General features: G+C 42.4%; 3 protein-coding genes across 3 annotated transcripts in view; 2 read left to right on the top strand and 1 right to left on the bottom strand.

Moving 5' to 3' along the window:
* LOC134413592 (alpha-1-antiproteinase S-like) overlaps positions 1-7,585 on the top strand; it is a 15,825-nt gene extending 8,240 nt beyond the window's left edge. The window contains exons 3-5 of the mRNA XM_063147645.1: positions 1,513-1,783; positions 5,794-5,941; positions 7,386-7,585. Coding sequence (XP_063003715.1) covers positions 1,513-1,783; positions 5,794-5,941; positions 7,386-7,577 — 611 coding nt within the window. The 3' untranslated portion in view covers positions 7,578-7,585. The remainder of the gene's footprint in view (positions 1-1,512; positions 1,784-5,793; positions 5,942-7,385) is intronic.
* Positions 7,586-31,964: 24,379 nt separating this feature from the next.
* Positions 31,965-42,281, top strand: LOC134393461 (alpha-1-antitrypsin-like). The gene is made up of 4 exons (XM_063118487.1): positions 31,965-32,526; positions 36,051-36,321; positions 39,411-39,558; positions 42,090-42,281. Exons 1-4 carry the CDS (start codon positions 31,965-31,967, stop codon positions 42,279-42,281), a joined length of 1,173 nt encoding a protein of 390 aa, XP_062974557.1.
* Positions 42,282-49,242: 6,961 nt separating this feature from the next.
* Positions 49,243-67,538, bottom strand: LOC134393460 (alpha-1-antiproteinase 2-like). The gene is made up of 4 exons (XM_063118486.1): positions 67,001-67,538; positions 53,659-53,929; positions 51,739-51,886; positions 49,243-49,458 (listed from the first exon to the last, which is right to left on the bottom strand). The coding sequence occupies exons 1-4, from the start codon at positions 67,503-67,505 to the stop codon at positions 49,243-49,245; spliced, it is 1,140 nt and encodes a 379-aa protein (XP_062974556.1). The 5' UTR covers positions 67,506-67,538.
* Positions 67,539-72,089: the final 4,551 nt, after the last annotated feature.

Here is a 72,089-nt window from a genome sequence, read left to right as displayed (position 1 = left end):
GGTTGGGGAAGGTTACCATTGTTGTTGTAAGACCTATAGGTGTCAAAGGCTATGTTTGGGAATGGTGTTTTCCACCCCCTGTGCTGAAGTGGTCTATTTTCCATTTCTACACTTACCCTACATACAGTCCTGCAACCTTATGTATGCCTAAGGATGTCAGAAGAATTTATCTGAGCTTTCCTTGCCCTCAGATTTGGGCTTGTTTCCCCCTGCGGTGACTCACTCTGCATTTGCTTTGGCGTGTTTGTGGACTTTAGTTTTTAATAAATAAATAAACTGTGTTAATAACAATTTTCACATATTACAGCTGCAATTTGTGTCGTTTGCACAAATTTTGGCTGTTATTTACGTAATTTGCCCAAATTGTGGCTGATATTTGCACAAATTTTGTGAATTGTAATTGCAATTTGCATAAATTCCTATTTATGCTTCCTTTTTTTTTAACTGAACAAGTTCCCAGATTTCAAGAAGAAACCTAAATCTTGGCTTGCAAAGGCCAGCTGAGTCAGGGCACCACAGAAATCCATTGAGCCCCCAAATGGCTGGATTTCCTGTTGATGAACATCACTATGTACACCTTGATTGGAGTAAGTCCATTGAATTCAATGGGACATGCTTCTGAGTAGACATGCATACAATTCTACTGAATTATGAAGTTCTGCATATGACTGGAAATGCATATGTCCATGTAATAAATTATTGTGCATGAAGGAGTACATTAAGATATGAGATCCAGTTTGGTGCAGTGGTAAGAGTGTTGGAGTGGGACTCGGGAGATTCAGGTTCTAGTCCCCACTCAGCCATGGAAGCTGACTGGGTGACTTGGGGCCAGTCACAGACTCTCAGCCCAACCTACCTCACAAGGTTGTTGTTGTGAGAATAAAATGGAGAGGAGGGGATTGTGGATGCCACTTTGGGTTACTTGGAGGAAAATAGGATGGATAAAAATGCAATAAATAAATAAAATAAATAATATGGGCTTTCTGAATAAGAGCATTTTAAATCTAATTTTATAAAGTTGCAACCTGCATATGAAATATATTCTCTTCAGGAAGTGTCACTACAGAATGGTCACCATTTCCCCCCTCCAAATTCATTTTTGACACAGGGAGGGTTTTTTTTTTTTTTTGTCTTTAAACTGCTCCTTCTCTCCCTAAATTTCACCAATCCTCCTAAAATGTTCAGGATATGTACAATCAGTACTTCTTTATGGCCCCTGAAAATTTCAGAAATATTGGTCAAAAGTGTTTCAATTTTATGAAGGTCAGAATGACCTACCTCCCCCATCATCTGACAGGGCAGAATGCTCAATTTACTGAGGGCTATTAACATTACCATCGCTGCTGTGATGGTAAGAATTCTAAGTTCATAGTTCTTGTATATAAAAGTTCTTGTATATAAAAAGATCTAGGCAGGAATAGAACAGTCATCATTAAGGATAAGAGTAAGAAGAAGAATATGAATCTGTTTTCTTCTGAAAATATGCACTAACACATTCTTTCTTCTGTAAAGCCAAATGGAAAATACCCTTTGATCCAAAGTATACTCAGCAGCGTGACTTCTACGTGGATCCTCACACTGTTGTGAAAGTCCCGATGATGTTCCAGATAGGCATGTTTGAAACCGGCCATGATGATGAGCGCTCTTGCACTATTTTGAAACTACCCTACGAAGGAAATGTTGTGGCATATTTTATCCTGCCTGACAGAGGGCAACTGGAGAAGGTGGCCAGCAGCTTGTCATGTAGAGCTTTGCAGACGTGGAAAAGAACACTTTCAAAGAGGTAACAGCTTATTATTATTATTATTAATAATATTATTATTTCTTATATACTGCCCCATAGCTCTATACCACTCTCTGGGCAGTTTACAAAGACCAAAATATTAAAAGCAATACACAAAATTTAAAAAGCACACAACAGATATTACACCTAGAGACAACATACATGCGAAAACAACTTTGAGAAATCAATCAAATCCTAAAAACAATTCCAGGATCGATTGAAAACTCATCACATCCTGCTAAATACCTGGGAAAACAGAAAAGTCTTAATTAGCACTGAAAAGGTAGCACTGTTGGGCCCAGGTGGTCCTCGTAGGGGAGATCATTCCACAATTGGAGGGCCATCACTGAGAACGCCCTCTCCCTTGTTGCCATTTTCCAAGCCTCCCTCGTAATAGCACCGAGTGGAGTACCTTAGATGTTGAGTGTAGTATGTTAAGCCAGAGACTCTGGCGACGAACAGCTTAGATGAAGAGGATTATGGAATGATCTTTTGAAAGCAAATACATCATTAGATGCATCTTGTCTAGAAAAACTTATGTCAATATAATTTTATTATATAAATAAATAATAATAATAATAATAATAATAATAATAATAATAATAATAATATATTATATTATTATATTTCTATACTGCCCCATAGCCAAAGCTCTCTGGACACTCACAAAAATTAAAACCTCAAGACACAGTGTAAAACGATATAAAAGCTTAAAACTACAATATAAACTACAACCTGAATAAAACCTAGGAGCAATGCAGAGATTTAAAATACAGATTTAAAACAGCAGAGCTAAAAGACTAGATCGCTAAAATGCCGGGGAAATAAAAAGGTCTCCACCTGGCACCCAAAGGAGTGCAATGGAAGTGCCAGGTGAACCACTCTAAGGAGCTCATTCAACAGCTGGAGTGCCACAGCAGAACAGGCCCTCTTTCTGGTAGACACCTGCTTCACTTCCTTTGGCAGGGGCTCATGGAGAATGACCCCTGGAGATGATCTTATGCTTTGGGCAGATATATATGGGAGGAGACAGTCCTTCAGATAACCTGGCCCCAAGACAATTAGGGTTTTGGATGTTAATACCAGCACTTTGAATCAGTTCTGGACATGGACTGGCAGCCAGTGCAGCTGGAAAAGTACTCATATATGATCTTGTTGGCCAGTCCCTGTTAACAACCTCACTGCCCTGTTTTGGACCAGCAGAAGTTTCCAGACTGTTTTCAAAGTTAGCCCATGTATAACACATTGCAGTAATCCAGTTAAGAGGTTATCAGAGCATGGATAATTGTAGCTAGGCTGTCTGTGTCCAGGTAAGGGCATAGTTGGTATTTCAGCCTAAGCTGATAAATGGGTGCAATAAGGGTATAATTAGGATACAACTAGGTATTCTGCGACTTTTTCTGTATAAATATGCATAGGATTGTGCCTAAGAGTGACATCACACGGGGGGGGGGATTGTGTTTCCTTACCGTCGCTTCTCTGCCCCCGCTTCTGTCCCTCATTACTTCCTCTCTCTTCCCAGATGGGAAAGAGGAAGTAAACAAAGACTATTCAGAGGCCATTTTGATCACGCTGCTTTTCCTGCATACAGCAGGAGATTGCAGCATATTCCATTTTGGGGAAGTTGTGTGGGAGGCAGACATCGTTGTCTAAAGGATGTGCCCACTTCCGTAAGTGGGCAGTAGCAAGTGTACGATAAAACGCTTGTCCGGTGAACCTCTAAATGAGTTCATTTTTAAGGTGCTCCAAAATGTTTTGGTTTGTTTTTATTACAGCAGACTCTCTCTCCTCTGAAATTTGAATTAGACTGCAATCCGATGCACACTCACCTGGGAGACAGCACCATTAAACAGAGCATACATCATAACACACATAGGATTGGTTGGGAAGCAATTAATTGGATCCAATCGCTGAAGGGGAGAGCAAAAATTAGACACACAGGTATAGCTGGGATAGTAAATTGGCCATGACTTTATTTATAATAATAATAATAATAATAATAATAATAATAATAATAATAATAATAATATTTCTTACCCGTCTCTCCGATTGGATCGAAGCAGGGAACAACAACAAGGATAAAATACATAAAATACTGATTAAAAACATGGTATACACTGTTTAAAAACATCCTAAAAGCATCCTAAAAACATACTAAAATATCCTAAAATTCTACTGGATAGGCCTGCCGGAAATTGAATAGGCTTGGCAGCAGCCTGGGATATGGTTACTGGTTTTGTCCAGCCCACCTACTGCCCAATTCCCTCTTCCTGGCCTGCATGCCAAGAGCACTGGTGGTGGATGGCAGGGCCAGGGGCACACCATGGCATGGACCACTGATGTGAACCACTTTCCACCACTCTGGATATGACCAGCTTGCAGCCCAATGAAGGGTTGTTGGCTCCATGTCCCCAAGTTCCCTTACTGGAATCCCCCACCCCATGGGATTGCAGGGAGCCTAATCCCCCACCACCAATGGAGCCATCCCAATGCCTATCATGCCTACATAGCTGTGACAAACATTATGAAATGAAGCATCCGCAACATATTTACTGATAGTCCAGGTCAGCCTATTTACAGTGGAATTAATCTTGCAGTAGGGAAAGCAAAAAACAACAACCCTGCATCATCTTTGCCAATTGGCGTGCGGCTAAAAATTCCCCACTTGTTCACCTGCCTCTCACTCTGGTCCAGACAACAGTGGTGGTGAGAAGGAGGAACGGTAGATGTCACTGTCTTCTTGCTCACTGGCTCTCTGCCTTCTGAACAGGCAAGTAGTAGCAACGATGAAAACAAAGAGGAGGAATAGTAGCTGGTGACAATGACGGTGAAAAGGTAGTAGAGGAGGGGGGACTATTGAGGGGCCCTGGTCACTGTTTGGGTTTACACATGCAGAGTAGGAATGGGCTGATATAATGGACTTCATCTCTCTTTGATATGTTCCCCTATCTATTCCCAATGCTGCAAATAGAAAACTAAGACAGCAGGGAGAAGGGTTCTAGTCCCACCGGTCACCTGCTGTGCTGGTTTTATGGTGTGTAGGTGGATAAATATTGAGACAGACAACAATAGCTGGGTTTAAACAGGGCCATGTATTTAGCGATCTGCAAAGTGGGTTGAACCTATCGGGCATCCGGTATGGCCTGCTTACAGCCCCCTCAGGTCGGGCGAGCCATTCATGGCCCGTGGGCAAGCGCTGCACCATTAGTCTTCTCACGGGCCTCCCCTTGTGGGGTAGGGGATCCTTCCTTTGTCACCCCCAACTCAGACCGTCAAGTTCAGAGTGGGTGAGTAGGGTTGGCCCCAAAGGTAAGCCTTATCTCCCTAGCTAGGCTGCTGGGCTCAAAGCTGGGAGCCTCAGATCTTACCAGTCACCTTGAACAGCGCCAGTGAGTGCTCACCAATTCGCAATCCCTCTGGATGCCCGTACCTGGCGCCAAATAAAATGTGACCTAATTAAAGGAGATTAACCTATTTAACACTCCCAAGCTGTTTTACAGTGTGGAGTAGGCGAAAAAAACTCATGCGCAATTCAGTACATGAGTAAAAAATTCTTACTTGGCCTCAAATGGCAACCAGCAAGCCCACACTGTATACAGGGAGGGAGGGAGGGAGCCGCACAGCAAAAGATGAGGTGGGAAAGGGGTGAATCACGCTTTAAAGACTCCCAATCCCCTCCCCACCTCAAGGCCCAGATATGCCCTACCAATAGCAGGAGGGCACATCTTGTTCCTCCACCCCACCCACAAACACTTCCCCACGCTCAGGCAAAGCTGGGCGTGGCAGAATAGCCATTCTTCTTGCAGCGAGTTTTAAGTAGACAGCATTCCAAAATATGGCCGCCATCACTCTGAAGTAGGGGAAGTCCATTCTACTGCCTCATTCTCATGCATGTCTAGAACAAGCTGATTTACTTAATATTTTTCTCATGTGATTGACTAATCCTCTCTCTCTCTCTCTCTCTCTCTCTCTCTCTGTGTGTGTGTGTGTGTGTGTGTGTGTTTCAATAGCTTTGTAAATGTCTATCTTCCAAAATTCATGGCCAGTGGAGAGCTTAAGCTGAAAGACTTCATGTACCGCATAGGCATAGTTGATGTCTTCACTGACAGAGCGGATCTCTCTGGAATCACAGGGCAGCCTCAGCACAGGCTCTCAGGGGTAAGTTGGAGGATTTTCCTTCTCGGAAAAGGGGAAATTAACATATACTATAACCAGTGATGATCATGCTCTGCTTGAAATCTTGTACATGTGTACAAGATTTGCTAACCTATTTGCTAACCTACATTGCTAACCTATGTCAATTTAAACTTCATTTTTTTCTTCAAAACATTCCGGGAGTTGCAGTTTGGTGAACATGATCAGTATTCTCTGTTAGCTGACCTTATTCCCCCTCAAAAAATGATCATTGCCAGGGATCCCTAGAGAAAAGGGATGTACAGGAAGTTGACTTCCCCATCTACCATCTATTGAAGTGCCCATCTGGCTGCATAACACGTTGTGTGCTTCGAAACGAATCCAAAAAGCAGTGAAAATGTGAAAAGAAATGTGGCAGTGTGATCGTTGATGACAAATACAACGCTCTCTCTCCATGCACTGCAAGGGCAGCAGTTCCCTGTCACAAACAGAAGAAATTGTGGCTTGGATTCTATGTTCCCATGAGTGGAACTCTGCTCAAGGGATGATCCCACTGGCAAAGGGGTGGGTAGCATTTATTGCTTATTCTTTCTTTTCCGGAGAGTTGTGTGAGATGCTGGAGGGGTAATTTGCAAAATGGCCTCCTCCTGCTGCCACCAGGAAGAACCTCTACTGGATTGTATTCTCTGATGCAAATGAAACGATCCCTCCTACTAATGGATGATCCACCTGTACCTCAGAATTCAATTTTACATCTCCAGCATTACCATGTGGATTTTACCATTTTACATCTTTCCTGGCATGTTATGCCTGCATTTGCACAACCTGGGGCTTGTCTTAGCGAGGGGAAAGCCCTGGGGTGGATCCTCAGTGGCAGCAGGTCATTGATATGACACAGCAGCCATTGTGAAGCCATCCCAGGGCATTTCCCTGAAGCACCGCTTTAATAAAGTTGGGTACTCACCCCGACTTTTTCCTTTGAGCAAGGTGGAAACATGCATTTGCCATCTGCCACCTTGCTCTGATGTTACAGCAGAGGCGTGGCCTGGTCAATGACGACCCCTGATTGGACATGGGTAGGGGATGGGTCAGCGAGCCAAAGGCCTCTGGACCACCTGTGCCTCCACAGTCCAGCAGACCATTGCAATTGAATAAAAAGTGTGTATATATATATAAAAAACCTGGAGCCAGGCATGGGCACACTGGTACAGGGGAGCTGAAGGCCACCGAGCCACCTCCGCACCTCCATGGGCCAGTGAGGCTGCACATTACAACAAAAAGGTAAATAAATAAATGGAGTGAGGAGCCAACTCCCCCCACATGACTCATTTCTTTTCAGCAGCAGGGAGAAGAAGGAGGGAAACAATGGGGGTGAGCCATTGTAAAGCCATTTCTTAATGGCCAAAACAATGGATTCAGTTCGTATGTAGCCGTAAAGAGACTAACATGATTTTTCTTTGCTTTGTAGGCTATTCATAAAGCTATGATGATGATTGATGAGAGAGGAACAGAAGCTGCTGCAGCCTCTTCTATGGACATGGTGCCAATGTCTGTGCCTAGCATCCTTACGTTTGATAGGCCTTTCATAACTATGATTGTAGATGAAATTACTCACAGTATCCTCTTCATGGCAGAGATCTTAAATCCAACTGAGAAGTAGATAGGCCAAATGAACCCAGCTATTAATTGGCATGTAATTAATAAATATGTTGGCCTGATCGACAGTGAATTGATTTTTCTATTGTTGCTCCAGTTAAGCTGTAGTATTGGATTATTTAGGAGGAAGAGAAAGGAAAGAAGGTTGTCCAGGGCAAAATCACCATTGCTTGTAAATCTGGGCACTTCTCAGAGTACTTTGCCATTCAGTGGCTGCTAGCCCATTCTGCCAATCTATTCATAGCTCTAGGCAGGTGAGTCCAGGGCCTTAGCTAGATGGGGCTTTATCCCAGGGCGATCCCTGGGATTGTCCCTGTGCATCCACATGATGCGTAGGGGATCGTGGGATCAGGGAGAGATGATTCCTCCCTTGCCCTGGGATCTCGCCCTCCACTTTAGGCCTGGTTTTTCCACGATCTCGGGCTGAGCCTGAGACTGTGGAACGTGTGGCCGGGTGTCCTGGTTTGTCCCAGCTCCTTGTGGTCCTCACAAGGAGCCGGGACCCATGCATGGGGCGCAGAGCTCCTCAGGAGCTCTGCGCCCATTGGGGTGGGGTGGGGGTAGTGGGGGATTTTTTATTTTTTCTAAAAAAGGACTTACCTCTTATGCACGAGTGCTCTTGTGTTCCTGTCTCTTTAGAAATAAAGACAAAATGGCAGGTGCGACGCCTCTCCATCTGAGGTCATCGCGTGCTGTGTGTGAATGGAGGGGGAGATCTCGCAATAAAAATATCACAGGATCTTCACCCCTCTGTCATGCTAGACCGCTAGGGGCCTTGCTAGAACTGCCGGCTTACGCCAGCAGGGAGGCGGGGCCGAGGCGCGCTAACGTTAGCGCGCCTCCCCCAGGCTACCACACGGCGTCCCTGCGGCGTCCGCCATTTTTTTTTATTTTAAAGGGGCCGGGTGCGGCCCAAAGACGGCAGACAAGGTAAGTGGTTTTTTTATTATTTTTTACGGGGAGGGCGCCCTCCCCCCGTGCCACCCACCCTGCCACCCACCCTCCCAGCCTTCGCCCCCCCCCCCGCCGATGGGCACAGCGCTCCTATGAGCGCTGTGCCAGGTCTGCGGCTTTTCGTGGCTCCTCGCGAGTAAGCGAGGAGCCGCGAAAAGCTGCGGAAGTCCCTAGACGTTCCCCAGCTCCGGCCTGAGGCCGGAGCTGGGGAAAAGGCGCACCATAAGTGCATTGGCTTATGGCGCGTTGGAGGAGGCCTCAGCGCGGCCTGCCTCCGGATTCCCCTGTGCGTCATCTGGACGCACAGCAGGGAAGCCGGGACAGAAGGCGCGCTAAGGCCTCATCTAGGAAGGCCCTAGGTCTAGCTGAGGCCCAGGTCATGGCTTGCTTAACTTTTCAATGGCATGAAGGCAAACCATACAGTGGATGCTTAACTTGCAACAAAGCAAATCCTTTGGGACACTGAGCAGCTGTCCTGTGGAGGCAATTCCAAGGCAATTTTTCATATGCCAGCTTTATTTTGAGAAATAGCACTTAGTTTATATTCTGAAAAAGAAAAATTAAGATAAGGCACAACTATTGAGAAACATAAGTGTAGAGAGGAAATGCCATAATAGCAAAAGAAGAGACACATTTTCTAGCTGGTGCACAAGCGCAAAAACAAAGTAGAAGCAATTCACAATCCCACTTTTCTTATTTACTGTTATCATGTGTCCCACTCAGATTTTACAGGCCTATACATTGCCCTAGCAGTTTTGCACTATTTGTGATTTACTATTCCGCCCCCCCAATCTTAAGATCATTTCATCTGATTATTATTATTTGGCGGGGGCGAGAGCATTTCTCCATTCTTAAATTCAGCTCATACCAAACCTTGAGGAGTTTTAAAAGCTGCATGAAATGGATAAGCATTTTATTGCGAATTTCTCCGAATACGTACATCTTTGTGTGCAATTTTGCAAAATACCTACAAATCCTGCCATTTTCCTAATATTTTTGCATTTTTAACATTGTTTCTGTTTAAATGTACATTTTTGCACTTTTTTCCCCCCACTGGAGGACTCCATTGCAAAATTTGGGGGAGTGTGAATTTCAAAGGATAACTGAGTTTCAGTTCACATAGTGATGTGCAAGACCACCTGGGGCCCACCCCATGAGTGCTTGCATCCCCTGCTTGTGTGGTCCACTCCAACAAGCCCGGCAGCACAAGCCCCGGCTGAGTGCTCAAGAGGCTTGCAAGCCCCCCCCCCCCCCAGTCCTTGGCAATTGACTACCCTTTCTCCCCATCCGCGCTAATGGTGGCAAGCACCCACCATTAGTGTGGAGGGGGGGGAAATGTGCAAGTTCCAGGTGCCCTTGCATTAAGAGGGCCATTATTATTATTATTATTATTATTATTATTATTATTATTATTATTTATTTTATATAGCACCATCAATGTACATGGTGCTGTACAGAGTAAAACAGTAAATAGCAAGACCCTGCCGCATAGGCTTACATTCTAATAAAATCATAATAAAACAATAAGGAGGGGAAGAGAATGCAAACAGGCACAGGGTAGGGTAAACAGGCACTGGGTAGGGTAAAACTAACAGTATAAAGTCGGCTTGGGGTGTGTGTGTGTGTGTGAATGCATCCTTTCTGCAGCCTCCAGAAAGTATGCATTTTCCCAGGCCATGCTAATGGCAGCCACAATTAGTGTCCCTGGGAGACTCCAGAAAGTGCGCACTTCCCTGGCCCCCATTTCTTCAATTGGGACCCTAAAGGCCCTCTTAATGCAAGGCTACCTTGTGTTAAGAGGCCTTTTAAGGCCCCAATTGGAGCAGTGTGGGGGGGGAAGCAAGGAAGGGAGGTGCACTTTTCAGAGCCTTTGGAAACCACACTTTCCCAGGGTTCACCCATGTCTGAACACTTGCGGGCACTTGCGAGTGCTCAGATATGGGCTGCCCTCACACAGGATGTGTGTGAAACAAAGGGTCATGCATCGACAGCAAGCTTTGAGGAAGAAAATAACATTATTCTAAACACCCTTGGGCTACCTTATCCCATCGATAACTCTGCACAGTCTCATGAAGGAAATGCAGTGCGTGATGCCATTGCTGATTACTATTGGCAGAATCTTTCTCAGTGACAGTGTCAGGAATCCACTAGAAGAAACATCCAATCAGAAGAACACAAAATGTGTGAGATGCAGCTGCTACCTTCTTATGTGTTTCGGCTTAATAATGCTATTTTCTCAATTCATAAAGTAACTTGGTTGTTGACGTTGTTTTAGCCTTGCTTTAATTAAGAAATAATACTTCCATAAAGTATCACCTTAGACAATTGTTCATTATTACAAAACTCATTCTGTTACACATGCTTCAGTTAACATTATAACCTAAAATTACTACAACAATGTAATCTTTTAATAATAGAAGAAATAAAAGTCTTTTAAGTAAATAATGTCATTATTCATACTTAATTTGAAATTTGAGCAAGATGGCACAGGAGAATTAGAGGTCGTAACTATACTTCTCCTCCATGACCGACGTGCATTTCACACATATAAAAGGGAACATAGACTGACACTGCTTAATGACGTTTCTGCCTCCAGTCACTGTAGTCCATAGCTCTTCACACATGCGCAGGTGGCATCGTTCCTGAGTCGACGCAAGGCACACCCTGTCATTTCTGGAGTAGAAAATAAAACAATACGGTCCAGCGTGTTGCCTGCTGGCAGGACGAAGAGGTGGAAATGATGCTAAAGATACTCCTGGACAGTGGACAAGCAGGGCATTTAATGAGTAGATCAAGTTTGCCCACAATTGCTGTTTTTGAAAGAGCTGCAAGGTGACTCTTGCTGCAACAATACTCAAGAACAGGCTTGCAGGCCCGAATGAAATTCAAGTCAGTCAAGGCAACATATTTTGAGGCCGTGGAGGAGCATGGAGGTGATCCTCCCTATTCCTGCTCATTCAGCTTTTTTCAAGAACATGAACGAGCTGTGGATCCAGGGTGGATGGCCAAGCTGGGTACAGAGACATCCAGCATGTGAGTGGAACCATTAAAAAAGTTGTTTGAGAAGCGTCTTTCAGATAGTTCTAAGCAGTATGATAATCATAACACTACAACTGACATGCAGAATAAGATGAATAAAGCACTCTGTTAACACAATTGAAAAACTGGACTCAGGCAAAGACCCACAAAGCAAGACGTTATACAACTTCACCCTCACACCCATGTTACATAGCAACTAGTCTATAACGGCTAACTGCCTCTGTTACTGGAGGTTGCACATAGCCATCAGGGCAAGAAGCCACTGATAGCCTTGGACACCAGGCATTCTTAAAACACCCTTGTAATGCCATCTTAACTGGTGGTAATCACTACATGTCTTGTTACTGACTTCCATTATTACACTGTGTCCTGTTAATACTTCTATTTTTAAAACAGTTCCTGACTCCCCAACAGATCCCAGGCATGGGATGACCCCTGGTTGTAGTATTTTCAAAGAGGGAAAACAGTTTCTCCCAAACCACATTCAACATAATAAGCTTTTTTTGGTACACCTCTGTCATGTCTCCCCTTTGCTTCCTTTTTCCTAAGTAAACGAATGCAAGTTTATGTTAGCTTATTTCATATGGCAGGTGTACATAGCATTCCATATGTAGTTCTAGCACATATTTGGATAATGGCATTATGGTAGTGTAAATTCAATTCCCAGTACCTTCCTTACAAATCCCTAACATTGATTTTTCATTCATTACAGCATGTCAACAATGTTTTTTTGTTGTTCTGGGGAACCAATCTCTCTCCCATTAGTTTACACTTGGACTTTGAAAATGTGACCAAAAGTGCATAGACTTATAAGTGGCCGCTTTACCAGACTGGAGTGATAATTCCCTGTTTGACAACACTTTTTCTATTAACATTTAAATTAAAATACTGTTGCAGCTACACAGCTAGACATGTGAGAAGTGTGTGTAATAAACTCCTAATGGAACAGTTCATGTTGATGAGCTAGAATAATTTGTGCAAATAAGTGCCTTAACGTCTCATTCCAAAAAAACAGGCCTCTGACACTCACAGAGGCAGTGTTGCCTAAGATGTACAGAGGGTGAAATAGATATGCAGGGAACAACACCAGTCACTGACATAACACAGAAAAGTGCATTGGTCAGCGAGGTAGAAGATCCTTTTGAAGGATCCTCCATGGGATTGCTGCAAGCAGGTATTACAGATTGCATGATGGCACATCATGCATAAAGTGTACTTTCTGTAAATATATATATATATATATATATATATATATATATATATATATCCCATATATAAAGTTCAGTAAACGATCACACATGTTATACTGTAAATCTTGCTTAAAACTATATCCAAAGTAATGTCAGCTGAAATCCAATATAAAAATAACACCTTAAATCTGCAGCTGAAAACAAAAGTATTAAATGTTCAGCTGGTGACACAAGAAGGGTGATAAAGATGGGAACAGTGCCCAGACGTATGAACACTGGAACACAAACAGTAAACGATGAGATCCTTGCTGCCATTCTGGGAGTCCAAACCTTGATCCAAAAAACAAGCATGTGAAAACGTTCTTTGGTCATTGACTGGTATGCACACCCTCCTTAAATATGTTAGAGCTTTTATTAATTGATATTATTATTTCAGTGCGCAAAATGGAGAACAGAATCTCAAAGCTTGAGCGCCACTTTTTTGGATCCAAGAAAGGCCGCTCATGTGCAGTGACTCCGTTGCGTTGGAGCCTCTGCACAGCTGTTATGTAAAAACTCTTAATGTGTTCAATTGAGAGACTGTTCCAAAATATTTCTTTTAGCGTTTATATTTAAAGAAATGGTAATGGACCTATTGCTGCAGTTATTGTGATATAACTTCTTTTGCTTTAGAAGGAAGAAAAATATCTGAATGTAAAATGAAACTCAGTTTGTTACAGTAAGCATGTTTATTAAGCATTGCTTCGGTGTACAGCTTTATTTTTAAATGTAATGTTACTCATGTAGGTCAACACGTACAGGAAAAAGTATTTTCTAAAGCTTTTAAAGATGTGTTTTACAGGACAAAATTGTAAGCTATAGAGCTTATTTTACAGAATATCTTTATGTTATACACGAAACAATCTAAATTTACTCTGTAGGTCTTTTGATACAAACAACACTTCTGTTGTGCAGCACAATGGAGAAGCAAAATCAGCAGTGCTTGCGTTAGCGAGTAACCTTCTGTTCTAAATCAAAATCATTTGCATAAGCAATACAGCGTGTGTAACAGTATAAACTTCGCTTATACTTAACTAAAACATTCAGTCAGAACACAATATTCTTAACTTATATGGTTGAGAATCAATATTGCTTTACGTCTTGCCCCAGAGAATAACATCAGATTATACAGCAGACAAACATTTTAAGTCAACAAGTACTGCATGTTGAACACAACAGTGGTGTTTGGAAAGAAGAGAACAAATAGCAAGGCAGATATTGAAGCAATGATTACAGTTTCATAACTACAGTATAGAAGCAGAAGGGAATACAACCCTGCTTTGATACTGATCACAGGGAGAAGTGTCTGGGCCTCTTGTGCAAGCGTGCTGGCCAGTCACGAGAGAAAACTTTCCTTGTAGGTGTACGTGACTGGTCATGAGGCATTGCACAGGACTTAACACTGCTAGGGGCAACATTCCTTGGCTCATCTCTCAAAGGAGAGGAGTCAGATGAGTATGTGGGCTCATTCTCTCTTTGTCTTTGATTTTCTTTTTCTCTTCTATCTCAGAGTTTGTCCAGCAGAACCTGAAGAATGGATGCAGTCTTTTCTATGGACTTGAATGAGAGCCAACCTATCCTGCCTTACTATGTCATCCTCCTTTTCTGATTTTTCAACATACTTTGCAAACACTGCAGAATCAGACTGCAGTACAGAAATTATTCTATTATTCGCTGAGGTGCAGTGGGGCATTAGGCGATCTGCCAATTCATTTCCTGCATGCCTGTTCTTTCAGTTAAGTATCATAGCCATTCGTGTAGCTGGCAAGAGTGTTGCAAGGTGATTTGGTATTCCAGTGTCTGTAGCAATTGCAAACGGTTTGAAGACATGTGAAGCACATTACATAATTCTGTCCTTAAATGTCAATGGTATATGTAGTAACAAGACATTGTGAATTTTGCTCAGACATGCAGTACATGTTCACTAGGGCTATGCACCACCTCGATCCAAACCTCGAATCCAAAGCAGATCGGGGTGGTTCGGACCCTTCCGAACTGGATCCGAAGCGGTTCGGGCAAAAGCCAAGGCGGCCCAAAGCTGAAGCCAATTGGCTCCGAAGGTTCAGGTCACCTCGGGGCTTCGGATCCACCCCCTCCCTCACACCCCAGCCCCATACCTCCACATCAGTCTCTTTACCTGCTGCTTCTATCGCCATCTTTCTTCTGGCAGCTTCTAGTGCTGCCGCTGGAAATGAAAGGGAGTAGGCCGCACGATTATAAGTTATCATGCGGCCTACTCCCTTTAATTTCCAGCAGTGCCACGGGAAGCCACCAGAAGAAAGATGGTGGCGGCAACGGAGGCAGCAGGTAAGCCCCCCTCCCCCTTCCCCACTTACCTGTGTCCACTGCCACCAGACGCAAGCTGCCAGTGGTGGACCCAGATATCCCCCCTCCCCCCTTCCTCACTTACCTGGGTCCACCACTACCTTCGGCTTTCATCCGGTGGCTTCCACTCCAATGATGCTGAAGGCCGGAAGTAGGCTGTGGCACCCAGCTCCCAGAAAACTCCAAGTCACCTCAGAGGGCCCAAATTTCACCTCAGCTTTGGTGCCGAGGCAGATTGGGAACCCCCGAGGCAGATCGGGCTGCTTTGGGGGCTCCGGATCTGCCTCTGAGGCGGGTCAGGGGGTCCCTGCAAGCCCTAATGTTCACACACATCAATGCTAAGCAGGACCTTCTCAGTTATACAATGAAATTAATACTGGTAAAGGGCTTAGAAATGCAAGATGGAAAGAATGCGGAATATCACTTTATGGCCCTTTCTACACCTAAGGATTCTCCCAGGAAAGTGGAGGGATCATCTCTGCCTGCTCCCAGGATCCCCTGTGTGTCATTTGCATGCAGAGGGTTGATCCCGGACAATCCTTGGAAAAAAGGCAGGTGTAGAAACGGCCTATGTGTCTCTTAATTTGAATATGTTTTTAACATCGGTGCATGGTGCTTTTCTAGGGCCACATTGTAAGCAATCACATGTTGTTTCCATAAAGTTGTCCTTTAGGGATAAAAGAGACCTGTATACATTCTGCTCAGATCATATTACATTTCAAAATGGGGATGGAGGAATTATGGAAGACTGGAGCTTCCACTTTGCAGATGATAGGATTTACAATGGAGGAGGAGTCACGGTTACTTTATGTATTTTCAAAGGATAGACAGATGAACATTCATTTTTGATTAGTCATTCTGTAACTGTGCACAGATCCCCTGTGAGCTACAAGGTAAAAAAGGGAGGTGACAACTGAGTACTTCTTGGACAGAAATAGAAAACAACAAGTTTTGGATCTCTGCAGTAGAGATTTCAGCATGCCAATTTTGAATGCTTTTGCTTTAACCATTGCTTGATTTTTTTTATTTTCTTCCCTAGAAACAGTCTACCTTATAGTGCTTAGAGTGACCATATGAAAAGGAGGACAGGGCTCCTGTATCTATAACAGTTGTATAGAAAAGGGAATTTTATCAAGTGTCATTTGTTTATATGGAGAACCTGGTGAAATTCCCTCTTCATCACAACAGTTAAAGCTGCAGGAGCTATACTAGAGTAACCAGATTTTAAAGAGGGCAGGGCACCTGCAGCTTTAACTGTTGTGATGAAGAGGAAATTTCACCAGGTTCTTCATATGTACAAATGACACCTGCTGAAATTCCCTTTTCAATGCAACTGTTAAAGATACAGGAGCCCTGTCCTCCTTTTCATTTGGTTGCTCTAAGCACTATAAGGTAGACTGTTTCTAGGGAAGAAAAGGAAAAAAATAACAAATCAAGCAATGGTTAAAGCAAAAGCATTCCAAATTGGCAGATTTAAAAGAGGACAGGGCTCCTGTATCTTTAACAGTTGTATTGAAAAGGGAATTTCAGCAGGTGTCATTTGTACATATGAAGAACCTGGTGAAATTCCCTCTTCATCACAACAGTTAAAACTGCAGGTGCCCTGCCCTCTTTTAAATCTGGTTACTCTAGTATAGCTCCTGCAGCTTTAACTGTTGTGATGAAGAGGGAATTTCACCAGGTTCTCCATATATACAAATGACACCTGCTGAAAATCCCTTTTCTATGCAACTGTTAAAGATACAGGAGCCCGGTCCTCCTTTTCATATGGTCACCCTAATAGTGCACCAATGCAAAAGAACACATAGGGGTGAAGATCCAATTTGCCCAGTTTGTTTTGTTAGACTATATTTATGTAGATCCTGCTCTGGCCTGCACAATTTGTAGGTGCTATTTCTCATAGCTGCAAAACAATTTGTTGTGTGCTAGCACACGCTGGACACTGGACAAGCACATGTGAGCCTCCACTGACAACTGAAGGAAGTAAAAATGGCCATCATCATAATTCATCCGCTTTTATACAGAATGTTTCGGTGGGTTCTGTAATGTTTAGAAATGTGCATGAAGGACGACAGGAACTGCAATATGTATTAACAACATTGGCCAGTTTTCCTACCTACCTCCTTCTCTGCCTTCCTCTTCTATATTGGATTCTTCCAAAGAACTATTCTGTGAGTTTGTAACTGTGAAGTATGGAAAGAGAAATGATACTGAACTCAAAGTGTTCATAATTCAACATACATGGAATAACATCCAGTATTCCACAGCACGTTTTAAGGTTCCAGACTGACTGTACCTTATTTTGTATACTTTTTAAAAAAATGTTCACTGTTTTTAACTTTTGTAAACCGCCCAGAGAGATTCGGCTATGGGCAGTATATAAATGCAATAAATAAATAAATAAACAAATACCTTTCTGCCCTGTGAATAAACACAGGACAAAGCACTGTTAGTGATGAGAAGTAAAGAACCTTACCTTCAATGTCATCTTCAGCTGTGCTGGCTTCCATGTTGTCCTCTACCAGGGGAGTGTGCTCTGTTGGATCTGCAGACATTGTATCTAGAGTACAGTACAGAACTGATGTTAGCAACATGATGTTAGCAACATGCAGTTATGATAGTTAATTTGTTTGAACGCTAACATGGTTCAATTAAAGTTTGGGTTTAGTCCAAGCATTGCAACTTTCTAACTTTGGACAGTAGTAATGCAGAAATAGCCAGACACATGAGATTATATTGTTTATAAAAAGCAACATGGAACTGCTTCGCTCCATACTTACCTGACTGTCCCTAATTTCTGCCTACATAATCTGCAGTAATAATAGGGTGCAGATCATGATGTTGGTTCTGGGATGCTACTGAAAAGATTTCCTGAGAAGGGGGTTCATCTACTCTCTCTGTCTGTGCTGCTGAGCAAATTATCTTTAGACTGCTGAAGACACTTTTTGGCCTTATGGTGGCATCACCATGAAGGATACTGTGAAGCTCTGCATAGTATGGGCATGTAGCTGTGTTGTTTCCAGACCTGGCATTGTGGTTTACCACCTTGCAGTACTCGAAACACATGCACTTTTGTCTTAGAACAACAGTCTATTATTTATTTATTTATTTATTTATTTATTTATTTATTTATTACATTTCTATACTGCCCAATACCCGGAGCTCTAATGCAGTATGCTTGTGTCTGCTCCTGAACATTTGCTGTGCAATGAGTTCGAAAGAGTCTATGTTGCAGTGAATAGTACATAGTTGATCTTGAATTTTCTGTTCACTCCATATATTGAGCAAATCTAGAATTTCTTGGTGATGCCAAGACATTCCTCTACCCTTTGGATGAGAAGACATGATAGTTGCAAAAGGAAGGGTTCAGATGAAACAAATGAGTTAGACCATAAAAGGATGTGAAGCATGCAGCAGTGGAGCACTGCAGAGGTAGATGTTAGAAGAAGAGCCAGTGTGGTGTAGTGGCTAAGGTGTTGGACTGGAAGTTGGGAGATCTGGGTTCTAGTCCCCACTCGGCCATGGAAACCCACTGGGTGACTTTGGGCCAGACTCATACTCTCAGCCCAACCTACCTCACAGGGTTATTGTCATGAGGATAAAATGGAGAGGAGGAGGATTATGTATGCTGCCTTGGGTTCCTTGGAGGAAAAAAGGTGGGATATAAATGTAATAAATAAATAAATAAATAAATAAGGAGTGACCCTGGCACATGCAGCTTCTTCGTTCTGTTAAAGCAAGTGGAATAAAAAAGTTTGTTTGCTTTTTCAGATCAGATGAGTTGAAATACATAGCAGAAATATAGAGAGACGGAAGGCATAATTTAACTAAAAAACACACCACACAACATAAGAATTGCTGAGAGAAAAGGCAGATGAGGAATAAATTGTTAAAAAAAATATTCTGATTGGTAATGCTCTATAAATAATGCTTCATAAAATGAACTAAGTACCCAATGAAGAGAAGCTTTCTGATCACTCATTTAAAGGTTTTTGTGATTACTTACATTGAAAGTCATTACTGTAAAGGTAGGAGCCTGGACATCATTTTAAATTAATGGAAAAGGAGCTGGACATTGAAATGCAGAGGGAAACGATGATAAATAATGATGGGAGAATTGTTTTAGTGCAAAATAAATATTGCTGTGATAAGAGCAGCAGTGTGCACTTTAGGAAAAGAGAATGGGAAAAATATTTGCATATAAAACAATAACGACATAATTACATAAGGAATTGTTAACATCAGTAACTGATTAGATACTATCTTCACTGAGGATACTACAGGAAAAACAGGAACAAAGAGGTAACAATGATTATAAGATAAAAAAGGGAGAACACTTTTGGGGGTGGGAAATAAAATATTACGAAAAAATGAGAAGTAATTAGCAGTACTGAGAAGACACACTTAGAGGGGTATTTCAACTTGCCTTGGAGGAAGAGGTTTGTCTTGCGATAAAACAGAACTGCTCAGCCAGCTATCCCCCTACAGAAAGAACTGCTAAAGGGTGGGCGAATGAACATGAGGAGAAACGCAGCCACAACTGTTGTTTTTGGTGCCGAAAACACATGACCACGCCCCCAGGTCAACGACTGGATAAACTACAAGGTTTGAAATTTAAGACAGACATAGCGATAACGCAGAATGAGGGCACATACAACATGATGCAATGCTTTTACAATGTCTAAACTACAAATATGTTTCTCTAGAAAGAAGGAGAAAACAACAAAGAAAAAACGTTAAAAGGCAAGCGTCATGTGTCCCATACAGTTATCGTAACCCTTCATTAATGTGTTTTTTTTATATAAGTGTAAACCCTGCCCAAGGCCGTATACATAATCCTCCTCCTCCTCTCCATTTTATCCTCACAACAACAACCCTGTGAGGTAGGCTGGGCTGAGAGTCTGTGACTGGCCCCACGTCACCCAGTGGGTTTCCATGACCGAGTGGGGACTAGAAACCGGATCTCCCGACTCCCAGTCCAACACCTTAGCCACTACACCACACTGTTATTTTGTCCTATTACTCTGCCATCATGTTACGCTTCATCCAAGTTTTGGAGAGGGTATATTTAGGAAAGTTTGTGATGTGCCTCATCTTAGCTAAAGCTAATTATCATAGAATAGCACAGCTGGAAGGGGCCTATAAGGTTATCGAGTCCAACCCCTGCTCAATGCAGGAATCCAGCTTGCTATTTCCCCTAGACTATTTGAGCAATAAAATGTATTCTTTAGTACCATACTTGTGTTGTCCATACTTGAGGGAAGTTTCATGGATTACTACCAATGTACTTTAATTCTTGAAGCCCAAAACAATTGGTAAACATTTGCAAATCTATCATAGAGTGGGGTCTCACCTTCAAAACAGTCTGCTGAATCTCAGTTACACCCAAACAAGTTTAAGGAACAGACAGAGAAAGAAGCAGTTCTTCTCCTCCTTGAAAAGCTTGAACAGGGCTACAAGGTCTCATACAAAGCTGGCTGGGGTTGGACTCGATGGCCTTATAGGCCCCTTCCAACTTTACCATTCTATGATTCTATGATCAGGAGCACTCCTCTTGGGGGCCAGGGGATGCAACATAGTATTGTTGACCACACTTGGAATTGTTGTAATGGTGACTTATTAGCTGGGGTGCTTGTACACTTATGCAGACTGGGGGTGGCTGAAATGATGTATGTTAGGGTGACCATATGAAAAGGAGGACAGGGCTCCTGTATCTTTAACAGTTGTATTGAAGAAGGAATTTCAGCAGGTGTCATTTGTATATATGGAGAACCTGGTGAAATTTCCTCATCACAACAGTTAAAGCTGCAGGTGCCCTGCCCTCTTTTAAATCTGGTCACCGTATAGCTCCTGCAGCTTTAACTGTTGTGATGAAGAGGAATTTTCACCTGGTGTGACATGCATACAAATGACACCTGCTGAAATTCCCTTTTCTATGCAACTGTTGAAGATACAGGAGCCCTGTCCTCCTTTTCATATGGTCACCCTAATGTATGTGCACCAGAAAAGTAGTGTTGAACTGGGACTTAAGTTACATGATTCTTGACATACATGAAAAACACTTCTTAGCTACAAGCACTAGGGGGCACTGTTGCTTCTTGTAAGAATGCAAGTTTATAGACAAGGGTGCTGCTGCTTACTTGAATGAGCAAGTGAGATGAAAGTGTGTGCAAGCTATCACATATACATTTGGCATGAAAAAGAATAAACTGTGCCATATTTCAAGTCATCCAAACATCATCTCAAGAAGGATGCAGACAAGCTGGAGCGTGTTCAGAGGAGGGCAACCAGGATGATCAGGGGTCTAGAAACAAAGCCCTTTGAAGAGAGACTGAAAGAACTGGGCATGTTTAGCCTGGAGAAGAGAAGATTGAGGGGAGACATGACAGCACTCTTCAAATACTTAAAAGGTTGTCACACAGAGGAGGGCCAGGATCTCTTCTCGATCCTCCCAGAGTGCAGGACACGGAATAACGGGCTCAAGTTAAAGGAACCCAGATTCCGGCTGGACATCAGGAAAAACTTCCTGACTGTTAGAGCAGTGTGACGGTGGAATCAGTTACCTAGGGAGGTTGTGGGCTCTCCCACACTAGAGGCCTTCAAGAGGCAGCTGGACAACAATCTGTCAGGGATGCTTTAGGGTGGATTCCTGCATTGAGCAGGGGGTTGGACTCGATGGCCTTTTAGGCCCCTTCCAACTCTGCTATTCTATGATTCATAGTGTAGGGGTTATTGTTGTTCCTCTCTGGCACACATTCAGTATTGGCAGACCATACTGAGATGTGCTGAGGACAATGATAAGATAGGCCTTGCTAAGGAACATCTTGGCACTGGCTAACCATGCCAAGAATGTGCTGACGCAAGACCCACAGAGAATACAATACAGTACTGAAGGCACCATGATCACGCGTTTCCTTAACCCTTATATGGTATATTCATGCTGAACACACACTAACAGCACCTTCTGTTCACGAGGTAATCATGCATTAACATGCTGTACTTAACAACCAATCATAGCTGGTAAACAAGAAATGTAACCACTTAGTTCTTAATAAAAACCAGGACGGGGCCGCCTGTTTGGGATGCCTCATCTTCATGCAGTTGGACTCCTTGCCAGTTATTTACCACACATAGGCTGGCCAGCTGGAAGCATTTCAGACATATCTGTCCCTTAAAGACTTCTTTCTTTGCCCTAAAATGTTTTAAATGCTGTTTAGTATGTATATAAAAATGCACCTAATTTGCTATAGCAGTATTTGTTATACCACTTTGTATTAGTGGTATTTTCAGATTGGTAGCATCCAACAAAAAGTTTTCAATATCTTCTACATTAAGAAAGTAGTTTCGCATAATTTCATTTACACTTTCAGTGCAATAGTGTACATATCTTTTCAGAAGTAAGTCTGACTGAGTTCAATGGCATCTACACCCATGTTAGTTCTGCACCTTCAATGTATAAGCTTGTCAAACAATAAAATTCTTCTTAAACAACTTATCATGTGTACATTTTTCCAGTCCCATTTAATTGGTCGAGCTACCCTTTCCCTTCAACCTGGCTGTAAAAGTTTTCCCCAATTAAAACTATGAAACTTATTAAAACCTATATCAAAAGACATCTTTAAAACAGGATCAAACATTGTATGAAGCAGGGAGGAAAAATTCTCATCTAAATTATTTAGTAGGGGTATGCACGGACCCCCCACTCCGCTTCACTTTAAGATCCGCCATTTTCGGATCGGCCCGCTCCGCCCCGCCCCCACTCCGCCTGTGCCCACTCCGCTTGGAGCTCCGGATCCGGATTGGAGCTCCGGTCCCCCCCCCCATAGGGGGTGTTACCGGGCCCTGCCACTATCGCCGCGCATGCGGCAACGGCGGCAGAGCCCGGTAAGGAGGAGGGGGGCCTTACCTGCCTCCGTCCATGGTCCGTCGCTGTCTTCAATTGAGCCCGTGGTTCCACCAGGAAGTCTGGGCCGCACTTGCGGCCCAGACTTCCTGGTGGAACCACGGGCTCAATTGGAGACGCTGACGGACCGCGGATGGAGGCAGGTAAGGGAGAGGAGGGCGGGGGGGGGGTTACCGGGCCCTGCCACCATCGCCGCCCATGCGGCGACGGCGGCAGAGCCCGGTAAGGGACCAAGGGGGAGGGGGGCCTTACCTGCCTCCGTCCGCGGTCCGTCAGCGTCTTCAATTGAGCCCGTGGTTCCACCAGGAAGTCTGGGCCGCAAGTGCGGCCCAGACTTCCTACTGGAACCACAGGCTCAATTGGAGACGCTGACGGACCGCGGACGGAGGCAGGTAAGGGAGAGGAGGGCGGGGGGCGTTACCGGGCCCTGCTGCCGTCGCCACATGGGCGACAGCGGCAGCGGCAGGGCCCGGTAAACCCCACTTACCTTTCCGGCGGAGCTCCGGATCGAGGCGAAGGATCCGCCTTCACCTCGATCCTCTTCGCCACGCTCCGCCGGCCCCCCAATCCTCTTCGCCTCCGCCTTAAGGGCAGGCGAAGCCCCCCGCTCCGCTACTGCTTCTCCGGTCCGATTAGAAGCGGAGCACATTCCTATTATTTAGGCATGGGGGCAATATTTGTTTGGTTTGAATTTTAATTTTGCACTTTTGAACCAAAATGCAATCTGAAACTGAAGAAAATTGTATCATAGTAAAAACTGCACATAAAATGTGAATATTGGTAAAAGTGACATTAAAAAGGTATTAGACTATGAAACCTTCTTGCAAAAAAGAATGTATTAGGCAAAAATGCATGTAAAAAGGGAAATAGACAAAAAATGTGCATGCATTTTCATGCAAACTTTTCCCTCAATCTTTGGGGTGAATCAGACCTAAGATCGGAAAAATGAAAACTGAGAGAAACTGAAGTTGACCTATCCTTAAACTTATTATTAGAAAAGACACCTTTAAAACATAAAAAAGCAGCAAGCTTCACAAAACACCAACTATTAATATCACAGAATCATAGAATTGCTTCAATCTCTCTCTCTCTCTCTCTCTGGCCGTAGGTAGACCTAAGGTTTATCCTGGGGTCATCCCTGCTCGCTCCTGGGATCCCCTGTGTGTCATTTACATCAACAGGGATGACCCCAGGACTATCCCAGGATAAACCTTAAGTCTAGCTAATGCCTCTCTCTCTCTCTCTATACCCCCCCCTTTTCTGTATATGTAGGAAGCCTTACTGGAACTTTTGTCTTCTATAGTCTTTTCATGTTCGTGACACAATCCTTTACATGTCACCATATAATTTTGAATTGAAACTTGCCTTCTTGGTAAGTCTCCATTATGTTTAATGAAATAGCACCATCCAGTGCCACAATTATAGCACAATGCCAACTATATAAACTGGGTAGATTCCATGACATCCCAGATATAACTTTAAATATCACATTATCTCTGATATTTTTAAAAGCGAGATTACTGGGAGATAGCATGGGGGACGTCCTGGATGTTGACAATATTGTGTAACAGACTGAAAATTCCATGACTGACCAATCACGAGTGTGCAATAAACCACTGTTTAGATAATCTCTTGGTCGATCTGTCTGTTTGCTGTTCTCTCAGTGCTGCTACTTTAGCTTGAGCTGATAGTTTATTTTCTGCTTCCTTGGCACATTGCTCCCACATGCCATCAGAAGGATTGTGGCCACGTGCTTGCCAAAAGTATTGGTTAGTCTGCTTAGATGCCTACCTGCCACTGCCTTTATAACTTCCTCTTTCCTCCATTCAAACTACTTACCCACCTACCTCATGCCCACCTAGGAGCTGTTCTTTCCCCTGATTTTGCTCTGCTGCAACCGCTTTCCGCTCCTTCGATATGAGTTCACTTCTATAGTGCCTCTAATAGCCCAGCATTGTTATTTTCCGTCACTACCACTACTGTATGAAAGTGATAGCACAGACACACTCACCCTATAAGGCTCTGCCCTGGGATCAACTGTTGTTCTCATCCTGTCTGAGAGCAGGGACTAGAAACGTAAAAGCTGTACATACACCATGGCCCAGTAAAAAAAAAAAAAAAGAATCCATGAAAATATTGATGAACTATCCAGATAGCCTTATCTTTATGTCTTTCCAGCATCACTCCCTTGTTTGTGCATTGCTACACATCACCCGAGTCCCTTTACTTCCTCCTCCTATTTTTCTCTTCTATAACATCCTGTTCCATCATCTGCCTCTAGAGGAGGGTTCATTCTCTGGTGATGCAATGACTTGTGGAACCTGACTTGCTCTAGCTATACTATTCTGGAGCGACCAAATACAAAAGAGGGCAGGGCTCCTACAGCTTTAACTGTTTCGATGAAGACAGAATTACACCAGCTGCTGCATGCATGCAAATGACACCTGCTGAAATCCCCTTTTCTATACAACTGTTAAAGGTACAGGAGCCCCGTCCTCCTTTCCATATGGTCACCCTAAACCTGACCTACATTTCACCACGGTGCATTGCTGAAAACAGTTGAAGATGCTGTGCACCAATTTACATGCAATCATAGTGTGCTCCCTGGCCAGCATTCAGTATATGAGAAGTCAGCCCCATTGAAGCCAGCAAAACTTACTTCTGAGTAAGCGTGCAAAGGTTGGGCTGCAAATCTCATACGTGAGCTTGAGTCCTGGACCCCACCATCTCAATAGTATCCTCTGGAGCTGTTAGTGTCTCTTTTACCCCAAGGTAGGGACAGTTCCTGATAGTGTGTAAGTTGTCAGAGGCGGAGCCAAGGGTTGAGGTCTCACTCTCCTCCTCTATAAATAGAGGGTAACACCTGTAAAGGTGCGCTGACAGCAAAGTACACACACACACACATGGGAGAATGACTTTTTGTCGGATCTAAACTTCACCTTCTGTGGACAGAAAGGTTGTCACACAGAGGAGGGCCAGAATCTCTTCTCGATCATCCTAGAGTGCAGGACATGGAATAATGGAGTTACAGGAAGCCAGATTCCAGCTGGACATCAGCATGACAATGGAACCAATTAACCTGGAAGGTTGTAGGTTCTTCCACACTAGAGGCATTCAAGGGCCCTTCCACACGCCGTACTGAAGGTGCATGCATGCGCCCCAAGTATGGCCCCAAAACGATAGTGTGTACTACAGCCAGGAAGAGACGGAGGAGGAGGAGGCTGGGGAATACAGGCGCGTCTGCCGCCGCCTCCCCACCGGCCTCCGCTGCGCTCTCCGACCCAGGTACTCTTAACCAGGCAAAAAGAGGCCCGGCGGGGAGGCGGCGGCGGCTGGGGAAAGGAGGTGGGCGAGAAAGCACTCACTGGGGCTTCCCCTCTGTGGACTTCGGTTGCGCGCAAGGCGCAACCCCTCAACCTCGTGCATGTTTGTGCAAGAACTTAGCGCGGCAGCTGCAGCCTCTGCAGTCCGAGACTGAACTGCGTTTAGGAACATCCCACACCTTTCCAAAAGGCTTTTGCAGCCGGCCAAGTAAGCAAGTGGAGGAGAAGGGCAACTTTCGAGTAATTCTCCGACCTGGGTCGCTCTTACCCAGGCAGCAGGAGGCCGGTGGGGAGGCAGCGACGGCGGCAGACGCGCCCGGTCGGATTCCCCAGCCGCCTCCGCCTCCGTCTCTTCTGGCTGTAGTCCACACTATCATTTTGGGGCCGTACTTGGGGCGCATGCATGCGCCTTCAGTACAGCGTGTGGAAGGGCCCCAAGATTCAGCTGGACAGCCATCTATCAGCATGAAGTGGATTAACTTCATTTCTACAAAAAAAAAAACAAAAACCTCGCAACCCCCCCTTCCAACTTGCATCAAAGCAAGCTCCAATTCCAAACACACCTATCAAAAAGTAAATTCCATTGAGCTCAGGGTCAACATGTAGTCGATTGTGTTATAATGTCACAGTGACTTCGACTTGCCAATTCTGATGGAGTTGGCTGGAATGAACTTCTGCTGCTGCAATCGAAACTAACACCAGGGCCTCTGAATGCCCTTATTTTAAGGGGTGGAGGAGACACGTTTTAAGGGCTTTGCCAATTTAGAGAATTCATTGGCCTTCCAAAACCACCTGTACTAGCAGGCAGGTGAAAACTTGTGATTTTCTTGCATAGGGAAAGCAGAGACTTGGGCCCTTCCTACACCTAAGGATTATCCCAGGAAAATGGAGGGATCATCTCTGCCTGCTCCCAGGATCCCCTGTGTGGCATTTGGATGCATAGGAATGATCCCGGGATGATCCCAGGATATAGGGCTGGTGTAGACATGCCCTTGGTGTGCAGCTAGATGGTTATTGCCCCGTATGGCTTAACATGTAATAAATTCATTTTAAATGGAGGTAAGGTGCTCTACAATGCCACCCACTCAGCATGATTCCAGGGTATGGGGGCAGGTGGGTTGGGTGGGTAGAGATTATTTAGAAGAAGTTCTGCAAAGTAGTCATTTTTTTCTGCAGGCATGAGAAAAAGAAAAATCTCATATTTCCCCCTGTAAAATTGTCTTGTGCTTAATTTGGGCCTGTGGTATCACTGCTGTGGGGTGGTAGTGAGTAATTCCTAAAGTGTGGTATTTTTGGAGGCAATTCAGCTCGCTGGGCCTGGCCCCTCCCCCTTGCCCAACTTCCAGCTACCAATGGGAGGTTACCTTCCACCTAGGAACACCCCCGGCATGGCGCTGGAGAGAGGACAGATGGCGGAAAAACCATGCTGGCCTCACTCTGGCAGGAAAAGGCGGGTAAGTCCCCGAATTATCTGCTGTGCATCTTCATCTCTTTGCCCTGAAGTGGCAGCGAATTGGCCATATAACCAACGCTGCACTGATTTGCTGCCACTGCAGGGCAAAGATGACATTTAGACAGCCCCTGGGTCCATGTAGCAAATGAACGCAACAAACGAAGAGCAAATCTAGCCTTGTGTCACAGCATTACGATCCCATCATGGTGACTCTACGTATATCCCCCTTGTGGTGCATTTATACCTCGTAGGACACACAAGGACATCTGTTTTGGTATTTTGGATAATGTGGAATTAAAAGCAGGAAAAACCATGATGCAGACTTAAATGGATTATTCAATTGGCCATGACATTATTGGTTTTGCCTGAATGGGATTGGCGGAGGCATCAGGTGTAGATCCTGTTATCAGACAGCTTGCCTGCTGTCCGCTTCCACTTCCTGACCCACCTTGAAGCAGAAGCCCGCCAAGGCACACACCGCTAGCATGAACCTCTTTCTCACCACACTGGATGTGGTGGGCTCACAGCCACTGAGCTGGCCTGGTCTAAATGCCACATCTCCAAGATCCCTTCAAGATACTTTCACCCTTGTCCACTCCGTTTTGGCTCTGCCCCCGTGAAGCCAATAAGGGTTCCCATTAGCTCAGAAGATGCCCTGCTGGATGCTGGTGCTGCTGCATCACAAACTCCAGCTCCCTCTGGCCTCCTTCGCGTGGGACCGGGCACACTGAGCAAACCGAGGACTGGGCTTCTGAGAGCAAGAAATGGGAAAAGGCAGTTGCAACTGATCAAGGGTTTTGCTGCAAACCATTTCCAAGGGATTCTTGGGTTATATGTAGGGTGACCATAGGGAAAGGAGGACAGGGCTTCTGTATCTAACAGTTGTACAGAAAAGGGAATTTCAGCAGGTGTCATTTGTATGCATGCAGCCCCTGGTGGAATTCCCTCTTCATCACAACAGTTAAAGCTGCAGGAGCCCTGCCTAAAGTGACCTGATACAAAAGAGGAAAAATCCGGCAGCCTTACTGGAGCATTCATCCTTGCAGTCTTACCACTATCAAGACGTGCTCCCTTACACAGAACCACATGATTTTGAATTGAAAACTTCCCTTCTCAGAAAGGCTCCATTGTGTTTAATGAGACAGAGCCATCTAGTGTCAGAGAGATCCCACAATATCCCAGATAATACATTATCTCTGTTTTTTGTTTTGTTTTAAAAAGCAAGATTCCCCAGGAATAGCACAGGAGACAATCTGGATGTTGATGATGTCATTTATTTATTTATTAATTTATTCATTCACAATATTTCCAGAAGCTGGAGCTAGTGCAGAATACAGCAACTTGGCTGTTGTCAGGAGATGCTCCTTTTCAGCATCCTTTGCTGAAGGAACTGCACTATCTGACTATTTGCTACATGGCCAGGTTTAAGGTTCTAGTACTAGTGTACAAAGCCCTATGGACCAGGGCACCTGAGAGAGCGCCTTCTCCCTCACAAACCTGCCCAGCCACTGAGGTCATCTGAGGGCATGTTTTTGGTGGTTCCACATGGACCTATGGCCTAATTGGAGTCCACCAGGAGAAGAGCCTTCAGTGTGGTGGCCCCTTCTTATGGAACTCCCTGCTTTTGGAGGTCAGGCAAGCACCAATATTGTATTGTTTTTTGGCACCTCCTGAAAAAAATCATTGTTCCAAGAAGCTTTTATGGAATGACAGGATGTGGTTCAATCTGTACCTGTTCTGTTCTTTTAAAATGTACTTTTTAATGATGTTTTTATCCTGTTTTTATTCTTTTAGCCCATTTGTTTACCACTCTAAAATCTTTGGTTGGGGAGCGATATATAAATATTGTAAATAAATAAATAATAAATAAATCTAACCATTGAGCTATGTCCCCTCCTATACAGGAGATGATTGTTAAATACCATTCCCCTCTGAGACTGGTCTTTACTCTGTTCTCATTGTTTTTGGCTCAGTTTATAAGTGGTATTGTAGCATTGTTTCATTTGTGATTGTTGGATCCTGGATTGGATCCTGGTTTTTATTTTTCCATTGTTTTTACTATTACCTGAGGACCTGGAAGAAGTGAGGAACCAGCAGAACAAAATCACTTAAAGGTCAACATTACAGCTGGACACTTATTGAATTATTGTGGGGAATGTATTTGCAGTAATTAATCAATTAGTGATTGCATCAGTGTATAGGTCTGCCTATAAAAGTAGCTGTGTTTTGTATGTTCTTCTCTTCTCTCATTTTACCCCAACTTGATGTATGCTGTATTAATTGAACGTCTGTGAGTATTTGTATATGTGCTGCCATAACGAAATTATTATAATTGTCAGTAAAGGATTTGCTTTTAACTTACTATTATTATTATTATTATTATTATTATTATTTATTTATTTATTTATATAGCACCATCAATGTACATGGTGCTGTACAAAGTAAAACAGTAAATAGCAAGACCTCTGTGTCCTAAGCTGAGAGCCGCTGCTACTACTGCTAGTCATTGGTTCAGCCTGTAGTTTCCAACAGGTTATGGGCTTAGAATTAACACTCTGAGCGTACAGAACTAAAAAATTTCCAACAGTGACTTACGCTGGCATTCCAGATTTTAAAATCTGTTTGGGATGATGATGATGATGATGATGTCCTTTTAAAATTTATTAACTGGATGTGTGACTGCTGGTCATTTATTGTAGTTTGGCGTGACCTGCCATACCCTGGACGGCCTACGTGATTGAAATGATGCATCCTTGTCAAAGTTAGAGAGAAAGAAATGTAGTTAGACTGGTTGATCATGCCAGCTCAGCCTTCTCATGTACATCTCCCATGTCCTTCCACTAGATAAAAAGAACGTAGGTATGCAAAGCATGTGCTTTGTCACTAAATTATGGCCCTTCTACAGAAGAAAATTGTGTACGTTCTTGCAATCCCATGAAAGCTAGAGGGTTTGAAAAATGAGATTGATTGGTCGTGGCAGTTGACCTTTCTCAGAGGCATCTCCTATGCCTTTCCTGTAGATAAGGAAATCTTCAGGGAATGTGTAGCAATCAGGTGGTTTCCAGTTATCACATGTATAAGGCCATGTCCATGTTAAGGGAAGAAACATACATTTCTAACAAAGGTAACTTCCATAATGTTGCAAGCGATAGCATGAGGCTGCAAGATATGATTGGTTGTTTTGGAAACCTGCTGAGGGAGGGGTTTATATTGGACCACAGTGAGGACTTTTCTGTATAAGAGGCCATTAGCTAAAATCCAGAAAGCAAGGAAGCAGACAGTCTCCATGTGAAGGGTGGTGGTGGGGGAAACACCTGTCAAAGCATAGTCCTAAATCAGGAGTGGCATATGATGTAGGTGAGAAATTGTTGATGCTATGCTTAGGAAACCATGTTTTTATGTATGTATTGCTTGTCGTTAGTGTGTTCTTTTACTACCCTTAGGGAAAAAATACAAGAATGGGTTTGGATAATAATCCACGATGGGTTATTTAACCCCCACATCTGCATTTTCAAAACCTCAAATTATTTCCATTCCATTTATGAATAGACTTGAAAATTTGGTAAGTTCTCATCCATCCACACCCACAATATCCTTGAAAAGGATGCAATTTCTAATTGAAGAGTAGGTTTGGATTTCCGGATCTTGCATTATATCATCTATTTGTTAACCTGTACTAAATTTTGGTCTTCTCCACTTAGATTAGATTTTCCACCTTGGTTAGTTTTGGAAGTTTTCCGTCTACATTTTCTCTCAAAATGAATAGCTTTGGGTTCTTGGACATGAAAATGGATAGGTTTCCTCCCATAGTTAAGGCTGTTAGCAATGCATAGCTTGTAATGTCACATCAATTACACTTTGATTCATTCTCTCATGCTAAATTGACTCCATGGGGAAATCCAGCTTTAAAAATTGGCAAGGTGGGTTTTGTTTCTTGGTGGTAAACTTAATGGATCAGTTGATTTTTATGTTGGATCAATTAGTGGGTGCTGATGATGAGCTTTTGTCATTCCTGGGTTTGCATGTTAAAAAATAATTTGCCTGCTATGGCTGAGATAGATAGATAGAGATATTTGATCTGCCTTTGTTAAAATTTATATAGAATTCTTAGAAAGCTGTAATGTTGTTGTTGTTTTACAGAATACGTCCACTCCACAGAAACACAATGTCTAATTTCTATCTGTGTTTAGTTTTTGCTGGATTCTTTGCTGTTGCCAGCTCTGTGCCTGCATTGAAGATAACACCAGGCAATACTGATTTTGCCTTTAAATTCTACCACCAGATTGCTCTAGGGGCTGCTGATAACATTTTCTTTTCTCCTCTGAGTATTTCCACTGTCTTTGCTCTGCTGTTGCTGGGGGCTAGATCCACCACACGGAGTCAGCTTTTGTCAGGCCTTAGCTTGAACCAGATCAATGAGCAGGAAATACATAGAGATTTTCATCTTCTCCTCCAATTTCTAAACCGCCCTAATGCTGAAATTGAGCTGAACATTGGAAATGCTGTTTTCACACATGACCAACTGAAGGTCCTAAATACATTCTTGAGTCATGCCAAAAAAAATTATCAAGCAGAAGTTTTTCCTGTTAACTTCAAGAAACCTGCAGAAGCTGAGCAGCAGATAAATAGCTACATAGAGAACAAAACCCAAGGAAAATTAATTGATGTTGTCAAGGACCTTGATGAAGACATTGTTATGGTTCTTGTAAACTACATTTTCATGAAAGGTAAGGGTGATAGACTTTGATTTTTTTGTTTTACTACTACTCCTATACAGTGTTGTAAAATGCCATTTATAGGTCCACAGTTTAAACCATGGTTCTAGACACTATTCTCCCTGGCAGATTTGTTGCCATTAATGTAATGATCTAAATGTTGTCAGCTGAAGCTTATAAGACCTCGTCATTGAGAAGTTCCCAAGTCAAGGACAAAACTGACCTTCTCCAACATTACTCTTTCCCAAAGTTATCAAGATACCAAAGATGGTATCCTTTTTCTGGTAATATGTTCAGTGAAGAAACAGGGCTACAGACACAAGCTTTCTGGACTGCAATGAACCCTACAAAGTAAGAGCTTCCTCCATTGGCTCAGTATATGAAAATCTATTATTATTATTATTATTATTATTATTATTATTATTATAGCACCATCAATGTACATGGTGCTCTACATAGTAAAAGAATAAAAACAGCAACAACCTGCCACATAAGTAGTACAGGTAAGCAGTACCCTGGTGTACTGCTTACCTGTACTACTCAAGGAAGTGTACAGCTAAGCAGACTGTAAGGCCTTATCTAGACCTAAGGTTTATCCCAGGATTGTCCCGGGGTCATCCCTGCCTGCTCCTGGGATCCCCTGTGTGTCCTTTACATGAACAGGGATGACTCCGGGATGATCCCGGGATAAACCTTAGGTTTAGCTAAGGCCAAAGTCTATTGAATGAGCAGAAACCAGCAGTATTACAAAATGGTATCACAACCCACCCACCCCCAGTACTCAGGCAACAGATCCAAAAAGACCTTTGATGAGGAGGGCAAGTAGCATTCTTTTGCAAAAATCCCCGCATTGGAACTCCCTCTTTCATGCTGCAAAGGGAGAGAGGTTGCCTCCGTACACAACACCTTGCCTATGGGAGGTCTGGCACCAGAGGTGCTGCCCTTCATTCTGCCCATTCTTCACCACACTCAGGAGCAGCAGTGCTGCAGAACCCACAGCAAAGTCCAGGTCCAACAATGCGTTGCTCACTTAGAACCACAAATATTTCCACCTATCTGGCCATCTGGAGGTGCAGACATGTCCTGTGTTTGCTGCGAATACAGGCCCTGAACAGTTCTGGCCCAACTGGGGTACCAAACTGGCCCTCCAGGGTTTCCTAGATGGCCCCGTCCCTTTCCCCAGCCACCAATGATTTGGTGGTAACCCAGGTTTTGTGCCATTCCTGAAAGGTTGAGATGCTTCTGCTAAGGCTTAGCTACTGACAGGATAAGCTTTAAGCTAAAATACAATGGATTTGGGGGGCATTTGGGCCCAGCTGCCTTTGCCCCTGCTCCTTTTCTGTTTAGCCCCACCTACCACTGGAATGCAGCTCCAGAGAGCTTCTCTGAAATTGAATTAAGTCCCTAGGCTAAAAGAGGTTTAACACCCCCTGACCTACAGGAATTATCAGTCTCTGGGTGCTGAATGCTGTTTTATGAAATAGCTCCTTCCTAGCCTCATGGCTCTGGCTCTAGCTCATTGCTTTTTGCTCAGTGAGCTATGGGATGCACAAGTCAGTGTACCACTTCCAAATTCATTTGTGTACGTGAGCTGGGGGTTGTAACTTGTCCACATCTTACCAGCTTCTCCCTATCCCCATAAAACTCCCGACATAAAAAAATATATTGGGCCTGTTCAGATGACACACAATAGGCCCATTCAGAAGACACCTTTAACCACTGTGAATAAGGCTTTTTGCTTTATTCACCATGGTTAAAGTGTCTTCTGAACACAGCCCAGCTTTCTGGCTTAACCACCATGGTTAAAGCCATGGTTTAAGGTGTCTTCTGAATGGGGCTTAAACCATGGTTAGGCTCCTAACCCTTTTGCAGAAAAAGATTAGTGAGCATGTTTAAACCATAGTTATGTAACCACCATGGTAGGAATGGTTCACACGACACACTAAGGCCTCCAAGGGGTCCACCCAGCACCCCTGCAAGCTGGGCCTCTGGACCAAACGTCTAAATTCCCAGGTAGCCCCCTCCCTAGCCCTGTCCGTAACCAGGAGGAGCCAGCCCTTTGAGAAATAAACACACACACACAATTTTAAGGACTGAAGCAGTTTATTACAAACCTACCAGTCTAGGGCAATGGAGGGGTGAAGATCTCGTGATATTTTTATCGTGAGATCTCCCCCTCTGTTTACATGCAGCACATGATGACCTCGGAGGGAGAGGACATCACAGCCACCATTTTTTCTTAAAGAAGAAGAGCACATGAACGGTCATGTGCAAAAGGTAGGGGGGGGGTTTACATTAATTTCCCCGCTCACCCACCCACCCCCAATAGGCGCAGAGCTCCTGAGGAGTTCTGCACCCTGTGGGAGGGTCCTGGCTCCTCACAAAGAACCGTGAGGAACCAGGACAAACCATGATGTCCACCCACACGTTCAGCAGTCTTGGGATCAGCCCGAGACCATGGAAAGAGCAGGCTTGAGGGGGAGGGGGAGATCCCGGGTAAAGGGAGGAATTATCCCTCCCTGCTCCTGGGATCCCTTGTGCATCATGTGGATGCACAGGGATGATTCCGGGGATCACCCCGGGATTTCATCCTAGAATCATAGAATAGCAGAGTTGGAAGGGGCCTACAAGGCCATTGAGTCCAACCCCCTGCTCAATGCAGGAATCCACCCTAAAGCATCCCTGACAAATGGTTGTCCAGCTGCCTCTTGAAGGCCTCTAGTGTGGGAGAGCCCACAACCTCCATAGGTAACTGATTCCATTGTCATACTGCTCTAACAGTCAGGAAGTTTTTCCTGATGTCCAGCTGGAATCTGGCTTCCTTTAACTTGAGCCCATTATTCCTGTCTAGCTATTTTATTTATTTATTTATTTATTTATTTATTTATTACATTTTTATACCGCCCAATAGCCGAAGCTCTCTGGGTGGTTCACAAAGCTATGGCCTCTGTCATGGTTCAAATGACATAATGCCATAATGTTTTGCTCAAAATGCTTAACCACTGTGGCTTAGCGTGTCGTCTGAACAGGGTCGCTATTTAGCTGTTTCCGTCCAGCTGTAGCTATTCTTTCTTTCCTTCTTTCTTTCACCACTTAGGTATATTTTTTAATATATTCCGCAGTCTATAATCGTACAAAGTACAATAAATAAATGATAAATGTGTAAATTTAGTTGATTTGTCCAATTCCTTTCTATTAAGAAAATGGCACTCAAGTTGGCTGGGATGTTTTGGTAATCCCAGTTATTATAAATGCATTTGGGGCTGTAAAAGCAAAACAGGGTGTCACTTTGCTATTCACATATTGCTCATTCAAATTCATCAAGTCAACTTAAGATGTAGGAATTTAAAAATTGTCCTTCAACACATTATCCTGATGTGTTAATGGATTTTTAATTTGCTGTGAATTTCAAAAGGAAAAGCTGAAACTGTCCACAATTTCAAAAGGTCATATTCAAATCCTGATGGGAGGTTGAATTTTGAATTTCGAAAGACAAATGCACAGTTCTTACTTTATCATGGCTTTCTCTTCATCAGCTTATTGGGCCAATCCTTTCAATCGTGACAATACCAAAGACGCTGACTTCTTTGTGGATGAGCAAACTACAGTGAAAGTTCCTACGATGAACAAAGATGGCCTGTTTAAGACTTACCATGATCAGGGCCTGTCCTGCGTGGTGGTGCAGCTCCCTTACAAAGGCAGTGCTTCAGCGTTGTTCATTCTGCCAGACCCAGGGAAACTGAAGCAAGTGGAAGATGCTCTGGGGAGAGACGTTTTCTCAAAATGGGTGACGTCACTGAAACAACAGTAAGTGAATGAGCTGTCGTGGATGGGGCATTAGACATGGACCGGGGAGACTTCAATTGCACTACTCACCAGTTGTGAAGGAAAGCTGGGGTCCACCCAGCGCCCCTGCAAGCTGGGCCCCTGGACTAAACATCTGAATTCCCAGGTAGCCCCCTCCCTAGCCCTGTCCATAACCAGGAAGAGCCAGCTCTTTGAGAAATAAACACACACACACACACACACACACAATTTTAAGGACTGAAACAGTTTATTTCAAACATCAGACTAAAACGTAAGGCTTCAGTCAGACACACAAATGACACAGACAATAAGATATTAAAAAGGGGAGGGGAACGGGTAGGGAAAGGATGAGATAAGAATTTAAAAACAGGCTTCACAACAAACAGTTTCAGACCGTTTCACACAGCAATCAACTAAAACTCTAGCCCACCCAAAACCATGCCTTAAAGGCAAGCAGATTTCCCTGGAACATCCAGACACTTGAACATAAGAAACCTAACTAAAACCAAGCGTTTACCCAGCTCATCAGGGATCTCCCACTTTATGTACGTGTAAGTCCAGGGAAGATGGCTGGCCCTGGGTTGCCCACCTCTTTATCCCTTTTTGGGCCTCGTGACTCACGCTAACCAATCCTATGCCCCACTCAAGTCAAGCTGTTTCCCAGCTGGAACAGATCAACACTTTAGTGTTACCTTGGCTACTCGAGCTAAACTGATAACCCACAGGTGTTACTCCATGAGATGGGGAGGGCTTGGCACAACCAATTACTCAAGCCCTGAGATAGACTCTAAGGAATGTTCTTTCAAACTCCCTCCTCCTGGCCCACAGGCCGAAGCCAAACTGAGTAAAACTAGCTAGGCAGAACCACTGCCATGTTGGCTGTTCTTCACACCAGTAACCATCTGTTTCCTGAATACACCCCAGAGACATGTTGCTATCCTATGAGGTGCAATAGCAAGGGAGGAAACTATTCAGTTCCAGAGGACCTGAGCTCAGTGTTAGCGTATATGCTTTGCCTACAGAAAATCCTGCATTCATTCCCCAGGTCCAGGCAGGGATTACTGTTTGTTGTGCCCACACATGGAATACGGGGTGGGGTACATGCTATTGTGTGGGATCAGCTAGGGCCAGTACTTTATTAACATTTAACTGTGGAAATCTGTACTGAATACTTGAACAACAGTTTGGAGCAACTGTTTGGTGATCTCCTGCCTTCTTCCTAGCTCTGGGCAAGCTTATCTTACATTCCAAATATGAGAAGCATCTTCTTGGCTGTTTCTGATTCATGCTGGCTATCTATGGTGCAGGCACATAATTTCACATTGTAGACTTGGGATGTTTCTAGACGAGGCTTTTATTAGGGTGACCATATGAAAAGGAGGACCGGGCTCCTGTATCTTTAACAGTTGCATAGAAAAGGGAATTTCAGCAGGTGTCATTTGTATATATGGAGAACCTGATATATATGAAATTTTCTCTTCGTCACAGCAGTTAAAGGTGCAGGAGCTATACTCGAGTGACCAGATTTAAAAGAGGGCAGGGCACCTGCAGCTTTAACTGTTGTGATGAAGAGGAAATTTCACCAGGTTCCCCGTATATACAAATGACACCTGCTGAAATTCCCTTTTCTATGTAACTGTTAAAGATACAGGTGCCCTGCCCTCTTTTAAATCTGGTCACTCGAGTATATGAAATTTTACAGGGTATCCAGACAATTAACTCCTTTAGATGGGAGGGGGGAATCATGTTTTATTACTGTGGCTCTGCTTCCTGTTTCTCTTCCGGAATTGTAACAAGCTGTACTGAGTAATGTAATTACACGAGGAAGAGAACAGCGACCACGTGACTTGTACAGTTCAATGCAGTTCAATGGGACAGTGCCTTCTGGAGAGCATTTGATAGCACAACTTTGCCTGTACATGGCAGGAAAACCACAGAAATACCAATATATCCCAGAAGAGTCAGGTTTTCTGAGGTTTATTTTTAAATGCTAAAACCGGGAAATGGAGCGGGAGATGCACAGGAGGTTGATGGCATCATCAAAACAACCCATGAACACCCATGAGAGCCCAGCCATGAGTTTGTTTAAAGAAGCTCAACATTGTCTTCGAGTTGTATCTCTTCCTGTGTTTCCCACCACTACTTTAAAAAAAAAAAAAAAAAAAAAGTTAAGAAGAAAAAGACAGTGGCCGAGTTCAGAAGACACCTTAAACCATGGTGGTTAAGCCAGAAAGCTAGGCTGTGTTCAGAAGACACCTTAAACCACAGCTTTAACCATGGTAAATAAAGCAAAAAGCCTTATTCAACGTAGTTAAAGCTGTGGTTTAAAGTGTCTTCTGAACACAGCCCGGCTTTCTGGCTTAACCACCGTGGTTAAAGGCATGGTTTAAAGTATCTTGTGAATGGGCACATTGCCTTCTAATTGTTAGCGATAGGACCCGCTTCATCTGGAAGCACCCATAACGCTCTTACAGGGACCTCTTTACATAAAGGTTGAAAAATGGGAAAGAAAGCATCTGAAAGAAACCCATGAATAGAGCAGAAGTGTCTCGGGGTACTAAAACAAATATTTTATTTGTAAAAAAGCTCAACTCATTTTTGGCCTATTGTATTTTAAGGCCTTCATGGGTGCCCCCCCCCCCCGGCAATGTCCAGAAGATGAAATATAATATTTGGCCAATTTGTGGCCAGAAAACCCTGCACTACGGGGTGGGAGAGGGAAGACACTTGTGGCAGAGAGAAGGAAATGTACAGGTAAAATGTCATGTACATAACACAGAATCTTACACCTACAGACACCTACTCCATTGTTTTTTGAGTGCACAGTTACTATTAGTGCAAAATGAAAGTTGGTCAGTATGTTTTCGACCAAAGTTGTTATTAAGGAATCCAACATTCTTAATTTAAAATGGCATGACTACTAGAGGAACTTTTTAAAATTATCATTTTTACTTTAATTTTTTGCTTTTAACTCTTCCCCCTTCCCACCCACTCTCATCCCCAGTCAAATTGTAAATTACTCTAGGATGTAGCTATTATGTGTTTTCTTATAGTGGTACCTTACTAGCCTCTGTTTCTTCTTTTTACAGGAGAATAAATCTCTTTGTTCCGAGACTTACCATGACTAGTAAGTATGATGTTCGAGATGTATTAAGAAGATTGGGAGTTATTGAATTATTCACAAACCAGGCAGACCTATCGGGAATTACTGGAACGCCTGAGTTGAGGGTTTCCAAGGTATGATTCTCAGAATAATTTCAGCAACATGAATTGAAACAGAGACCTTGCATTGTCTTTCATATAACATTTTAGGCCACAGGTTCACTCCTTTTTTCTTTCCATTTTTTATTGTGAATTTAACAAAACAGTACTGAAAAAAGAACAAGAAAAAAGAACAATCAATACATGCATAGGAATGTCATTCCCCCCCATCAGATCCACCATTCATTCACAAAAATAAAAATAAAAAAGGAGAGACTTATGCATAGGTTTCAAGAAAAGCAGACCAAATACCCATGTATTTACCACTCGCAGGTGGCGTCTGTATACCACTAGGGTGACCATATTTTGGAAACCAAAAAGGAGGACAACATGGTCGACCCCAAGGGGGCGTGTCCAGTACCAAGGGGGCATGCCCACCCGAACATAGCCTTGGTCACATGTCTGATTTTACAGCACACATTTAAGACAAATCTGTTCTACATAACATCTTAATGTTAAAATCACTGAAATAAAGAACAAGTGAGAGATTCAATGTAATTCAATTAACTTCACTCACTCCTACTTTTGTAGGTTTTGCTTTGAAGCTTTTGCTATACTCTCTGTGTTACATTCTCCCCTTCCCTCAAATATCTTTTCTGACTGTATCTTCACTCATTGCAAGCTGCTGTTGTTGTTAACAGGGTTTGCTACTGCCCCCAGATCTGTTTCAAATTTGGTATGGCTAAAGCTCTACCTAAATCCTATCATGGTACAAAGTTTCATCTCTTTATCTTTAAAAATGACGATTTTAAAAATAATAATTTTAAAACCTCAATTTTTAAAAAATTCCTAAAAAAATCAATGGATGAACAGATCTGTTTCAAATTTGGTGTGGCTAAAGCTCTACCTAAACCCTATCATGGTACAAAGTTTCATCTCTTTAACTTTAAAAATGACGATTTTAAAAATAATAATTTTAAAACCTCAATTTTAAAAAAAATCCTAAAAAATCAATGGATGAACAGATCTGTTTCAAATTTGGTGTGGCTAAAGCTCTACCTAAATCCTATCATGGTGCAAAGTTTCATCTCTTTATCTTTAAAAGTGACGATTTTAAAAATAATAATTTTAAAACCTCAATTTTTAAAAAAATCCTTAAAAATCAATGGATGAACAGATTTGTATGAATAAAGCCCTTCCTAAGAGCTACCATTGTGCCAAGTTTCATGACTTTATCTTAAAAAATGACAGAGTTATAAGCATTTTTGTTAATTCCCATTAGAGCTGCTCTTTGAAAAAAAAATCCGGATTTCCCCTCCCCCTCCTGGATTTGCCATCAAAACCCTGGACAAATCCGGGCAAATCCAGTCATATGGTCACCCTATATACCACCCATTCAAATATTGATGGTGTTAAGTCCTCTGACCATTGCATTTTGAGAGATGAACATTTCTCCTTCCAGAATAATAATATCAGTTTTTAAGGACTCAGAAAATTCATTTGCGCTGACCATCTGTTAACTTCCAAGAAACCAGTAGGTAGTTTAGGAGGACATGCGCATCGTTCCATATTAAAGATGGTTTCATTACAAAATTTATCCTTATTATAAACTCCTGTATCAATGTAAAGAGGACTGTAATTGGGCACTATGGTTCTTGCTTCCATCTCTGGGTGCTGCTTTGCACATGAAGGTATTCCCCAGGCAAGATTTTAAAAAGTGCACAGTGCCTTCCAAATGGAGTTAGTTGCACACAGGCCAGGGCCAGATCTACACCAAGCAGGATACAACACTTTAAAAATGTTTTGAAAACTGTATATGTAATGTGTCCTGGGCCTGAACAGTTGTCAAAACCATTATAAACAGTTATAAGCAGTAGTGTAGATCCTGCCCAGTATACATGAATATACAATTTATATATATATATATATATATATATATATATATATATATAAAGTTAAAAGTTATCTTTCCCTTTTTTTTAATAGTAAAGGTTAAAAGTTGTTGGCTGAAAATTTTAACTAGTTAATAGTTAGGCATTAATTTAACTTTTTAACTGATTAATTAAAGTGCTATGTCACCCCTCAAGATAATCTTGAGAATTCCAAATGAGCACTCAAAAAGACCAAATGATTTGCAAGCGAAGTTGGAAGAGAAAGGTCACGTCTCAGTAAGCATCCATTTGGATAAGGGGCATCATGAAGAAATTCCCCAAGTTTAGGCAAATTGGTGAAAAAATATTATATGCACAAACCCTCAGGCCTGGAGGGGAGGGTGAGGTCAATTAATCATGGGAGTAAGAAGAACAAGATGACGAAGAACTTAGCTAGACCTAAGGTTTATCCCAGGATCATCCCGGGGTCATCCCTGCCTACTCCTGGGATATCTGGTGTGTCATTTACATGAACAGGGATGACCCTGGGACGATCCCGGAATAAACCTTAGGTCTAGCTAAGGCCAAGTCTCCTGTGACATCAGTGGATTCCTCAGCTTTCTGGAGCCAGATCTCTGTCATAAAACAAAATCTTGATCAATATCATTTATTAATTTTTGCTTCTTTTCTTTGCAGGCTATCCATCAAGCTTACTTGAATGTCCATGAGAATGGTACTGAAGCGGCAGCTGTCACTGTTGTTGACATTTCTCCAACATCCCTTCCTCCCGAAGTTAAACTCAACAGGCCATTCTTCTTTATAATCTTTGAGGAGATTATTAAGACCATCTTATTTTTAGGAAAAGTTATAAATCCCAGTAAGGCGTAATTACATTGCTCTTCATGCAATACTTACCATGTAATGATGCCTAAATAGAACAGCATGTGTGAAAAGTTGCTTAGGTGACTTTTCCTCCCTAGGATTGTCACTGTCAAATAAACATTGATGTGGAAATGGAAAGCTATGAAACATCTTTGTGTTGCTTTCTCTAATATAAACCTGCAAATCCAGAAATCCATCATTGTCTACACTATAATATGATCCAGGGCTTGTCTGTACGGTTTACATTGCCGTAAATGTGCATCTTTCCATTTTCAGACAGATGACGCAGACGCAAATACAAAGCCAACCAGGGGCAAACCCTGGAAAATCTGCTCCAAAAATGTTGGGCATTTACCCCAAATTTTTTGGGCAGTGGAGGCAGCTCCAAGGCTCTTTAAAAAAAACTAAAACAAAAAAAGTAAAAGAAAAAACAACATAAAAATGGGGTAGAGAGTAGAGGAGCAGTGCCGTTTATCTCCCCCCCCCTTTTATTTTTATCATCTAAATCTGTGGAGCTCTGCAGAAACAAATATAAATTTAAATGGGAGCACTGGTCAACCCCCATCTGAATATGCAGAGCTCTTTTTGATAGGATAACCTCCCTTGTGGACTGTGGGAATGCTGTGGATGTCATATATCTTGACTTCAGCAAAGCTTTTGACAAAGTACCACATGACATTCTGATTAACAAACTAGCTAAAAGTGGGCTAGATGGAACAACTATTAGGTGGATCCACAGTTGGCTACAGAATCGGACTCAAAGAGTACTTATCAATGGAACCTTCTCAAACTGGGGAGAGGCAACGAGTGGGGTGCCGCAGGGCTCAGTCCTGGGCCCAGTGCTCTTCAACATTTTTATTAATGATTTGGACGAGGAGGTGCAGGGAACGCTGATCAAATTTGCAGATGACACCAAATTGGGTGGGATAGCTAATACCCTGGAAGACAGAAACAAACTTCAAAGTGATCTTGATAGGCTGGAGTGCTGGGCTGAAAACCACAGAATGAAATTTAATAGGGATAAATGCCAAGTTCTACATTTAGGGAATAAAAACCAAATGCACAGTTACAAGATGGGGGACACTTGGCTCAGCAATACTACAAATGAGAAAGATCTTGGAATTGTTGTAGATCACAAGCTGAATATGAGCCAACAGTGCGATATGGCTGCAAGAAAGGCAAATGCTATTTTGGGCTGCATTAATAGAAGTATAGCTTCCAAATCACGTGAGGTACTGGTTCCTCTCTATTCGGCCCTGGTTAGGCCTCATCTAGAGTATTGCGTCCAGTTCTGGGCTCCACAATTCAAGAAGGACGCAGACAAGCTGGAGCGTGTTCAGAAGAGGGCAACGAGGATGATCAGAGGTCTAGAAACAAAGCCCTATGAAGAGAGACTGAAAGAACTGGGCATGTTTAGCCTGGAGAAGAGAAGATTGAGGGGAGACATGATAGCACTCTTCAAATACTTAAAAGGTTGTCACACAGAGGAGGGCCAGGATCTCTTCTCGATTCTCCCAGAGTGCAGGACACGGAATAACGGGCTCAAGTTAAAGGAAGCCAGATTCCGGCTGGACATCAGGAAAAACTTCCTGACTGTTAGAGCAGTGCGACAGTGGAATCAGCTGCCTAGGGAGGTTGTGGGCTCTCCCACACTAGAGGCATTCAAGAGGCAGCTGGACAACCATCTGTCAGGGATGCTTTAGGGTGGATTCCTGCATTGAGCAGGGGGTTGGACTCGATGGCCTTGTAGGCCCCTTCCAACTCTGCTATTCTATGATTCTATGATATTGGGATCTGTAAATTGAAAAAAAGTGGGGACGGACGGCCCCATTCCTTTCCTCCCCCTGCCAGAGAGCAACGGCCCCATTCCTTTCTTCCCCACATTTCTTTTTTTAAAAAAAGTTTTCAAGAGGTGCCAGGCAGACTGAGTTGGGAGGACTGGTCAACCCCCATCTGAAAAATTGCACTTGCCTTCCTTCCCGTGCAACCCCTGGGAAGGAAGGCAAATGTGGGTGCAAGGCACCTCCTGGTGCCAAAGCACCTCTGAATAGCCATGGGCCCAGTTTCAGTCACTAGATTGGGTATCTTACAATATTCTGTACTCAACTATAATGTTGAAAAAAATATTATTATTTATTTATTATATTTATATACCGCCCCATAGCCGAAGCTCTCCGGGCGGTTTACAACAGTTAAAAATGGTTTCCATGTAATGGAAGATGTAAAAACAATAAAACTTGCATTGTACCACACATTCTTATGAATCAAATGAGGTTTGGCAAAGGGGGAATGGGAGTTTCCAAACCTACCATCAGAGATTCACTATCACAAGGCAGAGGTTCCATACTTTCTGCTGCTACCTTAAATACAATAGACTTAAAGCAAAACACTATTTCACACATTCATCTGCAGGTCATGAAGTGATAGGAGTGGTGCATATGCATGCATGTGTCAATCTTCATAAGAATTCAAGTCCTTCAAAATAAGCACTTAATGGCATTTGGGTTTCATGATTACTAGAACAGCTTCAAAGTTGCCTTTGAAATGTAAGAGGGATTTTTCATGGAGGCGCCGTTTGAAACAAGTCAATGTATTTCCGTATCACATGTGATGTATAGGGTGATGCATAGGAATGTGTGTGCTCATTCCTATAGGGTTCACATGAATGTCATCTAGTATGTCTACTCAAATTGGGTCCTACTCAAATATTGCATGATATATGTCATATGCAAGTGACATAGTTGTCACTTGCACATAAATGACAGCATGTGATATTAACCCAAACTTGGGTGTGGGGTGGGTGTGGGTGGGTGGGAGGGACAGAAGGAACCAGGCCTTTGAATATCATTACCCTGCTATCCAACTGTCCAACGTTTTTCAGGATCCCAAGCATAGATCTAAAGCAAGAAGTAATTGGTCAGCCAGTAGACTTGTTGCAGTTACATGTTGCAGTACTTAGAAACTAATGCTTGTGTACAGTATTCATACTGAAAACTACACTGGGACATCCTACTCCTACCAAGTCTAACCCACAATGAGCGAGGACAAAGGAAACTCGATCCCCGGATTGCCCTTAAGCCCTCCTCCACCATTGTGATTGGAGGCTGCTGGAGAGAATTGGGGGACTTCAGGAGGATTGGGTGATGAAGCTGTCACTTAACAGCCAATTTCCCCCTCCAAACTCCTCCTCCCCCCTCCCTACGCTAACAGAAAAACATTGGAAGCACAGATAGGCTGACTGCTCTTGAAAAAATGGTCTGAATCAATCCGAATCAATTTGGACCATGCCGACTCACTTTACACTGATTTGGATCAATTTCAATTTGCTTCAGATCTGTTTCAAAGCCCACCGAATCACTCCAATTCACCCCAGATTCGGATCTGAGGCAATGCACAGCCCTAAACACTACCACCAAAATGTTTTATATAAGTTGATAACATCGGAGAACATTGCTTTTCTTGACTTAAGAGGTCAGAGGGTTGTTTCTTCTTCTTTGTGATTTAAGGAGCCATCCTATGGCCCCAGTATTTTGTACTCCTTTCCCTATGGTCACTCTAGGACAGCCATGATGGACTGAAATGGATGGAAGATTCCAGGCTCTGTGCATACTCTGACTAGGCAGAATAGCTGCTTGTGGGTCAGAGTGACTTTTTGCTAACTGCCAGCGTGTGGTCTTGGTTCTAGTTGATAGAACATGTTGATATAACAAGAACTCTTGGATAAAACAAACTTTCATACCCTCAGAGCTGATGGGATGTGCTTACAAATCAATGGTGTGCACTGGTCATTAGGTATGGGCATTGGGCATGTCAGCCCAATCCTGATCCATGGATTCCATGAAGTGCACAATGGCCTGATGTGTTCTCAAACAAACATTTGAGTACGGTACTGCTCAGTTACACTGTTAGCCTTGAATCACTCCAACTAATACAGATCCACTCTTCCCCTCACTTCTTTTGCAACTTTATTTATTTATTGCATTTTTATGCCACCCATAATTAAAACTTAACATTCATAATTAGGAAACAGATCCCATTTGGACTTTGGAATAAGAAAAGCTCGATTCTTCCTTCAAGGATTTCCTTTTGACTCAAACCAGAAGCAATCACCCCCTCTCATTGGAGTTCACCTTGGTGGTGGTTCCTCTAGGATAGCAACACTTCTCGCTTTCCAATACCATGAACCTTGGCTGTGTGGGCTTGAGGTCTCAGGTTCGAGACCTTTCCAACGACGGATGGATGGATTCACCTCTTTCCGGTTTCTCTGAGTGCTTGCTAAGCTGCTGCTGCTACCTGAACCCGCTTGCTGCTACACTAGGGTGGCCATATGGAAAGGAGGATAGGGCTCCTGTATCCTTAACAGTTGCATAGAAAAGAGATTTCAGACGGTGTTATTTGTATATATGGAGAACCTGGTGAAAAAGGCAGGATATAAATGCCATCATCATCATCATCATCATGATCATGTAATATTACATTAATAGCATTTGTAAAGGGACCATTTACATAATGTAAGATTTCTGGAAGACACGAGTGACCGTTGTTACACAAATTGGCAGCTCATGGGAGTTCCTGTTGCCACCCGCCAACTCCTTCTTCTCTCCTTGAAAGGAGAGAATGATGGGTTGGTGAGCAGTGCGGGACTCTTGTCGCTGCTCTCTGTCAGCACCTGCGTTCTCCTTGCAAAGAAGGGGAGCACAAGGAATTGATAGGCAACCGGGCAGGAGTCCCCATCTCCTGTCAACCCTTCAACCCTTGCAAGGAGAGCATGAAGGATTGGCAGGCACCGACGGAAAGCCATGAGCTTGGCCAACTTGTTGGCTGATGAGTTGGGCAAGAACAGGGATCTGCAGACTGATATCAGGGAGGTTGAGCTGGAAACATCTTGCCGGGACTCAAGCCCCAAACAGATACCCAGGTCATCCCTGCGAGGAATAGGTGATTGTCACAAACACTATGATAAGCCTCCCTTTAATCATGGGAACACTGGAAGCTGCCCTATTCTGATTCAGACCATTTGTCCATCTAGAACAGTATTATTGACACCGACTAGCATTCCAAGGATCTTGGAATTGTTGTAGATCACAAGCTGAATATGAGCCAAAGCTGTGATGTGGCTGAAAAAAAAAAAGCAAATGCTATTTTGGGCTGCATTAATAGAAGTATATTGTGTGAGGTACTGGTTCCCTCTATTTGGCACTAGTTAGGCCTCATCTTCAGTACTGTGTCCAGTTCTGGGCACCACAATTCAAGAAGGATGCAGATAAGCTGGAGAAGATTCAGAGGAGGGCAACGAGGATGATCAAGGATCTGGAAACAAAGAGACTGAAAGAACTGGGCATGTTTAGCCTTGAGAAGAGAAGACTGAGGGGAGACATGATAACACTCTTCAAGTACTTGAAAGGTTGTCACACAGATAGGGGGCAGGATCTCTTCTCAATCATGCCAGAGTGCAAGACATGGAATAATGGGCTTAAGTTACAGGAAGCCAGATTTTGGCTGAACACCAGAAAAAACTCCCTGGCTATTAGAGCAGTATGACAATGGAACCAGGTACCTAGGGAGGTTGTGGGCTCTCCCACACTAGAGGCCTTCAAGAGGCAGCTGGACAGCCATGTCAGGCATGCTTTAAGGTAGATTCCTGCATTAAGCAGGGAGTTGGACTCAGTGGCCTCATAGGCCCCTTCCAACTGTACTATTCTATTACTCCATGACTTGTTTTGGCTTTCTAAGGTTTTAGGCAAGATTTTTTCCAGCCATACTTTGAGATGCTGGTGATTGAACATAGCAGGAAGAAGGATTAATTAGCTGGGAGGTGTGAAAACTAAGCACCGTCTGACACCAAGGGGAAGAGGGAGTTGAAGATGAAACAGTGAGAAAGGGGTATATTTATTTATTTATTTATTTATTTATTTATTTATTTATTTATTTATTACATTTATATACCGCCCCACAGCCAAAGCTCTCTGGGCGGTTCACATAGTGAAGGCCCCCTCCACAAGGCTTTGTCTTGTCCCTTCCCAAGATGTGTGGAGGTGTTTGTGGAGGCAAGAACGGCAACGACAAGGCCTTACTTAGGAGTAAGTACTTTTAATTAGGTTTCTTATTTCAAACGGGTCTTATGCTACGCATGCGTATTTGGGTGTTTAGCTTGTTCTTCCTATAGTTAAATAAAATATGCTACCTCATTCCTTTACCTGCTGCTGTTGTCTCGTGTCTTGGGTTTGGTGCTAAACCTCTCCCCTCGCAGTCTTTCCTTGACAGATGCTGCCTATAAATGAACCCATGCTCAAAACCTATAACCTAGCTGATCGTAGGTAGTTATTATTATTATTATTATTATTTATTTATATAGCACCATCAATGTACATGGTGCTGTAGTTGAGGTGAGGAGCAGGGAGGCAGTGTCTTCACTTGCTCGCTCCTACCTGTGTATGTGCAATCTGGGTCATTGTTTCAAGTTGTTTCAGTTACTAGGTCAGTATTTTACTGTTTGGAAAACCCAACTGCCATTCTAAGTAGATAGCACAGTGTGATAGTGAATGCATTATAGTACTGGTAGCATGAGTGACCTGAGCAGCATGTGATGATGATTGCATAGCATTCGTATATTGCAGTGACAAGTGACAGAGCTATGGCTATACCACTACATGAATGTTTTAGATGGTGGTGACTGGCCCAATCTCGCAGTGCTCAGCCATAGGATTGGAGGCCGTCAGGAGAGAGTGGGGCCAGGCCCGAGGAAACCGATCTCGTCAGCGGACCAGCAGAGTGGACAATGGCAGCAGCGAGATTTATACATTCTTTGGATTCAGAATTAAAGAAATGCAAAGTTGTTTTCACATCAAGATTTAATTTGTTTGAGACTGTGTGACAATGACAGTCATCATTATATAACTGATACTTAAAAATAATTTCAAACAGGCTGTTATGTACATGCTATACATCAAGTGTTGCAACAAGAACACTAATTGTGTAATAAACTCTCTTTAGGGTTTTTAACTTTCCCCATGAATAAAATGGATTTGGTAGGCTCATCACAGATCATCATTATGAAGGGCCTGTTAAACTTAACTATAGGGACATGGGGAAGGGGAAAGGATATGGGAACATCTTCAAAGACAGTTGTAGCTGCAGCTTCGGTGCCATTCTCGTAGACGTTCAAACAAGCATTATGAATAGCCTGAAGAAGAAGAAGAAGAAGAAGAAGAAGAAGAAGAAGAAGAAGAAGAAGAAGAAGAAGAAGAAGAAGAAGAAGAAGAAAGAATTAATACAGGTTAGTGATCTAGGTTATATTATATTGTGTAGTCCTGGATGTTCAACAAAGAGGAATCCATTTAATATCTTAGGAGACTTATCTGCTTCGCAGTAGTTAACAAATGATCAGTGTAAATGGTTTCTCCATGCCCTCTTCAGCTAAAAGCCTGATCTTACAACATTAGAAGGATAGACACGTTCTATAATGAAATGGATGGAGGAACTGTTAATGCTTTCAACATCTGAACTGGATGCATATCAATGTCACCTTCAAGTGATTCTTATTTGGATATCCAGTCCACTTTTCTTGTATAATTGTTAAAGAGTAGTTATATTCTTCTTCAGAACAAAGAATAGCAAACAAAAATTTTTAGGGTTTCTTAACTCAGCATCAAATTCTGTTTCTGAACAAAACATAAATAACTTATGAGTTGCAAGATTAGATTAGTTTAACGCTTCCCTTAAGGCTACAAATTAGGGAAAGGCTGTGGGTGGGCTGATATCTTTAGTATCTAGCTAACTGGGGATGAGCATCCTTGTATTCTTCTACCTTTCAGGGGTTTTTACATTTTCCTGGCCACAGGTTTTAGTGCTTTTTTGTATTAATATTTACACCGCCCTCAAGGGTTTAGGAATTGGTAAAGTTCTACAATGTCCATTTCAGGGTGGCAGTGAGCAGAGCTGTATTTCTAGTATGATTACATCATAGATCCATATACCGTATTTCTTCGATTCTAAGACACACTTTTCCCCCCATATAAACATCTCTAAAAACGGGGTGCGTCTTAGAATCGCGGGTGCGTTTATAATTTCTTAGAATCAAAGCTTTTTTTTTCTTTTAGTGGTACTGAAATTAGTGTGCATCTTACAATCGATGGCGTCTTAGAATTGAAGAAATACGGTAATAGCATTATGATATCGACAGTTTTATTTTTTTATTCCCTTGCTAATGAAAGGAACCTGCCTTTTCACTACAGCCATACACACTGGGCTAATGTTTTCATTGAGAGATTCAATACAGCTGCAAGATCCCATTCTTGGACATTCACCACCAGCTGAGTTAAATAGGGTTTTTTGGGGGGGAGGGGTTGCCTTAATATGCAGCACTTGACACTTTCTTACCTAGAAGTTCATTTGCTATTTTGATGCATACTCAGCCAGTTTATAGAGAATACTTTTGAGCTCTTTGCTCTTTCTCTTTTGTTCTAACCACATCAAAAATGAACTCATCAGCAAATCTGGTCACCTCACTGAACAAGTTAAAAAGAAGTGCAAGCCTCAAATCAGATACGCCAGCTGCACCCCTTCCTAGAGTCAGAAGACCTAAAGATGGTAGTACACGCGCTGGTAACTTTGAGGCTCGACTTCTGCAATGCACTCTATGTAGGGCTACCTTTGTGCCTAGTCCAGAAACTTCAACTAGTTCAAAATATGGCAGCCAGGCTGGTCACTGGTACACCAGCTTTAAAATCTCTTCACTGGCTGCCAATTAGTTTACGTGCGAAGTATAAAGTGTTGGTTATCACCTTTAAAGCCCTATATAGTTTGGGTCTAGGCTACCTGTGGGATCGCCTTCTCCCATACAATCCACCCTGCATACTCAGTTCCTCTGGGAAGAATTTCCTTCAGCCAGCCAAAACTAGACTGATAGGTATTACCCAGAGGACCTTCTCTTCTGCTGCTCCCAGACTGTGGAATGGCCTGCCAGATGAGATTTGTCAACTTAACAGTCTTTTAACATTTAAGAAAGCTATACTGATCTCTTCCGCCAGGCCTATCCAGTGGAATTTTAGGATGCTTTTAGTATACTTTTAGGATATTTTTAGCATGTTTTAACAATGTATACTATGTTTTTAATCAGTATTTTATACTTACTGCTGTTCCCCAACTCAATCAAAATGTAGAGGCGGGTAAGAAATAAATTTATTATTATTATTATTATTATTATTATTATTATTATTATTATTATTAATCATAGGACTACCACTCATCTTATTCCATGACTGCTATGTTTGCTCACTAACTGAGCAAATGTACAGCATAGTCATTTGCTATTTTTGAGTTTTCCTATCAAAACCTCAAGTTTCTCCCAAAATAGTTACTTGTACCTAGAGAGAGGAGTGGTCATGTGGCCTAAAATGTCACACGAAACACAATGCCAATTCTGTTGATCAATTTCGGTCATGATGAATTTTGGGAAACATACCTTGGTAACGTATAGCCCAGGCTCCCTACTAATTCCAGATAGGTCTGCGTCGCCTGTGAATACATCCGTAATACCCAATCTTCTTAATATTCTTTTGAGGACGTAGGTACTAGAGATTGAAAACTTTGGAAGGTAAAGCTGTGTTTTACTGTTAAAAGAAGAACCAGAAGCTGGTGAGGCATCACTCTGAGAAAACAGGTAATACATATAAGACATGCTGGATGGAAATATACAATTTGACTAGGGCCATAGCTAGACCCAAGGTTTATCCCTGGATCATCCAGGGATCAAACCTGTTCATCTAGGTGACACACAGGGGATCCAGTGCTCAGGCAAGGGCAAACCCTGGATGATCCCAGGATAAACCTTAGGCCTAGCTGTGGCCTAGATCAAAAGAACAATCCTTGTAGCAGCTTTCCATTAGTTTTGTAAGGGAAATACTGAGTTGTGGACAATTTGGGGGCAGGTACAAAATTTGGGGGCAGTTATGAAGACAACAGGAAGCTCTAGCAGGGGAAGTTGGAAGAATTTGGTTGGGGGGATTTGGCTTGATGAGCTTTCATTGGCTTGGCCTCCAGGACTTCGGCTCATCTTTCACTAGCTGGGCCAACTCAGTCTGCGGTGAGTTGGGCCAGCTAGCTTTTCAATTTGTAATAATAATAATAATAATAATAATAATAATAATAATAATAATAATAATTTGCAGAAATAGACATTTGTACAAATTTCAGTCACAATTTGTCTATTTCCATGTATAAATCCTGCAGCTTGGCTTGCAAGTGCAAGCTGAGTCAGGTGCACCATGAAACTCTGGTGTGCTCAACCCAGACAGATTTCTGGTGGAGGACATCCAAAAGCTTTAGCTAGTATGGTGTTCTGTGGTCCTTTTGGTTCAGAATTTTGCATCTACCCTGTTACACTTCCACTGTAAAATGAAGTACTTTGTGTAGCAGATAAAGGATTACAGAGAAGACCTAAAATGAGAGAGGGATTAAGTGGAAGACAATCTGATGCTTCCAGAGTTCTGGCCAACTCACTCTGGCCAGGACAGGCAGTGCAGGTGTGCGTTGTGTGTATGTGTGTGTTTCTCTTCTACTGCTTTTTCAAATTTACGTGCCATTGCATCCAGCTTCCCTAGGGAGGAAAAATGCCTACATCAGTTCATGGCTGGCACAGAAAACGTGCCCAATGATGGGCGATGCATCTGGTCGAACCAATGCCTCTGTAATACTGTGATTTAGCCCCTACTACTGGCAGAAAGGAGAACTGCATGCAGTCTAAGACCACAGGCTTTTCACAGGCATAATTTGGATGTCATGGGTAGATTTGCTGTCCTGTCAGTGGAGCTCCTCTCCTAAGAGTCTTTCTCCCCATCCTAACACCCCTCAGCTAGACTTCACAGAGGTTAGGAATGCTCTATTATTATTTTTGTCATCTCCTGACTTTCTTCTCTGGAGTTCAAGGCTAAATAGCCAGTTTCCCTCATCCATTGTTTTCACCATACGAGAAAAGAACAACTCTGAAGCGTAAAAGGCTGAGAGGTGGTAAATTGTTCAATGTCTCCGGGGGCTCATCTACACCAAGCAGGATATTCCACTATGAAAGCATTATGAAAGTGGTATATAAAAGGCAGGAGCCACACTACTGCTTTATAGTGGTATTGAAGTGCACTGACAACTGTTGAGGCCCATGACACATCCCATAAAACACTTTCATACCATTTTCATAGTGCTGTGTCCTGCTCGGTGTAGATGTGTCATGGGCCCCAACAGTTGTCAGTGCACTTCAGTACCACTATAAAGCAGTCGTGTGGCTCCTGCCTTTTATATACCTCTTTCATACCACTTTCATAGTGGAATATCCTGCTTGGTGTAGATGAGCCCTGAATAACACTCCATCCAGTGGGGAACACTGGCTTACCTTTCTCTCAATGAATTCACCCATCTTCGCAGCACTTCATTCCCTAGAGCATCTTCCACCTGCTTCACTTTCCCTGGGTCAGGCAGAATGAACAAAGCTGTAGCACCACCCTTGTATGGCAGCTGCACCACCCGGCAGGACAGATCCGCATCATAGTAACTCTTAAAATAGCTGATTCGGTTCATCATAGGAACTTTTACTGTAGTGTCTCTATTCACATGGAAGTCTTCATCTCGAGTATTGTCAGGACTGAAAGGAGATTCCCAATAGGCTTTTGGAGAAAATGACAAAAGCATACTGGTTATGGCAGTGTGCCAAAAAAATTATTCATGTTATGGGTGAGAAGGCATTTTACACAGTTTCAAAATTCGTTAACACAACGGGATTTGAATATGATTTTTTTAGGATTTGAAATACTCTTGATTTTTCCCTTTAGTTCTGAGCAACCAAACTGCATGCCAATTTAAATGTTTTCGGTGGATAATCAGCATTATCAAATTGTCATCATAAATATTTGTACACCGTGTTGTTTTTAAAGGTTTAAATACAAAGGCACCTGGACCTGGGATTGCTGAAAAAATACAGAGGAGGAAATCAATTAAAAAATTTATAAGCAAATTTTAGCTAGGAGAAACTTCTTGAGAGCAGTAACGTACAAATTTATCGATTTCATATTCTCAGACATTAAATTTTTTTAAAAGAAAAATATATATCTTAAGTTCTTTCCATCCTAAATACAAAAAATGCAGCTTTTGGTAAATCCTTATTAACAACAAATTCTTATTTAAAATTCTCATCCATCTGCTCCAGCATATTTCAATAGGTACAGCTATTCCTAGCATGAAGACTATCGTGTTTTATTATCATTATGCCATATAGCTACTAAAAATAGGGAACCTGTCAGGGAAGAAACAACAACAGGTTACAACCCTAATTCAGATCTATCATGGCTGAAAACACAGGGACTAAAACTCAGGTGTTTTTCTTTTTTTAAGGGCTAGGGACTTAAAACTCTGGAAATGGATTATTATTATTATTATTATTATTATTTATTTATTTATTTATTTATTTATTTATATAGCACCATCAATGTACATGGTGCTGTACAGAGTAAAACAGTAAATAGCAAGACCCTGCCGCATAGGCTTACAATCTAATAAAATCATAATAAAACAATAAGGAGGGGAAGAGAATGCAAACAGGCACAGGGTAGGGTAAACAGGCACTGGGTAGGGTAAAACTAACAGTATAAAGTCAAAAGAAAATCAAGTTTTAAAAGCTTTAGGAAAAAGAAAAGTTTTTAGCTGAGCTTTAAAAGCTATGGTTGAACTTGTAGTTCTCAAATGTTCTGGAAGAGCGTTCCACGCATAAGGGGCAGCAGAAGAAAATAGACGAAGCCGAGCAAGGGAAGTAGAGACCCTTGGGCAGGCGAGAAACATGGCATCAGAGGAGCAAAGAGCATGAGCGGGGCAATAGTGTGAGATGAGAGAGGAAAGATAGGAAGGAGCTAGACAGTGAAAAGCTTTGTAGGTCAACAGGAGAAGTTTATATTGGATTCTGAAGTGAATTGGAAGCCAATGAAGAGATTTCAGAAGTGGAGTTACATGGTCAGAGCGGCGAGCCAAGAAGATGATCTTAGCAGCAGAGTGGTGAACAGAAACCAACGGACTGATGTGAGAAGAAGGAAGGCCAGTGAGAAGAAGGTTGCAGTAGTCCAACTGAGAAATAACCAATGCATGAACAAGAGTCTTGGCAGAAGAGACAGACAAAAATGATCGAATCTTGGCAATATTATACAGGAAAAAACGACAGGATTTAGCTACTGTCTCAATCTGAGGAATAAAGGAGAGCGAGGAATCAAATATAAAGCCAAGACTACGAGCTTCCTTGACTGGAGTAAGTGTAACATCATTGACAGTAAGAGAGAATGAGAGATGAGGAGAAGGTTTAGGAGGAAAAACAAGCAATTCAGTCTTTGCCATATTAAGTTTCAAACGACGATGAAGCAACCAAGCTGAGATATCTGAAAGATGAATGAATACATCACTTTTAGTGTCTGCCACATTCATTTCTGTATAGGGTGACCATATGAAAAGGAGGACAGGGCTCCTGTATCTTTAATAGTTGCATAGAAAAGGGAATTTCATCAGGTGTCATTTGTATATATGGAGAACCTGGTGAAATTCCCTTTTCATCACAGCAGTTAAAGGTGCAAGAGCTATACTAGAGTGGCCAGATTTAAAAGAGGGCAGGGCACCTGCAGCTTTAACTGTTGTGATGAAGAGGAAATTTCACCAGGTTCCCCATATATACAATTGACACCTGCTGAAATTTACTTTTCATAGAATCATAGAACAGTAGAGTTAGAAGGGGCCTAAAATGCAGTCGAGTCCAACTCCCTGCTCAATGCAGAAATCCACCCTACGGCATACTTGACAGATGGTTGTCCAGCTGCCTCTTGAAGGCCTCTAGTGTGGGAGAGCCCACAACCTCCCTAGGTAACTGGTTCCATTGTCGTACTGCTCTAACAGTCAGGAAGTTTTTCCTGATGTCCAGCCAGAATCTGACTTCCTGTAACTTGAGCCCGTTATTCCGTGTCCTGCACTCTGGGAGGATCGAGAAGAGATCCTGGCCCTCCTCTGTGTGACAACCTTTTAAGTATTTGAAGAGTGCTATCATGTCTCCCTTCAATCTTCTCTTCTCCAGGCTAAACATCCCCAGTTGTTTTAGTCTTTCTTCATAGGGCTTTGTTTCCAGACCCCTGATCATCCTGATTGCCCTCCTCTGAATATGCTCCAGCTTGTTTGCATCCTTGAATTGTGGTGCCCAGAACTGGACGCAATACTCTAGATGAGGCCTAACCAGGGCCGAATAGAGAGGAACCAGTACCTCACGTGATTTGGAAGCTATACTTCTATTAATGCAGCCCAAAATAGCATTTGCCTTTCTTGCAGCCATATCGCACTGTTGGCTCATATTCAGCTTGCGATCTACAACAATTCCAAGATCCTTCTCGTTTGTAGTATTGCTGAGCCAAGTATCCCCCATCTTGTAACTGTGCCTTTGGTTTCTATTTCCTAAATGAAGAACTTGGCATTTATCCCTATTAAATTTCATTCTGTTGTTTTCAGCCCAGCACTCCAGCCTATGAAGATCACTTTGAAGTTTGTTTCTGTCTTCCAGGGTATTAGCTATCCCACCCAATTTTGTGTCATTTGCAAATCTGATAAGCGTTCCCTGCACCTTCTCGTCCAAATCATTAATAAAAATGTTGAAGAGCACTGGGCCCAGGACTGAGCCCTCTGGTACCCCACTCGTTGCCTCTCCCCAGTTTGAGAAGGTTCCATTGGTAAGTACTCTTTGAGTCCGATTCTGTAGCCTACTGTGAATCCACCTAATAGTTGTTCCATCTAGCCCACTTTTAGCTAGTTTGTTAATCAGAATATCATGGGGCACTTTGTCAAAAGCTTTGCTGAAGTCAAGATATATTACATCCACAGCATTCCCACAGTCCACAAGGGAGGTTACCCGAGATAGTTGTCTCATCATGGAGGTGGAAGCTTTTCTCATATATAGTTCTAGGTTCAATTAGTCTTTCAAAACAAAACATGCCTGGCTGTTGTACAGCTTCACACACAGGACTCCTTCTCTTCTCTTCCTTCCACCACCCCCTTCTTTCTGTCCTTGGTTGGTTTTATATTTCCCCCTTTGTGGCTTGGGCTCACTAGCTGCATGTGACAGCCAGTTCCCACCTCTTTTGGGACTGCTGCAATGAGTTTCAGGTGGAGTATCGCACTGTTGGCTCATATTCAGCTTGTGATCTACAACAATTCCAAGATCCTTCTCGCATGTAGTATTTTTGAGCCAAGTATCCCCCATCTTGTAACTGTGCATTTGGTTTCTATTTCCTAGGTGTAGAACTTGGCATTTATCCCTATTAAATTTCATTCTGTTGTTTTCAGCCCAGTGCTCCAGCCTATCAAGATCACTTTGAAGTTTATTTCTGTCTCCCAGGGTATTAGCTATCCCACCCAATTTTGTGTCATCTGCAAATTTGATAATTTGACAACTGTTAAAGATACAGGAGCCCTGTCCTTCTTTTCATATGGCCAGCCTATTTCTGTATAAACTCTCAAGTTCTTTCTGTCCTAAATATGGAGAAATCTTCCTTTGAACATAAACATGAACACTTATCATTCATGCCAGGAGAACCAAATATCCTAATAGGTTCTGTTCTGTATACGTCCCAAAGTACAATTTATGAATCTACATACAGGTGACACTGACCTAATTCTCCTCGTTAATGGCCGTTGGAAGGCTCCCACCATCTATATGATTTCATCTCCTAGATTAATATTTCCCCACACCTAACTAGTAGCAGTCAAAGGTCAAGAGTGAGGGTTGGGGAAATATTCATAAAATGACATTGTATTACATTATATTGGGAGATTCTTCTAGGTTGCTGGATGCCTCAGTCACATGATAATTTGGAAAATGCTCTTTTACCTTTACAATTTGAAATGGAGAGAGTTAGATAGGCAGAAAGCAATGATGAAGTCAATAGCTATGTATTGTTCGATACAATCTGTGTGTCTGCCAAATGTACACCCCCATGCATTCTTTACTTATAGCTTACAACAAGGGTTCTTAATATTTCAATCCCCCTGGGCCTCCTCAGAGAGCTGAAAAGGAGTGAGGCTTACCAGTTACAAAATGGTGGTGCAGCAGGGCTAGTGACAAAGCAGTGGCAGGTGGAGACTGGCTTAATCAGCTGACAATTACTGATATCTTTTTTATTTTGAAATCTATTCCCTCTTTGAAAATTGCTAAATTCTTTGTCACAGCTATTTTCTATTAGCTATTAGCATGGATTTCCATAGTTTTGCTTTCCTCAAGTGAAGTACACACATTGGTTCTGGAGGTATCAAGAACCAGCTTGCCATTATTTTTCAAAAAACAAAACATTTGTATCCCGCCCTATATCATTAAGATCTCAGGGCGGCGTTCAGATAAAAACATAAAGTATACAACAATAAATATGCACATTACAAGCAGAACGTGCTGATCTAGAAGCTCAAAGTAGAGAAGACTTCTTATTTTTTTTATAGTTTTGCACCTTCCACCGATGGGCCTCTCAAAGGATTCTTATTCATCTCCTATCATTTCTCCTCCCCTACTCCTTTCACATTTAAGTTGTACTACTATCCAAAACCTTAACTGCTAGCTTCTATCGTCCCTGAACACATCCAGTTCAGTCTTCCTATTGAGAATATCAAGAGTCAGTATGAGGTAGTGGTTAAAGTGTTGGGCTGGGATTTGGGAGCTCTGGGTTCTAATCGCCACTCAGCTGAAAACTTACTGAGTAACTTTGGACCAGACACCGACTCTTAGCCTAACCCTACCTCACAGGGTTGTTGTGAGGAGGAGGACCATGTGAGCCTCCTTGGTTTCCTTGCAAGAGGGAAAAAAAGGCAGATTATTAATGTAATAAATGATGAACAGCTTCCCTCTTGCTCTTTAACCAACTGCTGCTGCCACGCTTGCCTGTGCAGTGTGCATGGCATGCCCACGGCACAGGGCAGTCAAGCCAAGAGGTACTGGGCAGCACCAGAAAGTAGCTTGGGATTCTGACTAGGGATGGTGGAGAAATTAGAGATAAACTAAAATGAGTTCAGATTTCTAAGAATCCAACCTGCAGAATTCTATTTATGGTTTTGATTTTTGTGAACTGCCCAGAGAGCTTTGGAAATAAATAAATAAATAAATAAATAAATAAATAAATCTACTACAGATGAGCCTCCCCCGGCTGTGTAGAGTCCAAGGGCTTTTGGATTTATTTATTTATTTATTTATTAACTTTTCTGAAATGTATGCAAATTTATTTGCAGGAAAATATGCATGTTTCACCTGAGGCATATGCTGTCCTGGAAAATATACATGGAGAAAAGTTGAACGGAATGCATGACAATTTGCTAAATGTTACTTAAATTAGTACATGAATCGTTGTGAACTTTCTTACAGAATTATTGATGTATTTTCCTGCATAACAGGGGGAAAATGCTGACTTACAGAGCCCAATATTAAAAAAATTAAATTCTTGGTTAGATGGCGCTGGGCGAGTCAGAAAAGCCTATAGAAGACAGCAATCACGTTCCTTGCATAAGTGACCGCCATTCTGAAAACCCACCTCAATCAAAGCACCTCCCAAACAGAGTGGTGGCAGGGAGAGGCACATATTCAAGGTTTATAATATGTTTAAAAGTTTCCCCAGGTGGGGTTTCAGGTGAAGCTTTCTGAAATTCCCCATGGTAACAAAGACGGTTTCTTTGTAAAAATCACTATTTTGAAGGGGAATGAGAAGAGACTTTATGGAACATGGGGTTAAACAAGAACTCAAATGGGTGTTTAGCTATTCTGGGGTCCCAATTTGGTCCTCCAGGATGCTCCAGGTAGGTACACCTCCTTCCCCTGGCACCACATGCTTTCCCTCAACTCAACTGCTGTTTGTTGGGTGGTTTCCTGCATTATTATTATTATTATTATTATTATTATTATTATTATTATTATTTATTTATATAGCACCATCAATGTATGCCTGACCTAAGGCTTAAATAGTTACTGGCAATACAACATTTATGGCAAAAGGTTGCTCCAACTAAAGCTCCAGAGAGGACCTCGTCTAGTACCACTGTTTAAATTGTGGGCATCTAATAAAAGGCAAAGGGTGATAATTGAAGGCCATAATAAATAGGGATGTGCTCCGCTCCGATTAGAATCGGAGAATCAGAAGCGAATTGGCCTGCTCCGCCTTGCCCAGAGGCGGAGTAGAAGTGGACCGTGGACCCTTAGAAGCATGGCAAAGAGAATCGGCCATAGGAGAAGCACTTCTCTTTTCACGGAGCGCTCCGCCCGCCATTTTGGATAATTTCGCCCATAAGATTGCATTGTGGAAAAGAATAGGGCATAACTGACTGTGTTGTTTTTTAAGCTATTTTCTGAAAGTTCTTGTGCTTAGAGAGTCATGGCTGGGGGTCATTTTGAGCCTACTCTCAGCTCTCTGCGTGGTGCAGTTTGCTTGCTATAAGTTTTTTAAAAATATATTAAAAAAGCAGGAGAGGGTAAAAGCGGCGGGGGGGTTTTAAGCGATGACAGGCAAATTCAACTCCCAATCCTGATGAGAATTGATGACCTCATGAAGCATCCTCCAATCCCAGCGTTGGAGGGGGGACTAAGGCAGAGCCACCCTGAGAGCTTTCTGCTTTGTGTCTCTTTGTGGGTTGGCGTTCGTGGAGAGAGGAGTTAGTTATAGGTGCTGCTGCTGTGTTTGGGGTTGGAGGAGATTAGATTAGGATTTCGCTTGGTTTGTGTGTGTGTTTGTTTGCTGGTTTCTGACTTTTTGCTTAGTTTGCTCTGTGTTTTTCCCTTACTTTGATTTAATATAAACTTTATTTTTAAATTTTGGAGTGTTTGGTTGGTTGGTTGGTTCCCCCCCCTTCCCCCTCTTAAAGCCTGACTGTGTTTCATCTTCCTTCTTTCTTCTATATAAAAAAAATACAAAAAAAAATTATTCTCTATTTCTTCTTCTCTCTCTCTCTCTCTCTCTCTCTCTCTGTGTGTGTGTGTGTTACTTGGACTGTGTGTGTGACTGTGTGTTATTGTGTGAGTGTGCTGTGTGCACTGCTTGTGAAGTGCAAAAAAAGCCAATACAGTTTGAGCATTTCAAATCCTGTTTGGGGGGGGCAGAGCTTGGCAGCCATGGCGGTGGCAGGTTTCTTCTGAGGCTCTGAGCGGCTTTGCCGGAAAAAGCAATTATCTATTTTTTAATGGGCATAAATCTTTGAGCAAACGACAGGAAATGATTATAAAAGCTATCGGAGCTGGAAAGTGTTGAGAAGAGCCGATGGGATGAGGTGAGCTTGACAGAATGTCTTTATAAACTGCAGAGGCAAAACCGAAAGTAACATGATTGATGTCGCAGTTTGAAAAGAAAGAACTTATGCTTGTTAGACGTTGATCTGATTTACAGCGATCCTCACTTCTCATCCTTTATCTTAAGTTGGAAAGATTGAAATACTGGCTTTGAAGTTGTTTGCTGTAATCTTTGTAAAGTGGAAAGTGGAAGCTGTTTGCGGTGTGCCGAGAAGGGGGGGGTGAAGGGGAAGAAACAGCATTCTGTGAGGGAGATGTGGGATTTTGAGAAACTGTGAATGATTGGATCTGATCCCCTCTAGTGAATGCTGTTGTGAACTGAATATATTTCCTCCCCCTCGGGAAGAAGGTGGTGTGTTTGGCACATAGAAGAGAAGCCAGTAAAAGTTGCTAAGGAAGTGGGGGCTCTAAGATTTATGCCCTACTCAGAAGGGTCCTATGTCCAACATTAAAAAAAAGATTAAGAAGTGGGAAAAGTTGAATATACAAAAAAAGAAACCTTCAAATCATAATTTAACCCACCTCTCCCACCTGGAAGATACAGCCCCTGGAACAGACCAGGAAGACGAAGTTATAGACCCAGTTTCTTTGGATACAGTACCAAATAAAGAAAAGAATATGGCTGAAGGGTGAAAAGCAATGGACAGCAACTTTCCCTCCCTAGCAGAAATTAAGGCAGTTATTGTAGAGAATAATATCATCATTTTTTAAAAAATGGATCAGCAAATGAATGAATTTAGACAACAAATGCGTGTTCTTTCGGATAAGACCGCAGAAAACTCGGATAAGATCAAAGAGATAGAGGCAAAAGCGGAATTGGACCAGAAGAAGCAAGAGGCTTTTGAAAAATCAACAAATATTCAATTTAAGGAATGGGAATTACGTCTGATTGCCTTGGAAGACCAATCTCGTAGATCTTCGATTCGAATAAAGCAGCTGAAGCAGATACAAGGAGAAGATCTTAGAGAAATCATTCTGAACTGGTTCAAAGAGCTGATGCCTGACATACCAATAGATGGATCGGATCTGGACCGAGTCCACCGCGTGGGGGGGCAAAACTACAAAGGGACTAGAGATATTTTGGTGAAATTTGGTAACTATTATAAAAAAGAGCAAATCATGAAAGAATTGAGATCTTTGACCCAGTTACAATATAAAGGCAAAGCAGTGCAAATTTATAATGATCTTTCTCAACATACATTAAATTGGAGACGGAGTATTAAACCAATAACTGGAATGTTAATGCAGAACAAAATTCCATATGCATGGGGTTACCCGGTTTTCTTAAGATTTACATATGGGAGGAGGGAACACAGAGTAACCTCATTGGATCAAGGTAAAGAATTGCTGAAGAGGCTGGGTCTGGATGGGGAAGCAAATGGGGCTGGAGTGGGTGGGGGAGGGAATGAGGCTGGGACATCTGGAGAGTAAGAGAATTGTTAATTATGTTTGGAGATAATTGCAAATAGAAATGCTAATATAGAAACCTGCCGGCCAGGCGCAGCACTGCCTCCCCCCCCCTTTAAAGTAGATGGCTGGAGTACTAGACTCACGGGGATATGGGGGGGGATTAGAGTGGGGGGGTGGGGAGGGGGGGAAGGTAGGAGAGGAGGGATTGGGGTAGGAGGGTGGGGGTTTTATGTATGGAGTTTGTTTTTTTATGTAAGCAAGTTTGAATTGGTGAGCACAAGGGATCGGAAGAGATTTCAAAAGGGTGATTATGGATAAAAAGATAAAGGTATCAACACTCAATGTTAAAGGTTTGGGGGCAGTCGTGAAAAGGAAGAGAATAGAACAAATGCTTAATAAAGAGGGATCAGATATTATAATGGTCCAAGAGACACACCAAGGCTCCGAGAATTCGAATATGATAAAATTAAAGTGGTTAGCCTATTATGAAAAGTCATTAGGGACATCGAAAAAAAATGGAGTGGCCACTTTGATTTCAAAAAAAAGTGGGTTTATATTAGAAGAAGTAAAAAAGGATGATAAGGGCAGATATCTTATGTTAAAAGGTAAAATTGAGGGAAAGGTCTATACTTTGATTAATGTTTATGCCCCAAATGAGAGGCATAGAGAGTTTTTTATAAAGTTGTTTAAAGAAATAGAAGAATTTAAGGAGGGGTATGCTATATTAGCTGGGGATTTTAATATGGTTATGGATAATAAACGGGACAGGTCAAATCCCACTAATGCTGAAAAGAGGAACAATATGACTATATTGAATAAATTAGTAAAAGAAAATGATTATTTAGATTCGTGGCGTTTACTTAACGGGAATAGGCCTGGATTTTCATACTTTTCCCCAGTTCATCATACATACTCCAGGATAGATTATATATTTGTTTCAAAAGATTTTGCAACGAGGATTTGTAAAATGGAAATGGGGGTAATAAAAGTAACTGATCATGCCTTGTTAAGTCTAGAATTTACAGTTAAGAAAGATTATAAAGAGGCATATAGATGGAAGCTGAATACAAAGATATTGAAATATAATAAAATAGTAGATAAAATTCGGAAGGAACTGTCGGAGTCATGGGAAATTAATGAAAAAGGAGGAATAGCTGGGTCAGTCATTTGGGACACCATGAAGGCTGTAGCAAGAGGAATCTGTATTAGAGAAACATGTAGTTTAAAAAGACAACAACGTGCAGAACAGGAAAAGTTAGAGATAGAAATTAAAAACTTGGAGGAAAGATATTGGCGAGTTAAAGATAAATATAAATTAGTGGAAATACAAGCTAAGAAGAAACAATTAGAAAATTTAAATATAGAAGAGATTCAAAAGAATTTAATGTATATGAAAAGGGAATATTTTGAAAACAGTGATAAGAACTCGAGGTTGCTTGCCAAGCTCACACAAAAAGAAAAAGGGAGGAATGGGATAGAAACGTTGAAAGATAGCCGAGGGAATTATTGTCATGCAATGAAAGCTAAAATAAAAAATTTTCAGGAATTTTATCAGGAATTGTATAAGGGTAAAGAAATTCAACAAGAAAAGGTGGAGGAGTATATTGGAAGGTTTATAAAGAAGGGAATAAAATTAGAATATAAGGAGTTAATGGAGTCAGTAATAACTCAAAGAGAAGTTGAAGAGGTTATTGATAAGTTAAAAGTTGGTAAATCACCGGGAGCAGATGGTTTGGGTCCAGAATATTATAAGGTCTTCAAAGACTGTTTAGTTCCAAAATTAATGGAACTTTATAATAGGATATTATCAGGAGAGAAGATACCTGAATCAGTTCCTAGTGTTTGTGTTTACTAAGGGAAGTGGGAAAACACCAGCAGAAGAAACGATTAGATTTTGGACTCAAGAATGATCCCGAGGTGGGGGGTGCACTTTTATGTTAAGAACGAAGATGTTGTAGTATGATAAGGTATATGTAATAGTTTTGATATTTGTACTCAACAATCATTCAATATGTATGCAGCAGATATTTGATGTTTTTTTTTTCTTATTGTGTTTTGTTTCAGTTATATTTTGGTAATATTTATCTATGTTTATATAGTGTTGAAAATGAATAAAAATTTAATAAAAAAAATCAAATCCTGTTTGGGCAAAGCATACACACTTGTCCCATTTCCCTAAATACGTATTATTAGTAGTATTAGTATTATCATCATGAGAAGAGGGAGCAGGCGCACGTCTGTGGCTAGGCGTGATGAAAGCAGTGGTGGTCAAGGGAAGGCTCAGGCTGGCACCAGTAAGCAGGCCGCCTGTCCTGCTGTGAAAATCAAACGGGCAAATCCGTGGTGGGGCATCTGCCAGGACTGACTCCCCCATACTAGATCTATGGCGTATCTCTGCCTGGCTCTCTGCCCGCCTGTCCTCCTCCTCTGTGACCGCCTCGCAGGGATGGTTTGCAATGCATGACTTACTGCTGGCTTTGAAACAAACCATCCTTGCCTCATTTCCTTATGCCCCCAGAAATGCCTGCTGCCTGCCTGCCTGCCTGTGTGCCTTCCCCCCGGGGTGCTGCTGTGGTGGGGCATCTGCCGGGACTGACTCCCCCATACTAGATCTATGGCATATCTCTGCCTGGCTCTCTGCCCGCCTGTCCTCCTCCTCTGTGACCGCCTCGCAGGGATGGTTTGCAATGCGTTACTGCTGCCTTAGAAAGAAACAGGCCATCCTTGCTGCACTTCCTTGTGCCCCCAGAAATGTCTGCTGCCTGCCTGGTTTCCCTCCCTCCTCCCCTGCCCACCTTGCAGGGATGGTTTGTGTGTGCTTTGACTCAAGGGATACGTCCTTCCTGCGCTCACTTAGACTTTTTGAAGTTCCAAATACATTTTTCAAGTGTGGAAGAAGATTCATATAGGTTTATCGACTCCCCAATTCATGGTATGTTGGGATTTCCTTTGAAATGGCTCCAATGAGCTGTCTGCAACTTTAAATCCCTGAGATACTGGGGTGTCTGATTTTCATAAATTCCCCAAAAATCAGGGGAGGCTTGGATTGGCTTGAGTCTTGGCATGTGTGTGTATACGTCCCTGTGGTGTCATGGTGCCAAACTTGAGGTTTCTAACGTGAAAATTGACATAGTTCTAGCATGGGACTTGATTTGGGGTGAGTTAAAAGGTTAAAACCCCGCCAAAAATCAGGGGATGATGGGATTTGCTTGAAACTTGCCATGAATGTGGATCTAGATGGCATCTGTGAGGGTGCCCACTTCAAAAAAATTTCTGTCAAAATGTCAGAGAACAGTCCATGTTTGAAAATGGGGTGTCCGATTTTCAAAAATTCCCCAAAAATCAGGGGAGGCTTGGATTGGATTGAGTCTTGGCATGCATGTGTATACATGGATAAGCTATCATGGTGCTGAGTTTGAGGTTTCTAATGTGAAAATTGGCAGAGATATCGAAAGGGGTGTGAATTGGGGTTACAGGTGATGCGTTAGAGGTTAAAGCCCCGCCAAAAATCAGGGGATGATGGGATTTGCTTGAAACTTGCCATAAATATGGATCTAGATGGCATCTGTGAGGGTGCCTGCTTCCAAGTTTTTATTTGTCAAAATGTCAGAGTAAATCCCATGTCTGAAAATGGGGTGTCCGATTTTCAAAAATTCCCCTAAAATCAGGGGATGCTTGGATTTGCTTGAGTCTTGGCATGCGTGTGTATATGTCCATGAGGCATCATGGTGCCATACTTGAGGTTTCTAACTTTAACAGAAAAAAAGTTGTAGACTTTTTTGGATTTCAATGCAAGCCTATGGGGGGGAAAGCGGAGCTCCGATCCGGATCCGGAGCTTCGCAGTGAACCGGAGCGGACTATAGGTGGAGCAGAGTGGAGCGGAGTGGACCCGATCCAGAAGTTGCGGATCTGGAAGAGAAGCGGATCGGGGGTCCGTGCACACCCCTAATAATAAAAACAACACAGCAATGTATTTAGAGACGCAAAGTCCATCTGACTTACCTTTGAAGAAAATATAGTTTACAAGGACCACCACAGTCAATGGATCGAGTTTCTTTACAACATGAACTAATTTTCCATGTGTTTTCTTTTCTATGTAACTATTGATCGTCTCTTCAGTTTCTTCGGGATTCTTGAAGATAGTACTGAGAATATCGGCCTGATAAAATTTTTTGGTGTCAAGCACAAATTTCAGTTGCGGGTTCCATTTCTTATCTTTGAAAAGGGCATCCCCAACGCTCAGCTCTATTTCAGTCACATTGCTGTTCAGCTTGTTGAGAAGATCCCGAAAACCTTCATGTATTTCCCGTTCATTGATCTCTGTCAGGTTAAAGCCAAGTCCTGATAAAAGCTGAGTCTGTGTGGTAGATTTAGCCCCCAATGACAGCATAGAAAAAGCACTGGAAATACCCAGAGGAGAAAAAATAATATTCTTCCTAGCAGCCTCTGAAACAACCTCACGGTACAATTTATAGGCAAAGCCAGCATTGGCTTGAGCAATCTTCATATAGGGTAAATGAATATAAGCTTCAGCAGGAGGATGGTGACCATGGCCAACCCACTGGGGGGAGACACGGAGACAGTGGGTAAAAGCAGAGAAGCCAACTAGAACCAAGCACAGGTAGAACTTAGACATTGTGCGCCTGAGTAATCTGTAAAGAAAGAATCATATTCTCAGTTGCTCATTACAACAACCTAAAGAAAGATGCTTGAATTATACCTCATAACAACATGGGAGGCCATTTTTATTTCTTCTTTGAGCTCTCTTTGAGCTTCACCCACCCTATGCCTCATTCTGAGATTGGCATAAGCCAGTGGCCACTCTGCAAAACTGTGCTGGCCACAACCCAGCTGCATTGACTGCAACACTGCTGCAGCAACGGCCACAGCAAAAAATGGGCCTGCGCAGAGCTCATGCCTAGAAAAAGCATTTCATCACACCAGGGTACCAGAGATACCCAATCTGCATATGGACATCTTTGAGAGGGATATTGTTCTCTTGAAAATTCTTTTGAAAAAAAATCTGGTCTGCTGGCATAGAAATATTGATTATTAAATTCTTTTTTTTAAAAAAAAATACTTAAAACTCCAAATTCTGTGTTTTTAGATTTTTTTTTCTGGTACATTGTTCAGCCAGACCTATCGGCATGCCAAATTTCAAGTTTCGAAATCATCTGGAAGTGGGTAAACATTTCCGGACATAAATGACACACACATACTTTCTGGATTGCATATTTATACTGCCCAACAGCCAGGGACCTCTGTGCAGTTCACAACTTTTGTATGGTGGGAGGGAGGAATAAAGGAGAGTTGCAGAACTTCTACAGATGGATTAACTCTATAGATGATAATATAAAATTTGTATGCAAATTTCAATTCCACTGCCTCCCGATTGTGGGTCCCAGATTGACAGCTGGTTAACCAGTCTGTGGACGAAGTGCTGGACCAGCATGATGTTCTTATGTTCTTAAATGCAAAAATTAACTAAATATTGCCTCTTTCTGGTTTTGATCTAGCCACTGAAGAATTCCCAAATACGAGGTACACGGCCAAAACGCATTGGGTTACTTCAAACTACATATGTTTTTTCTACATCCTGAGAATTTGCCTTTCATTCCCTTGTAATAAAATAATTACCCAGCTGTTATGCTTTTGAATTCTGGTAACTGCCAACTATGATTACCTGTCCTTATTGTTTACCTGAACTGTGCACCTCAAAAGTTAACTGTGCACCTTGACATGAAACCATGATTACCTTTAGTTCAGTATTTCTATTCCAAGTATTATGAGGGTGACTTGAAAGAAAGCAGATTCAATTACATCAAGGAGAAGTGGAGTTGCCAGCAGTGTAATGAAAATTTCTTCCCCCCCCCCCTTAAAATCAGGAAAATCAGTGATCAAAAAACCTCCCAGGAAGACCCAATTGAAACTCTTGCATCTTGGCTCAACCTACAGAAAGTCAAGATGTGATGGCACGTGCTGCCATCAAAAATTAGCTTCACTTAATGTGCATGTTCGCAGCATGAAAGGGGGGAAAAGCCATACTCTTCCTGGGCCGGTGATTTACCTGTGATTATCAAAAGGCATTCATAGCAATCTGAAGTGATTGCAGGTGGTTCTTTTTGATCAATATGATCCCATCATGGTGATGCTGAGTGTCATCAGACAGGGGGAAATCGTGATTGCTTACCATCACTTCTCCAGCCACACTTTTGTCCCTCATTACTTCCTCTTTTGAAAGAGGAAGTAAACTACATTCACATGGCCCATTCAATGGGCTGTTTTGATCCCGCTACTTCTCCTGCTCACAGCAGGAGATAGTGGCAACTTCTGTCTTTAAAAATAAATTGAACTTATTGCGGTGTGGTTTTTTTTTTGTTGTGTGAAGAAGGCTAGAAGGGGTGAGAGGTGTGCAGGAGGCAGACACCGTCATGAGAGGGACCTGCAAAAATCGGCGAGTGCACATGAGCATGGAATTAAAACACTCATCTGATGGAGCTCGTTATATCCCCCTTGCGCATTTATACCTCGTAGCACACACAATGGCATCTGTTGCAGTATTTTGGACAACACAGAATAAAAAACAGAGAATAGCACTGGAAAAGTGGTATATGGAATCCCTGATGTGCCTCAACAGTTATCAGTGCACCTCAATGCTGATGAAAAGGACTAGTGTGAATCTCTCCTTAAAGAGAGAGATTGCTATGCATAATAACACCTGGCAATGAATGGGCTAGAAAGAAAACTGAGAGATGCAAGAATGACCACAGCTTCTGACAGGGCACACGATTGCATAAGAGTGCAGGACTTTGGGAAGTAGGAGCAAACACTCCAGTGATTTGGAAATGCAAAAAAGAGACTCGGCTCAGAGTCATAAGGAAGTTCTTTAACTGGATGACACTGAAGAACAGTAGTACAAGGAAAGAACACAATGGCAAGAGAGCGAAAGGAAGATGTGATGGGAGAAGCAGGAAATGTACCCAGGATCTCCACTACAGCTTTATAACAGTTTAAACAGTATTGATAACTGTTGGGGCCCAGGACACATTCTGTATACCATTTTTCACACCACTTTCTAAGTGTTATATCCTGCTTGGTGTAGAATTGGCCCTTGAAAATCTATTTTAAAGTGTTTTATTCTCTTTTCATTTTTATTTTATCTTGTACACCACTCCGGAATGTTGAATGGGGAGCGCTATATAGATATTGTAAATAAATAAAATAAAATAAATAGAAAGGTAATGTGGAAGCATCAAGAAAAGAAGAAAAACTGGTGATGGGAGACTGTAACAAAGTTCATAACATGATTTTAAAAATGAACAATTTGGGAGCTGATAGTAACACAATAAATCATAGGTTACTCAGGCAAGTCAGAAGTGTTGACAAGTTTGCCCAACAAAGACAATCACAATTCATTCTAACAAGCAAAAGCTCTTTCATAGTGAAGTCTGGCAGGGGGAATCATTTGATACTTACATCACACTCAGAGGTATCTTTCTGTAGAAAGGTCTTTCTGCAGTGAAAAGCCTTTGTATTGGGCTTTTATATATATATGGTGGTCCATTGTTGAGAAATATGTGTTCTCCATTGAAAATTAAAAGTTAATTGATTCAAGAAGAGCAAATATTGATCAAGAGTTATTTCTGGACACCAGGGGTCCTGCTCTTTCCTAGTGTCAGAGTTCAATGCATTATCATGGGGCTACTGGGAAATGCAAATGCAGTCCACATGGTCCATCTCAGACATATCACCCAGGGCAATGATCATATCATGTTCTCCTAAGAGCTGGTGTGAGTTGCTTTCTGATGGCAGAGGCTGTAATTACCTAAGGTAATTACCTAAGGGCTGTAATCCCATGAACACTGATTGAGGCAGAGTCTTCTTAAAGTCACTAGGATTACTGTACTATAATAATCAACATAGCTCACTTTATCCATTTTCTTGAATGCATTCATGCTCAAAGTGTGCAGGGCAGAAGTGGCCAACATGCAGCACACAGGCCCTTTTTGTGTCCACCCTCTGTCCATTTCCACTACCAAATCTGCAAAATCAGCTGGGGTAAAGTGGCAATTTTCTTTGAAAACAAGGTGTGGGGGGAATGCTCACTTTTTTGGGAAGAAGAATAGTTGCTAACAAAGCATCTGTGCTGATGTAAGACTACCTGGGGGACAAGTAGACATTTTTGGCCTGTCACTAAATTGGCTTGGGTGGAGGGAGACTGCTGGGAGATCTGATTTGTTTTGGAGAGGATAGAGCCTTACATGGGTCACTTATTGGCAGGAATGTGCAGGAAAACTAGTAGGTAGGATATATGATTGGATTGATGGGCATCTGGGGGCACATTTATGGGAACTGGCAGTTCTAGAGACTTGCCGCTCAGGACTGCAAGGCCTAAGAGCACAGTATGGATGGCTCTGGGGCTAACTTACTTCTCTCACTCAGAGTTAGGAACATAGACGCTGCTTTTTACTGAGTCAGACCATTGGTTCATCTAGCCCAATATAATCAACACAGACTGCCATCAGCTTTCTAAGCTTTCAGGAAGGAATTTTTCCAACCCTATGTGGAGATGCTTGAGATTGAACTTTGGGCCTTCTGCATGCCAAGTATATGTTCTACCACTGAGTCACAGCCCTGCACTCCAAAGCATATCCATCCACCCACCCACCCGCCACTGAGAAGTTTTTCAGCTTTAGAAGAAGATGAGATAGGACGGCTTCCCTACTAACCTGGACAGGTGTGGTTCTTTGGAGAGGTGATGCAACAATACCCCTCTCAAAAGCCAGGGTGTGCTCATCCATGAAAACCACAGGTTGGTCTTTCTTGGTTATACACTTCATATTCCCTTCATATTTATATTCCTGCCAATTTTATATAAATGATTTCATGTAGCCCTAATTCAGCAAATGATTCATGTCTTGCCTCTTTATTGCCGTCTCTCTTCACAAATATCTTCAAACATGAGTCCCAATTGCACCTCATTATTTTTCCTCATGATAATGGGGCTGCAGCCTCCTACAGGATCTGATGTCTTGGTTCTTTTAAAATGTAACCTCCCATACTTCACCACAGCACTTTATCCCAGGCAGTA

Source organism: Elgaria multicarinata, chromosome 2 (genome assembly GCF_023053635.1).
Source record: "Elgaria multicarinata webbii isolate HBS135686 ecotype San Diego chromosome 2, rElgMul1.1.pri, whole genome shotgun sequence".
Lineage (NCBI taxonomy): Eukaryota > Metazoa > Chordata > Lepidosauria > Squamata > Anguidae > Elgaria > Elgaria multicarinata.
This window is presented reverse-complemented; position numbering and strand designations above follow the sequence as displayed.

What these genes read in the sequence shown, in the direction of transcription:
- LOC134393461 (XM_063118487.1), top strand. Translation starts at nt 31,965, where the DNA reads ATGTCTAATTTCTATCTGTGTTTAGTTTTTGCTGGATTCTTTGCTGTT. An exon ending in AAACTACATTTTCATGAAAG is followed by an intron (nt 32,527 to 36,050) that starts GTAAGGGTGATA and finishes TCTCTTCATCAG; the next exon opens with CTTATTGGGCCAATCCTTTC. An exon ending in CTGAGTTGAGGGTTTCCAAG is followed by an intron (nt 39,559 to 42,089) that starts GTATGATTCTCA and finishes TTTTCTTTGCAG; the next exon opens with GCTATCCATCAAGCTTACTT.
- LOC134393460 (XM_063118486.1), bottom strand. Translation starts at nt 67,505, where the DNA reads ATGAAGATTGCTCAAGCCAATGCTGGCTTTGCCTATAAATTGTACCGT. An exon ending in AAACTATATTTTCTTCAAAG is followed by an intron (nt 53,930 to 67,000) that starts GTAAGTCAGATG and finishes TTTCTCCAAAAG; the next exon opens with CCTATTGGGAATCTCCTTTC. An exon ending in GTGAATTCATTGAGAGAAAG is followed by an intron (nt 51,887 to 53,658) that starts GTAAGCCAGTGT and finishes TTCTTTTAACAG; the next exon opens with TAAAACACAGCTTTACCTTC.